This window comes from Gorilla gorilla, chromosome 3 (genome assembly GCF_029281585.2).
Source record: "Gorilla gorilla gorilla isolate KB3781 chromosome 3, NHGRI_mGorGor1-v2.1_pri, whole genome shotgun sequence".
Lineage (NCBI taxonomy): Eukaryota > Metazoa > Chordata > Mammalia > Primates > Hominidae > Gorilla > Gorilla gorilla.
In genome coordinates, this window is record NC_073227.2 from 108,067,247 (window position 1) to 108,139,335 (window position 72,089).

The 72,089-nt window shown below is 37.7% G+C and overlaps 1 protein-coding gene and 2 pseudogenes across 1 annotated transcript; 1 reads left to right on the plus strand and 2 right to left on the minus strand.

Annotated features, from left to right (window-relative positions):
* Positions 1-13,198: 13,198 nt before the first annotated feature.
* LOC115934505 (uncharacterized) lies at positions 13,199-13,295 on the minus strand (annotated as a pseudogene).
* A 17,517-nt stretch (positions 13,296-30,812) lies between these two features.
* On the minus strand, positions 30,813-32,257 carry LOC101139286 (coiled-coil-helix-coiled-coil-helix domain-containing protein 2-like; annotated as a pseudogene).
* A 12,426-nt stretch (positions 32,258-44,683) lies between these two features.
* Positions 44,684-57,563, plus strand: IBSP (integrin binding sialoprotein). Its single transcript, XM_019025109.4, has 7 exons — positions 44,684-44,763; positions 47,459-47,526; positions 47,619-47,669; positions 47,765-47,842; positions 51,242-51,304; positions 55,734-55,892; positions 56,490-57,563. The coding sequence occupies exons 2-7, from the start codon at positions 47,473-47,475 to the stop codon at positions 57,036-57,038; spliced, it is 954 nt and encodes a 317-aa protein (XP_018880654.2). The 5' UTR covers positions 44,684-44,763; positions 47,459-47,472; the 3' UTR covers positions 57,039-57,563.
* Positions 57,564-72,089: the final 14,526 nt, after the last annotated feature.

A 72,089-nucleotide genomic window follows, 5' to 3' on the forward strand; every position in this document is an offset into this window, starting at 1 on the left:
TATGGCTAGCCAGTTTTCCCAGCACCATTTATTAAATAGGGAATCCTTTCCTCATTTCTTGTTTTTGTCAGGTTTGTCAAAGATCAGATGGTTGTAGATGTGGGGTGTTATTTCTGAGGCCTCTGTTCGGTCCCATTGGTCTATATCTCTGTTTTGGTACCAGTACCATGCTGTTTTGGTCACTGTAGCCTTGTAGTATAGTTTGAAGTCAGGTAGTGTGATGCCTTCAGCTTTGTTCTTTTGGCTTAGGATTGACTTGGCAATGCGGGCTCTTTTTTGGTTCCATATGAACTTTGAAGTAGTTTTTTCCAATTCTGTGAAGAAAGTCACTGGTAGCTTGATGGGGATGGCATTGAATCTATAAATCACCCTGGGTGGTATGGCCATTTTCACGATATTGATTCTTTCTATCCATGAGCATGGAATGTTCTTCCATTTGTTTGTATCCTCTTTTATTTCATTGAGCAGTGGCTTGTAGTTCTCCTTGAAAAGGTCCTTCACATCCCTTGTAAGTTGGATTCCTAGATATTTTATTCCCTTTGAAGCAATTGCAAATGGGAGTTCACTCATGATTTGGCTCTCTGTTTGTCTGTTATTGGTGTATAAGAATGCTTGTGATTTTTGCACATTGATTTTGTATCTTGAGACTTTGCTGAAGTTGCTTATCTACTTAAGGAGATTTTGGGCTGAGATGATGGGGTTTTCTAAATATACAATCATGTCATCTGCAAACACGGACAATTTGACTTCCTCTTCTCCTAATTGAATACCCTTTATTTCTTTCTCCTGCCTGATTGCCCTGGCCAGAACTTCCAACAGTATGTTGAATATGAGTGGTGAGAGAGGGCATCCCTGTCTTGTGCCAGTTTTCAAAGGGAATTCTTCCAGTTTTGCCCATTCAGTATCACGTCTTACATGGCAGTAGGCAAGAGAGAAGAATGAGCGCCCAGCAAAGGGGAAAGCCCCTTGTAAAACCATCACATCTTGTGAGAACCTACTATCATGAGAACAGAATAGGGGAAACCACCCCCATGATTTAATTATCTCCACCTTGTTCCTCCCTTCCCATGACACATGGGGATTATGGGAACTACAATTTAAGATGAGATTTGAGTGTGGACACAGCCAAACGATTTCATACTTTTTGAAAAAAATACAACCGGATACTTATTTTTCCAATATAAAATTTAAAAATTAACATGAATTAAATAATTAAATGGGAAAATGAATAATACAAATCTTGTAAGAAGGCCTAGGAGACCTAACAACATTCTATAGATGATGAAGTGCTTATATACTTGGAGCTAAAACAGAACAAAAACCAACATATTTTTAATAAAAATGAAGTAACAATGGATTTAAAGAAGATAATTACAACATATATTAAGACAAAGTGGTAGCTATACTAAAAATGGAGAAGTAAAAGACATAAAATAGAAAAGTCAGCAAGAAATATGTATGGGAAACCTAGGTATCTCACAAATATGAAAAGACGGTCGAATTTACTGGTAGTGAAATACAGATTAAAGTAACAATGAATATTTTTGCACACTTACCAAGCTGGCAAAGGTGTAATAAATAAGGCTCTCTCCAAAGTGGAAATGTGTGTTGCCACTGCTTTTCTAAAAGCAGCTTAGAAATACCTGTTGAAATTTTAAAATTAATGCATATGCTTTGATTTAATACCCCTTCAGGGAATCTATCCTATGTAAATCAAGCTTGTGGTATACAATGACATGTTATAAGAAAGTCTATTGTACTCTTATTAATAGTGGGAAAAGAATAAATAAATAGATGAAAGCATAACAAATGACCATCAATTGGAGAATTATGGTATAAATTATGCCACAGTCATGCTATATGATATTTATTAAGAAGAAGAAATCAGAGCTAAATAGTTGAAGTGATATTCATGACATCTATATTGTTGTGTAAAATATATAAGATGGGTGGTTATACAGGTATTCATATATAATAATTTTTATAGAAGAAAAATAAGAAAAAATATATGCATCTTATAGTCAATAAATGTCTGTATGTGATTCTATGAACATATAGAAATGAAAAGGTGGAAGGATATATACTAAGTTGTTATGAATGAGAGAATATATGTGGGGTGGAGGAGTCAGGTTATGAGTGTGAGGAGAAGGAAAAGGGAGAACCAAAAATGCAAAGAAAGGTTGTACTTGAAATAATAGTCTGCTTATGATTATGGCCTCTAGCTGCATCCACATTGTTGCAAAGGACAGTTCTTTTTTATGGCTGGGTAGTATTCTATGGTGTGTATGTACCATATCTTCTTTATCCAATCACCATTCCTGGGAAGGCAGGTTGATTCTATGTATTTGCTATTGTGAATAGCACAGCAATGAACGTATGAGTGCATGTGTCTTTTTGGTATAAGGATCCATTTCCTTTGGGTATATACCCAGTAATGGGCTACTGGGTCAAATGGTAGTTCTGGTTTAAGTTCTCTGAGAAATCTCCAAACTTCTTTCCATAGTGGCTGAACTAATTTACATTCCCACCAAGAGTGTATAAGCATTGCCTTTCTCTTCAGCCTTGCCAGCATCTGTTTTAATATCTCATGTCATCATTTATAAATGGGAACTAACCATTGAGCACAATGGATGTAAACATGGGAACAATAAACACTGCAGACTACCAGAAGGGGAGAGGGAGAGAAAGGGGAATGGGTTGCAAAAGTGCCTATTGGGTACTATGCTTACTACGTGGTTGCAATATACCCATATAACAAACCTGCACATGTACCCCCTGTGCCTAAAATAAAAGTTGAAATTAAAAAAATTGAATCTGCATTATGCATTAATGTAAAAGTATTTATATATATATACAAATAAAAGTTAAAGTTTAAAAAATAGAAAACAAGAACGTACTGCTTAATGCAGATCTCCCAAGAGAACTTCCGATTGAAGGCAGAACATGGCGTAAGTCCACCTGGGATCCCAGCTACTGGGCCCACCCTCAGGCTTGTTCCTGTCTCATTCCCTTTTTCTAACTATTTTAGTTTCAACATAACCTGGTTTGAATTTCCACAGATGCGTAGGAGACAGAAGAACCTCCAGGAAGTTGGAAATGGTATGAATACAAAAAGACATAAAGTGCTTCATGATTTTGGAGTTTCCTTTTGGGATGATGAAATGTTTTAGAACTACATAGAAGTGATGATTGCACAACATTGTGAATGTACTAAATGCCAATGAATTGCACACTTTTCAAAAGTTAATTTATGTTCAGTAAATTTTATCTTAATTTTTAAAAGGCATGAAGAATGTTACAGATATATATATATTCTGGGGTGCCATTTTCTGAACATAGTTCAAGAGTCACAGCCACTTGGAGGCTTATGCCAAGCATATGGACACAGATGTGAGGTCGTCTGTTTTAATTGTATCCTTATTTACCTTTGAAATACAGTTCTTCCATCTCCCAAAGAAGATGCTATCCAAAGATTGCTCACATTCATTGACATGAACTGTGGGCCAGTGACTAAAATGGACCCATTTGTGATTCTGGGCTAATATTTCCCACAATTTCATCCATATCATTCAAAACTATGCCATCTGGGAAAATAAGACTATATATTCTCAACTATAAATCTTGGGAGACCCTATGTGCCAGGAACTAGGAATCATGCAACAGGGATGTATCAACCTTCAGAAGCAACATACCCTCTCTGGGTCTCAGTCTCAAATAGTACTTGGTCACCTGAATAAATGTTTAGCCTATTAGAGTAAAAAATGTACAGACTACTAGATTAACTAATTAACCTTGTCTGATGCAATTTGCAGTCAGATATCTGTGCTGGCCCTCCCTCCTGGCCATTTTCTTCTTAGCAAAAACAGCACAGGGTCCATGCATTAAGGTCCTGGCTTGGGTCTCTATTTTATCTCATCACCAAATTCAGGGGCACCGACATCATCAACTGACTCCTCCACCCGAGACCCAGTCTCTTCCTCTCTCTGCCTGTGTGCACAGGACTGGCACCATGGGAAGCTCTCTGGAACTTAAGTCTTCTAGTTCAAGATTTGTGCGCCGGCACTCCTGGTGCTCAGATATCCCATGGAGTATCCTTTGGGAATAAGTACAAAGTTCAGAGGTGTGTGTGTGTGTCCAGTGTGTGACAAAGAGTTCATACTCATGACCACTGATGCTTTACCAAAATGACTAGGATTCTAATACACTAAAGAATAAACTCCCCATAGCACCTGTAGAAATTTATGCTCAGAATTATCATCTTCCATCTATATAGACTCCTTAGCTATCTTATTTCAGACTAGAACCCACATTTTTATTTACAAACTCTTTTCTACCCACTGAAATTCAATGTCATTAGCTTACCATTCTTAAGCCAATAACCAGAGATAAATGATTGCCTCCCAGAATAGTGTCTTCAGCACTACTCACCTACTAGCCAACTGGATAGTCTTCCTTCCCACCACTGAATTAACATAAAATTAATCCATCTACTCCTACACAAGCACTACAGTTGCCATCAAGATACTTCCTGGTTCCCAATTTCTACCCGTTATCTCCAACACAGATGATTTTCCTGGGAAATTCCTTGTTACATATCAATTTACTACAGTAACACTTTCAGCAAGACAAAGTACCTTGTGCAAGTTAATTACAAGGGGAAATCTAGTGCAAATGGAAAATTAAATACATTTTATTGATCTCTTCATTCCAGTCCCTGGATTTTCCTCTTTTCCCCACTGTTTTTGTCCCTTTGAACTCCCTAATACAATTTTGATTATATTAGTTTAAACGCTTTCTTGCCATACTTTGTATGCCTTTGCTTCTGTTTGCTTTCACCACATTCAGTCTACATCCTGCCAATTCTACAACCATTTATACCATCTGGCTTCTTCATCCCTACATCTGGGTTTCTGGGTGCTTCTGGAAAAACTAACACAAAAGCACAGATTTATGTCATTACTACTCATAAGAGTTTATCTCTGGCTCATTTCCAGTGTTGGAATTGAAGGTGAGATCTTGGCCAAAAAGGTGCATCTAAACTGAGGTTAAGGAAGAGCAGAAATCAAGACCCCTATGAAGGAAGGTAGTTCGTAGAGAAGAGACTAGGACAGGAAAGAGCAGAGAGATCACATGGAAAGAGAGACAGAGAGGCTGCCTCTGACATTCCAGTTTCATTATATTGCTCTAGCTGAGTTCCCATTTCTTGAGATATCTTGAGAGGATTTTTGTTCCCTGAAAACAAATGATTCCTCACTAAATACGGCCTACCCTTCCAGATAGCTTGGTTTCCACACTTGCCAGTCTGGCCATGCCCAAATTCACCCTGCTGGAAAATACAGTCTCCATTGGCTACCATTTTCTCAACTAACTCATGCGTTTGCATTGTGATATAACTTTTAAATTTTGTATTTAAATGTGTAAATGTTTTAAATGTGTGAGTATTTCCTCCTTGGATTGCAAGTTTTAGATTGTATTCTTCATTTCTTTTTATAACCTTGGATCCCATAACTTTATGATCATGTGTAGATGATCTCTAGATACTTGTTGAATGAACAAACAAGTAAGTAAATATCTCATTCTTCAGTAGTCTCTGGAAAGATGATAATAGCAAGAAGCTCTGGAGTCTTTGAGCACTCAGAAAGAGCCAGCAATAAGAGATGGGGAAGCCCTAATAGCAGAAATACTGAATACTGGTGGTGTGTCCTCTTCAAGGAGGACTAGGAGAATGGGCCAACAGAGTGAGCCACTCCCGAGGCCCAAACACAAGGCAGACAGGACTGGTGTTCCCGCACTCCAGGTGTCCCCCTTCTGACCTCTCGTTGACATTCAGAGGGTACCGAAATAGAATTTAGCAGAAATGTTTAATTATATTTACATTTTAAAGACGGGGGAAGTATATTAGCAGAGTCAAACATTGTTTTACCAGTAACCTTAATAACTGCCATCTAAAAGGCATCACATTCATTTATTCTGTTTTTGTTTGCTTTGTTTATTTCTGGAACTGTGGTTTCTCTTTAGAATAGATTCAGGTGGAAACATGTGAATACTTCTGAGTTATTAAAACAACCACCACAGTCTTCACATTCAAATGTGGCAAATATAGAAGGTGACTTCTATTTCTCCAAGCTGTGAAAATAGTATTTGGGGGAGAAAATAAGAGGAAAGAAGCCTCTACGCACTTGCGAGAATGCCTAAAAGTGGTCCAACCCTTTGCTCTTAAAAGTATTGGCATCTAAAGAGAAACTTTCATGGAGCCACACCTTCATCTGGCTAAATATACGGTTTTAAGACACTAAGCTGCTCATTTACAGGTTTCTGCTTAAAATTTCAACCACATGTTAAGCACAAAACAACAGTGGTTCCTGAGTTAACAAGTTGCCACCAAAGAAAATATTGCTCCATGGGGTGTTCCTCTTGAGATGCTTAGAAACATCAGGTTGTAGTGATTCCCCCCACCCACAAAGTGACCCTTTGGATTTGAAAGGCATTGGTTTGCTAATGATCGGTTTCAGGCTGCAGTGTTCCACACACTGTTTTGTTCTTTTTCTATGGTCTGTGAATGATACTCCTCAAGGAATGGTAGCTGATACGTTTTTCATTTTCCTCCCTAATTTTCTCACTATAATATTTAATTAGCCAAAAGGCAGCATATTTATAGAAATAATAAAACAGAGGAGAAAGTGTTTTAATTATATGAATAATGTGGTATATTTAGAAATATATACATATATATATTTAAATAATACTTTGTACAGTTATTTTTCCCTAGGATATGATTAAAGTAAGCTTAAGCATATGTGTAAGATGAACAAAGTCTAGAGATCTAATATAAAACACGAGGACTAAGAGTAATAAAATTGTACTGTATTTGCAATTCATGCTTTAAAAAAGAAAGTGAACTGACATATAAACAACCAATTCTTTGAGATGTCCCAAGATAAAAGAAATACACGTATGCAAAAATTTGAAAGTAACGTTTAATGTTATATTTAAGTAATTTAATATCCAAGAAGCAAAATATATTGAGGATCTACAATAGCAAATACTCTATATGCACTAACTTATTTCTCCTAAAGACCTTAAAATAGGTATCATCATCCCCATTTTACGAATGCAGAAAGTAAGGCTCAGAGAAGCAAAAATGAGTATTAACTCTAATGAAAAATGTGCAAATAGGTCAACGGGTTTCTAATTTTGCCATTTCCTCTTTCAGCATGACTTAAAGGTGACAATGCAGTGAAAATTAGTGACGCAACATTTTGAATGACAAGACTAATGCTGTCTAGTCCATTTTGGTTTCCAAATTCCTTAATAAAATTCCAAACCAGAAGCCAATGAAGGCTTCGCTCCAGGAGAACAAAGGAAATGGTAATATACTCCAAAAGGCTATAGAACTATAAAAATTAACTATGACAAATAATGTGTGAGAAAAATGTTTTATAGAGCCATTCTGTAAATTGTGTTGTAGATAACAAAATTAAATACAAAAGTTAATTTAATTTAAATTGAGCATAGTATTGTGTTTTACTGTGATTAATAAAAGTTTCCAATTAACAGGTGCTATCAGTAAGAATTAGCCACCTAAATAAATAAAATGTAAATTCTTCGGGCCCAAGTTATTTCTCTTGGTTCCACCTAGTATGTTTTATACGCTTCCCATGCTGTCAAAAGTTAAAACAAGAAGTGAGATCTTCATTCTCACACAAATTTGCAGCAGATATATTTTGCAAGCTCAAGCTACAGTTCTGGCAATGTTTTTCAGACCTCAATGCAAGTATAAAGGAAATTTGTATATTTCAAAATTCATTTAACACACAAGGAATTTCGTTTAACTAAAGCAATTAAGGAGCTTCCATCTAACTTTCAATTGGAAGTGTTTAATCTGCAATGCAATGAAATAATAAAAAAGACAAATATCAAGAAAAGAATCTAATGGAATTCCACAAATGCTTTCCAAATGATTAATGTGCTCAATTAAAATTACCTGCTCATGGACTAATATCAATATTTGGCAGAACCTATCAGTGTAAAAAGACATTTTCAAAGATGAAATACATAAAATCTAATTTCGTTTACAGATGTACATTTGCAATCAATTTTGGTGATAGAGAACACTAACTTTGAACATATTACAACCTCTAAAGGAAAGAAGTATATTCTTCATTTCAGAAAGTAAACAACAAAGGCATTGACATTGATTTGGAGATTAAGAGATAATTTCTTGTTCTCAATAACATTGATCATGAGATAAATGCAAATCAAAACTACAATGAGATATCATCTCACCTCAGTTAAAATGGCTTTTATCCAAAAGACATGCAATAACAAATGCTGACCAGAAAAGTGAACACTTGTATTCTGTTGGGGAGAATGTAAATTAGTACAGCCACTATGGAGAACGCTATGGAGCTTCCTCAAAAAAATAAAAATAGAACTACCATATGATCTAGCAACCCTACTTCTAGATATATACTCCAAAGAAAGAAAATCAGAATATTGAAGAGATATATGTACTCCCATGTTTATTGCAGCATTATTCACAATAGTCAAGATTTGGAAGCAACCTCAGTGTCCATTGAAAGACAAATGGAAAGAAAATGTGGTACATATACACAATGGTGTACTATTCAGCCATAAAAAAAGAATGAGATACTGTCATTTGCAACAACATGGATGGAACTTAATATAGTTGAGGACATCATATTAAGTAAATAAAATAACCCAGGCACAGAAAGACAGACTTCACATGTTTTCACTCATTTGTGGAAGCTAAAAATTAAAATCATCCACTCATGGAGATAAAGAGTAAAATGATGATTACAAGAGGCTGGGAAGGGTAGTGGGGACTTACGGGTAAAGTGGGGATGGTTAATGAGTACAAAAATATAGGTAGATAGAATGAATAAGATTTAGTATTTGATAGCACAACAGGGTGATTACAGTCAATAATAATTTATTGTACATTTTAAAATAATTCAGGACATAGGCATGGGCAAAGACTTCATGTCTAAAACACCAAAAGCAATGGTAACAAAAGCCAAAATTGACAAATGGGATCTAATTAAACTAAAGAGCTTCTGCACAGCAAAAGAAACTATCAGCAGAGTGAACAGGCAACCTACAGAATGGGAGAAAATGTTTGCAATCTATCCATCTGACAAAGGGCTAATATCCAGAATCTACAAATAACTTAAACACATTTACAAGAAAAAAACAAAAAAACTGATCAAAAAGTGGGCAAAAGATATGAACAGACATTTCTCAAAAGAAGACAGTTATGCAGCCAACAGACATATGAAAAAATGCTCATCATCACTGGTCATTAGAGAAATGCAAATCAAAACCACAATGAGATACCATCTCACACCAGTTAGAATGGCAATCATTAAAAAGTCAGGAAACAAGAGATGCTGGAGAGGGTGTGGAGAAATAGGAATGCTTTTACACTGTTGGTGGGCGTGTAAATTAGTTCAACCATTGTGGAAGTCGGTGTGGCGATTCCTCAAGGACCTAGAACTAGAAATACCATTTGACCCAGCAATCCCATTACTGGGCATATACCCAAAGGATTATAAATCATTCTACTATAAAGATACATGCACACATATGTTTATTGTGGCACTATTCACAATAGCAAGGACATGGAACCAACCCAAATGCCCATCAGTGATAGACTGGATAAAGAAAATGTGGCACATACACACCATGGAATACTATGCAGTCATAAAAAAGAATGAGTTCATGTCCTTTGCAGGGACATGGATGAAGCTGGAAACCATCCTTCTCAGCAAACTATCACAAGAACAGAAAACCAAACACTGCATGTTCTCACTTATAAGTGGGAGTTGAACAATGAGAACACATGGACACAGGAAGGGGAACATCACACACTGGGGCCTATCAGGTGGTGAGGGACTAGGGGAGGGGTAGCATTAGGAGAAATACCTAATGTAGGTGACGGGTTGATGGGTGCAGCAAACCACCATGGCCTGCATATACCTATATAACAAACCTGCATGTTCTGCACATGTACCCCAGAACTTAAAGTATAATTTTAAAAAAAGAGTACAATAGAAATGTTTGTAACACAAAGAAACGATAAATGCTTGAGGTGATGGATAGCCCATTTACCCTCATGTGATTATCACACATTGTATGCCTGTATCAAAATATCTCATGTACTCTGTAGATATATACACCTACTATGTACCCACAAAAATTAAGATAGAAAAAAAGTTTTTTAAGGTAATTTCTTATCCAGTCTGAAATCTTTGTTCTTGTTTGTTCTTTAATTGAAGTGATTAGTCTATTAATAAATAATATAACTACTAATACATCGGGTTTATAACTACCATTTTCCTGTTTTCTATTTGCCCCTCTTGTTCTGTTTTCCTAATTTTTTTCTTGCCCTCGCTTAAATCCATCATGTATTTTTTATAATTCTATTTTTATCATTCCATGTGCTAATTACACATATCTAATATCTTCTAAGTGGTCACACAATGTGACTCCTTGACTTATTAAAATGTGGAATTTTTGCTCCTTACCATACAATATTAAGACCTTAGAATACTTTAATTCATTTATTTCTTGTTTATCTTTTGTAATGTGTACTTTATTCTATACATATTTTGGACTCTACAAGACATTATGAATATTATTGTTATTACAATGTATAGTCAATATTAGACTTATTATATTTTATACTTTCTATTGCTCTTCATTGCTTCCTATATTTTCATGTTTCCATCTCGGCTATTTATCCTTTTTCTTTTTTTAACTTTTATTGTAAGTTTAGTAGTATAAGTGCAGGTTGGTTACATAGATAAAGTTGGGTCATGGGGGTTTGTTGTGCAGATTATTTAATCACCCACTACCCATTAGTTACTTTTCCTGAACCTCCCCATCCTCTCATCCTCCACCCTCCAATAGGCCCCAGTGCATGTTGTCCCTTTTCTGTGTCCATGCGTTCTCATCATTTAGCTCCCACTTATAAGTGAGAACATGCAGTATTTGGTTTTCCATTCCTGTGTTAGTTTGCCAAAAACCTTATCCCTCTTCTTAAAGAACTTCCATTTTTTTAGTGCAGGCCCGATGGTGACAAATTCTCTCACTTTTTGTGTGTCTGGAATGTCTTTATTTCATCTTCACTTTTGAAGAATACTCCCTCTCAACAGAATTTGAAGTTAGCAGTTATTTTCTTTTAGTACTTTAAAGATAGATGCCATTTATTATTTCTGTAGTTGGTTCTATCATCACTGTTGAGAAATCATTGTCAGCCTTATTGCTGCTCCTAATGTATCTTTTATCCTCTGATTTTAGGATTACATCTTTGTCTTTGGCTTTCATGGTTTTACTATGATACATCTTGGTGAGGTTTTCTTTATATTTAATATAGCTTGGAATTTGCACATTATTTGAATATGTGGCTTTATGTCTTTTGTCAGTTTGGGAATTTTATCGGCCATTTTTTCTTCAACTATTGCTTCTGCTTTATTCTCCCTCTTCCTTTCCTTTCAGGACTTCAACTACACACATGTAAGAAATTTCTATCAGTCTCCTATATACTTTTGTTCTTTCCTGCAGCCTATCGCTTTTTTTCATGGTATTTGAATCTAGTTACTTACTACAAATCTACATTCCTTTTCATGAATACTCTCTTCAACTGCAACCATTCTATTGTTAAACCCATCTACTGAGATCTTAATTTTAGCTATTGTGTTTTTGGTTCTTGAGTTTTCATTTTATTCTTTTCTATATCTATTTGTCCTCTGATATAAAATTTTTTATATTTTCTTGAATATGTTAATAATAGTTGGTTTAAATCCATTTATTATGACTGCAATATCTGGGCCACTTATAAGTCTAGACCCATTCTCTAATCTTTCCCTTGGTCTTCCTTCTTGGGATGACTGGTACATTTGTTTAATTATTAGACATTGTTTGGGAAAAAATGTGGATGCTATAAATGCTATAGAGTGGAGGCAAATGAGGTAGTCAAATTGCCTAAGGAAAGAAGATTTATTCTGGATGTAGAAATTATAATGCACTTCATTCCTAGGCTAAACTGCCATTTTTGAGAGGTCTTTAGTGTTTGACTTCAAAATCCGAAATAATATAAAATTCTGCTCTGCTCTTCTTTTCTCTCAGTGCACACATCAGCGCGTCTCCAGACAGATTCACATTCTCTTTAGAGAAGAACGTTCAGGTGGGTAATGGGCTCTGCAAGGCGAACACCCAGATCCTTCCTTCGGGACTGAGGCACTCATTTGCTCAGCTGTCGGGAGTGTTGCTTTCTGAGAGCTCATAGCTGAGTTCCTCCGCAGGAATTGCTGAAGGAAATGGCCTCACCCAAAATTACACTCACTACCAGGAGCAGCCCACATCCCAAGAGTGGTCAACCATTAGTACAAAGACTTCAACCCCTTGCCTTAATTCAGGGCAAGTCTCAAGGGACATTACTGCTTCGGAGCTCCCTGTGGAATCGGCTGAGGCCTGTGTTGCAACTGATTGACAGCTCAACTTCTCCATCTGCCCTCCTACTTCCCTCCTTCACTTCCTCCTGCTTCCCTCCTCTTCTTACAGGTATTATATTACTCCTGAAAGCATTCTCCCATCTACATCCTATGTGGACATGTCCATCTGGGGAGGGGTGGGAGCATCCAGGTGGGGACATCAGCACTTTTTTTTTTCTTTTTTTGAGATGGAGTCTTACTCTGTCACCTAGGCTGGAGTGCAGTGGCTCGATCTCGACTCAGTGCAATATCCGCTTCCCCAGTTCAAGCGATTCTCCTGCCCCAGCCTCCCGAGTAACTGAGACTACAGGTGTGCGCCACCACACCCAGCTAATTTTTGTATTTTTAGTAGAGATGGGTTTCACCATGTTGGCCAAGATGGTCTTGATTTCCTGACCTTGTGATCCACCTGCCTCGGCCTCCCAAAGTGTTGGGATTACAGGTGTGAGCCACTGCACCTGGCCTCAGCATTTTTTAAGTTTATTTCCACTAATCGTCCCATGGCCCACACCTGCTCTTCACGTCTTGATTTTGAACTCAGAGCTTCTTCAGGATTTCCCAAAAGGAATGCTGCTAATACTTGTTTACTTTTTTTTGTTTTCTATTCAAATAAATCCTATCTGATTTCAGTCCTCTAGGAATTCTTTAGAATTTTTGATCCACCGATGTCCCCTTTCCCCTCACATCAGACAGGTAATGTGCCAACATGGTAATAAGGTTTGAGGAAGGCACATCTTGAGTGTAAAACACAGTCATCATTCTTACAAACCACAAAAGGATCTGATGACACCTTTTTACAGTATCCTTTTTTAAAAAACTGCTTACATTTTAGTGAAATGTTACAAAGAAATAAAGAAGACAAATGTGCTCAGTCCATCAGCAGAGATCAATGTAATCAGGCTACTATCTTGAGTTACAATCTCCTTATCCTGTGAATTTTTTCCTCCAAACTTTGAGGTTTTGTAGCAATACCAAGAGGATCTACAGAGTTTCGGACAAACGGCTTATTATATACTTGAAGGTATTGGTTTTTTACATTTCATTTGACTGATGTTTTGAATTATGTTATCTTGAAAATAAAAAATGAAAAAAAATTATGGTGTTCATATACTTATTTGTACTGTTCAATACTTTTTCAATGTCAAAATAAATATAATTCAATTATTTTCACAAAAAATGGCTATTAAGTTTCATGAGAAACTACATATTTATATACACTCTCTAAATATTTATGTCTTTTTTTTTTTTTTTTTTTACACAGAAGTTAGGGCCTGCGCAAAGAATGGTTACTTGTTATATAACAATTGAAGATGGCCAAATAGGAAGAGCTCCAGTCTACAGCTCCCAGCATGAGCGATGCAGAAGACAGGTGATTTCTGCATTTCCAACTGAGGTACCGGGTTCATCTCACTGGGGAGTGCTGGACAGTGGGTGCAGGACAGTGGGTGCAGTGCACAGTGTGTGAGCCGAAGCAGGGCAAGGCATTGCCTCACCTGGGAAGCACAAGGGGTCAGGGAATTCCCTTTCCTGGTCAAAGAAAGGGGTGACAGATGGCACCACCTGGAAAATTGGGTCACTCCCACCCTAATACTGTGCCTTTCTGATGAGCTTAAAAAACAGCACACCAGGAGACTATATCCCGCACCTGGCTCGGAGGGTCCTATGCCCACGGAGCCTCGCTCATTGCTAGCACAGCAGTCTGAGATCAAACTGCAAGGTGGCAGCAAGGCTAGGGGAGGGGCGCCAGCCATTGCTCAGGCTTGAGTAGGTAAACAAAGCAGCTGGGAAACTTGAACTGGGCGGAGCCCACCACAGCTCAAGGAGGCCTGCCTGCCTCTGTAGGCTCCACCTCTAGTGACAGGGCACAGACAAACAAAAGGCAGCAATAACCTCTGCAGACTTAAATGTCCCTGTCTGACAGCTTTAAAGAGAGTAGTGGTTCTCCCAGCACACAGCTTGAGATCTGAGAACAGGCAGACTGCCTCCTCAAGTGGGTCCCTGACCCCCGAGTAGCTTAACTGGGAGGCATCCCCCAGTACGGGCGGACTGACACCTCACACGGCTGGGTACTCCTCTGAGACAAAACTTCCAGAGGAATGATCAGGCAGCAGCATTTGCAGTTCACCAATATCTGCTGTTCTGCAGCCACTGCTGCTGATACCCAGGCAAACACAGTCTGGAGTGGACCCCCAGTAAACTCCAACAGACCTGCAGCTGAGGGTCCTGACTGTTAGAAGGAAAACTAACAAACAGAAAGGACATCCACACCAAAAACCCATCTGTACGTCACCATCATCAAAGACCAAAGGTAGATAAAACCACAAAGATGGGGAAAAAACAGAGCAGAAAAACCAGAAACTTTAAAAATCAGAGCACCTCTCCTCCTCCAAAGGAACGCAGCTCCTCATCAGCAATGGAACAAAGCTGGACAGAGAATGACATTGACGAGTTGAGAGAGGAAGGCTTCAGAAGACCAAACTACTCCAAGCTAAAGGAGGAAGTTCGAACCAATGGCAAAGAAGTTAAAAACTTTGAAAAAAAATTAGACGAACGGATAACTAGAATAACCAATGCAGAGAAGTCCTTAAAGGACCTGATGGAGCTGAAAACCATGGCATGAGAACTACGTGATGAATGCACAAGCCTCAGTAACCAATGTCATCAACTGGAAGAAAGGGTATCAGCGATGGAAGAAGAAATGAATGAAATGAAGCGTGAAGAGAAGTTTAGAGAAAAAAGAATAAAAAGAAATGAACAAAGCCTCCAAGAAATATGGGACTATGTGAAAAGACCAAATCTACGTGTAATTGGTGTACCTGAAAGTGATGGGGAGAATGGAATCAAGTTGGAAAACACTCTGCAGGATATTATACAGGAGAACTTCCCCAATCTAGCAAGGCAGGCCAACATTCAGATTCAGGAAATAAAGAGAATGCCACAAAGATACTCCTCGAGAAGAGCAACTCCAAGACACATAATTGTCAGATTCACCAAAGTTGAAATGAAGGAAAAAATGTTAAGGGCAGCCAGAGAGAAAGGTCGGGTTACCCACAAAGGGAAGCCCATCAGACTAACAGCTGATCTCTCAGCAGAAACTCTACAAGCCAGAAGAGAGTGAGGGCCAATATTCAACATTCTTAAAGAAAAGAATTTTCAACCCAGGATTTCATATCCAGCCAAACTAAGCTTCATAAGTGAAGGAGAAATAAAATACCTTACAGACAAGCAAATTCTGAGAGATTTTGTCACCACCAGGCCTGCCCTAAAAGAGCTCCTGAAGGAAGCAGTAAACATGGAAAGGAACAACCAGTACCAGCCACTGCAAAAACATGCCAAATTGTAAAGACCATCGAGACTAGGAAGAAACTGCATCAACTAACAAGCAAAATAACCAGCTAACATCATAATGACAGGATCAAATTCACACATGACAATACTAACCTTAAATGTAAATGGGCTAAATGCTCCAATTAAAAGGCACAGACTGGCAAATTGGATAAAGAGTCAAGACCCATCAGTGTGCTGTATTCAGGAAACCCATCTCACGTGCAGAGACACACATAGGCTCAAAATAAAGGGATGGAGGAAGATCTACCAAGCAAATGGAAAACAATAAAAAGGCAGGGTTTGCAATCCTAGTCTCGGATAAAACAGACTTTAAACCAACAAAGATCAAAAGAGACAAAGAAGGCCATTACATAATGGTAAAGGGATCAATTCAACAAGAACTAACTATCCTAAATATATATGCACCCAATACAGGAGCACCCAGATTCATAAAGCAAGTCCTTAGTGACCTACAAAGAGACTTAGACTCCCACGCAATAATAATGGGAGACTTTAACATTCCACTGTCAACATTAGACAGATCAACGAGACAGAAAGTTAACAAGGATAACCAGGAATTGAACTCAGCTCTGCACCAAGCAGACCAATAGACATCTGCAGAACTCTCCACCCCAAATTAACAGAATATACATTCTTTTCAGCACCACACCACACCTATTCCAAAATTGACCACATACTTGGAAGTAAAGCACTCCTCAGCAAATGTAAAAGAACAGAAATTATAACAAGCTGTCTCTCAGACCACAGTGCAATCAAACTAGAACTCAGGATTAAGAAACTCACTCAAAACCACTCAACTACATGGAAACTGAACAACCTGCTCCTGAATGACTACTGAGTACATAACGAAATGAAGGCAGAAATACAGATATTCTTTGAAACCAACAAGAACAAAGACACAACATACCAGAATATCTGTGACACATTCAAAGCAGTGTGTAGAGGGAAATTTATAGCACTAAATGCCCACAAGAGAAAGCAGGAAAGACCTGAAATTGACACCCTAACATCACAATTAAAAGAACTAGAGAAGCAAGAGCAAACACATTCAAAAGCTAGCAGAAGGCAAGAAATAACTAAGATCAGAGCAGAACTGAAGGAATTAGAGACACAAAAAACCCTTCAAAAAATCAATGAATCCAGCAGCTGGTTTTTTGAAAAGATCAATGAAATTGATAGACCGCTAGCAAGACTAATAAAGAAGAAAAGAGAGAAGAATCAAATAGATGCAATAAAAAATGACAAAGGGGATATCACCACTGATCCCACAGAAATACAAACTACCATCAGAGAATACTATAAACACCTCTACGCAAATAAACTAGAAAATCTAGAAGAAATGGATAAATTCCTTGACACATACACCCTCCCAAGACTAAACCAGGAAGAAGCTGAATATCTGAATAGACCAATAACAGGTTCTGAAATTGAGGCAACAATTAATAGCTTACCAATCAAAAAAAGTCCAAGATCAGATGGATTCACAGCCGAATTCTACCAGAGGTACAAGGAGGAGCTGGTACCATTCCTTCTGAAACTATTCCAATCAATAGAAAAAGAGGGAATCCTCCCTAACTCATTTTATGAGGGCAGCATCATCCTGATACCAATGCCTGGCAGAGATACAACAAAAAAAGAGAATTTTAGACCAATATCCTTGATGAAAATTGATGCAAAAATCCTCAATAAAATACTGGCAAACCGAATCCAGCAACACATCAAAAAGCTTATCCACCATGATCAAGTGGGCTTCATCCTTGGGATGCAAGGCTGGTTCAACATACGAAAATCAATAAACGTAATCCAGCATATAAACAGAACCAAAGACCAAAACCACATGATTATCTCAATAGACGCAGAAAAAGCCTTTGACAAAATTCAACAACCCTTCATGCTAAAAACTCTCAATAAATTAGGTATTGATGGGACATATCTCAAAATAATAAGAACTATCTATGACAAACCCACAGCCAATATCATACTGAATGGACAAAAACTGGAAGCATTCCCTTTGAAAACTGGCACAAGACAGGGATGCCCTCTCTCCCCATTCCTATTCAACATAGTGTTGGAAGTTCTGGCCAGGACAATCAGACAGGAGAAGGAAATAAAGGGCATTCAATTAGGAAAAGAGGAAGTCAAATTGTCCCTGTTTGCAGATGACATGACTGTATATTTAGAAAACCCCATCATCTCAGCCCAAAATCTCCTTAAGCTGATAAGCAAATTCAGCAAAGTCCCAGGATACAAAATCAATGTGCAAAAATCACAAGCATTCTTATACACCAATAACAGACAAACAGAGAGCCAAATCATGAGTGAACTCCCATTCGCAGTTGCTTCAAAGAGAATAAAATACCTAGGAATCCAACTTACAAGGGATGTGAAGGACCTCTTCAAGGAGAACTACAAACCACTGCTCAATGAAATAAAAGAGGATACAAACAAATGGAAGAACATTCCATGCTCATGGATAGGAAGAATCAATATCGTGAAAATGGCCATACTGCCCAAGGTAATTGATAGATTCAATGCCATCCCCATCAAGCTACCAATGACTTTCTTCACAGAATAGGAAAAAACTATTTTAAAGTTCATATAGAACAGAAAAAGAGCCCGCATTGCCAAGTCAATCCTAAACCAAAAGAACAAAGCTGGAGGCATCATGCTACCTGACTTCAAACTATACTACAAGGCTACAGTAACCAAAACAGCATGGTACTGGTACCAAAACAGAGATATAGACCAATGGGACAGAACAGAGGCCTCAGAAATAACACCCCACATCTACAACCATCTGATCTTTGACAAACCTGAGAAAAACAAGCAATGGGGAAAGGATTCCCTATTTAATAAATGGTGCTGGGAAAACTGGCTAGCCATATGTAGAAAGCTGAAACTGGATCCCTTCCTTACACCTTACACAAAAATTAATTCAAGATGGATTAAAGACTTACATGTTAGACCTAAAACCATAAAAACCCTAGAAGAAAACCTAGGCAATACCACTCAGGACATAGGCATGGGCAAGGACTTCATGTCTAAAACACCAAAAACAATGGCAACAAAAGCCAAAATTGACAAATGGGATCTAATGAAACTAAAGAGCTTCTGCACAGCAAAAGAAACCACCATCAGAGTGAACAGGCAACCTACAGAATGGGAGAAAATTTTTGCAACCTACTCATCTGACAAAGGGCTAATATCCAGAATCTACAATGAACTTAAACAAATTTACAAGAAAAAAACAAACAACTCCATCAAAAAGTGGGTGAAGGATATGAACAGACACTTCTCAAAAGAAGACATTTATGCAGCCAAAAAACACATGAAAAAATGCTCATCATCACTGGCCATCAGAGAAATGCAAATCAAAACCACAATGAGATACCATCTCACACCAGTTAGAATGGTGATCATTAAAAAGTCAGGAAACAACAGGTGCTGGAGAGGATGTGGAGAAATAGGAACACTTTTACACTGTTGGTGAGACTGTAAACTAGTTCAACCATTTTGGAAGTCGGTGTGGTGATTCTTCAGGGACCTAGAACTAGAAATACCATTTGACCCAGCCATCCCATTACTGGGTATATACCCAAAGGATTATAAATCATACTGCCATAAAGACACATGCACACGTATGTTTACTGTGGCACTATTCACAATAGCAAAGACTTGGAACCAACCCAAATGTCCAACAATGATAGACTGGATTAAGAAAATGTTGCACATATACACCATGGAATACTATGCAGCCATAAAAAATGATGAGTTCATGTCCTTTGTAGGGACATGGATGAAATTGGAAACCATCATTCTCAGTAAACTATCGCAAGAACAAAAAACCAAACACCGCATATTCTCACTCATAGGTGGGCATTGAACAATGAGATCACATGGACACAGGAAGGGGAATATCACACTCTGGGGACTGTTGTGGGGTGGGGGGAGGGGGGAGGGATAGCATTGGGAGATATACCTAATGCTAGATGACGAGTTAGTGGGTGCAGCGCACCAGCATGGCACATGTATACATATGTAACTAACCTGCACAATGTGCACATGTACCCTAAAACTTAAAGTATAATAATTAAAAAAAAAGAAAATATGGCACATATACACCATGGAATACTATGCAGCCATAAAAAATGAAGAGTTCATGTCCTTTGTAGGGACGTGGATGATGCTGGAGACCATCATTCTCAGTAAACCATCACAAGGACAGAAAGCCAGACACTGCATGTTCTCACTCATAGGTGAGAATTGAACAATGAAAACACATGGACACAGGAAGGGGAACATCACACACCAGAGACTGTTGTGGGGTGGAGGTGGGGGGGATAGCATTAGGAGATATACCTAATGCTAAATGACGAGTTAATGGGTGCGGCACACCAGCATGGCACATGTATACATATGTAACAAACCTGCACGTTGTGCACATATACCCTAAAACTGAAAGTATAATAAAAACAAACAAACAAAAAAACAATTCAAAAGAAATGGAGGACCTTAAACTGAGAGGCCCTTTATCAGGAAACAAACTCTGATACTACTTAATGTTACTGTGGGTTCAGTGACAAGCACGGCCATGTGCTATTTTATAAAGATTTGCATCTGTTCAAATTTTCTGAAAAGTAATTTGATAATCAATTTTAGAACTTAAAAATATGTGTGATTTCAGATGTAGTAATTCCATTTCTAGGAATCTTTACTAAGGAAATCATCAGAAATTCAGTCAAAGATACACTTTTTTTAATGTAAACATACAACAATAGGAATAAAGCAATTATGATACATAGATGTGGAAGAATATTATGCAGCAATAAAAGATTAGGTTTTTAAATATTTTTAATAATCTAGAGAAGCCCTAGAGGTACTGCCAAATGTTACATGATTAGGGGAGGGTAAGGGGTGGGGGGAAAACAGGAATCAGAAAGGTACAGAGGGTATTTTAACTACATCTATAACTAAAAGACTGCAGGGGCACGCACCCAATCTTAACATCAGTTAGCTAAGTGGTAAGTTTAAGAATAATTTTAACTTTCTTTCTTGCCCTTCACTATATTTTCTCTTTTTCCCTCTAAAATTAGTAGCATCAATTGTCAGAAAATAATATATTTTAAATTTTAAGGAGGGCATAATAGCAAGTTTCAGTTGTATAAAAAGTCTGTGGAGGCAATGGATTTCTGGTTATATGACTAGAAATATGGATAAATCTGGAGCTGCCTACAAGTGAGTGAATAATTATCATTTCGATTTTTAAAAAATTTAAATTTAAATTTTTATTTTTTTGTGACAGGGTCTTGCTTTGTCTCCCAGGCTGGAGTGGAGTAGCATGATATCACGATTCACTACAGGCTCAACCACATGGGCTCAAGCAATCCTCCCACCTCAGCCTTCTAAATAGCTGGGACAACAGGCACGTGCCACCATGCCTGGCTAATTTTTACAAATTTTAATAGAGACGGAGGTCTCACCATGTTGACCAGGCTGATCTCGAACTCCTGAGCTCAAGCCATCCTCCTGCCTCAGCCTCCTAAAATGCTGGGATTACAAGTGTGAGCCACTAAGCCTGGTTTCAAATGTGTTCCTTTGATATTAATGGTCTCAGTTGGGCATTTGAGTAGATCTGTAATCTACACAGCAGACAAGATATGCCTGGCCTCACTGGTTCCACCTAAAAACAGATGATATATGTTTTTTATTTGAAGAAAAACCAGATGCTTTAGATACCAGGGCCAACGATGCAGAAGACAGTGCTTTGCTATGAAATACCAAGGGTCTGACTTCTCTGGCCGGGAAATTCTGCCTCCTCATAGTGTTGATTACGGGGCCCCTCGATTACAGTCAAGGCTTTTATGATAAGGAAACTTAGATTTGTTTGGATGATCAGAATTTTTTTTTTAAATTCACAGAATGTGAGAGATGACCATGGTCTTCAAATGTCTAAGAGTCAACCAAATGCCAACCTTTAACATAAAAGAATCTCCTTGGAGAATGCTTAATTTCCAGGAGAACTGGGTCATAAAGTGTCCATTAAATGCAAAAATAAAACTCCAATGACCATTTTAATCTTTGAGTTTAATACTATCTATCTTGATGTTAGGCACATTAAACAAATCTAACTATGTAGATTTTGGCATCATGAATATGTAAAAGTTTCTCCTGACAATAATTGACTCAGAGGTTTAACTACTTCTATGCGACTTCTGGATTGAGATAGCTAGGAATATGTCATCAGGAGAGAAGAGAATTTTCTGAAGTATTTTTCATCCGGTCATTACATATCCACATTAAGAAGTATTCAACATCTCTTCGTTTTGGGGTTAAATACCAACAAGTATGTAAATTATTATTACTTTTACTGTACCTTATATAAATCTACAGGACAAATTCCTCTAAGAGTTTAGACTGAAGTTTCTCTACCCTTCCAAAATGTTTGGCTTTTATCATTGCTAACACTGTTGTTGGTTCCCCCAGGAGCTATAATCAATGCTGGATTTACCCAACAGCTATGCTAAGCATATACTTAACAATGCCAACAGAGTGAAGACACCAAAATCATTTTTTCTAATTTAATTTAATTTAATTTTAATTTTAAGTTCTGGGATACATGTGCAGGATGTGCAGGTTTGTTTTATAGGTAAAAGTGTACGATGGTGGTTTCCTGTACCTATCAAATCATCACCTAGGTATTAAGCCCCACATGCATTAGCTATTTATCCTGATGCCCTCCAGGCCCCACTGTGTGTAGTTCCCCTCCCTGTGTCCATGTGTTCTCATTTTTCAGCTCCCACTTATAAGTGAGAACATGTAGTGTCTGGTTTTCTGTTCCTGTGTTAGTTTGCTGAGGATAATGGCTTCCAGCTCCATCCATGTCCCTGCAAAGAGCATGATCTTATTCCTTTTTATGGCTGCATAGTATCCCATTGTGTATCTGTACCACATTTTCTTTATCCAGTATATTATTGATGGGCATTTGGGTTGATTCCATGCCTTTGCTAACCAAAATCATTTTTAAGGGGTTTGCTATTTCAAATTTTGTTTAAAATGCATCAAATTAGACATCATGGAAAAATGTTTGTTGAAGTATCTTATAGTTTAAAAAAATTTAAATATCACATGGGAGGGTATCTTAATCTTTTCAGGGGTTCTACTACAAACTCTTTGCTCATATTTCCTTACTTTGGTTGTCATGAAGCACAGAATTAGCTTCAAAAGCTTCCTTTAATCTTAGTGAGAGATATCAATTTATGTTTGTATTTTCCTGTACCATGTCTCAAATATGACTGATTCCTTTTCAACATGTGTCCTGGGGTTTTCGTGTGTGATTAGGGAGCAATTCAGATGCTAGACTAATGGGCTCTACTTGGAATAAGAAGATAGTTCTTGAGAAAAAAGGCCATGGGAGTCCTCCCATGAGTAGTTATTGAGGAAAGGAGAAGGAAACTAACATTCGTGGAATGCTTGCTATATGTCAGGTGCTGCTAAGTGACCACCAACTGTTCCCTCTTCTTCCTATACTTACAGTGGCACCATATTTCCCAGCGTCCCTTGCAGTCAGTCAGCTGTTGCCAAGTGACTGAATTGCAGCTGGTGGAAAAGAAATGGAAATGATGTGTACTGTTTTGGTCCTCCCCAAAATAAAATCTCCCAAAACATGATCCTATCTCTTTTCCTCCATCTGCTATTTGCATGTTTATGGCCAGTGTGACTTGGAAGCCCACAGGTTGAAGATGTCAGAACTCCATCTGCCTGACAATAGGACAGCCTGCCTGGCTGGCCTATAGCACGGTATGGAGAACAGCTACTAATCCTACCACCAGCTGGAAAAACGCAGATTGGACGTTTATTTTTTAAGCCACTGACATTAGGGAGGTTATCCACTGGAGCATGTTTAATTTAGTGCATCAGCTTTCTTTATGTGGGCTCAACCACAGAATCACCTACATAAAACAGACAAAAAAGTTTTTAAAATTTAAATCATCCCACTATCTATACAGTATGAACTAGTGCTCAAATTGCAGTCTGAATGTATTTTGTCTAATATACACACACACTCACACACACATATATATACATGTGTATATTTTTGTGTATATATGTTTGTGTATATATATGTTTACATATATAAATTACCATATCTCTGATGACATTCTGTAGAACTTAAATTTGGCATGACATTAACTAGCACATCCCATTTAATTTTTATACCTATCAAGGTGGAAATGATTTCATAGATGAGAAGACTGAGGGTTGGGGCTCAGCTCAACTATTTTGTCTTAGGGAACTGTGTCAGGACTTTACCCAGGTATGTCTGGCTCCAAGTATGCCTTTCCACAGTACGTCTCTACCTGATGTCTATTTAATTCCATGACAGCTCGCAAAGCAGTCTGGTGGAAGTGCTGGGAGCTGATGTGAGAGCGCTACCGTGTAGAGCTGTTGGTGAGTCCTGATGTTGCCCCTGCTGAGGGAGCCTGCTGAGTGCATTGCGTTCATCCTTGTCCATCTTGTTTATACTCTGAATCTACTCAAGGCACCCACTTGACTAAAGTTTGTCAATGCTCTGTCTTCATTATAACTTAAATTTAAAATTAAACATGTTGGACATAAAAAGATGGGTACATGTATGTTCATTGCAGCTTTTTTTATGAGAGAAAAAATGGAAAGAAACCAAATGTCCATCAATAGGAGTATGAATAACCATGCTGTGGTATCTTTATGTAATGGAATACTATTTGTCAATAAAAACAATGAGCTACTGATACATGCTTGCAAATGAATAGATACAAAAAGTATTATGCTCAGAAAAAGAAGTTAGACTCAAAATGAAACTTATTATACCATTCTATTTCTATAAAGTTCAAGAAAAGGCAAACTAATCTATGGAATAAAAATCAGAATAGTGGTTGTCTCTCGCAAACAGAAACCAGAAAAAGATGTGAGGCAACTTTCCAGTGTAATGGAAATGCTTTATGTGTTTATCAGGATATAAACATTTATTAAAACTGGTTGAACTATATAATTAACATCCATGCATTTTATTATATGTATTTATACCTTGGTTTAAAAACTAACGTTGTTAAAGGCTTAAGGGTTAATCTATATTCTAGTGCCTCCTTAAGCCCTATCAGCTTTGAAACTCTGCTAAGTGCATCTGTCAGCATGGAATATGTTTGGATTACTCCATCAACCCTGCCTTACATGGACACAAACAGATCCACGGGCCAAAACATGACATAATTTTGAGGGAAAACAAAAAGAAAACGTACTCTTTAGAGTTAGATAATCTACAGAGTTAAATTTAAAATAGTCCATAGTTTTCCCCTCAGCATTGTCTTGGTTGGAAGCTGCTGGGCCACCGCCCTCCATGTATATAGGAGCACCTAGAAGTTTCATGTGGGACCACAAGGCTTTCCCTTGCTGTGAATGTGGAAAAATGTAATTCCATTTATAGTGCCTAGAACTTTGGTATGGTTCCAAAAATAATGTGAATGTGAACACTATTGTAAGGTAATAGAAGAAACCTTGTAGTAAAGGGCAGGAAAATTGATTTCCAGTACTCTGGAAATGAAATAAATTCATGTAGGAGTTGGTGAAAGCAGTCTTCATATGTCTAAAACAATAAAAAGAAATATCTCATTTCAACTAAATTCACACTAAACACCCACACTGGAATCGTTTTAAAGTTTCCTAGAATGTGTTTCTTTGATTTAGTTTTGATAAGCTTGCTGTCTGTTGAGAAAGAAAAAATGTCAAGTGAAGAAATATTATAAAAAGCATTGCAGTTCATTTGTTTAGCCATCTCAGAATATGGATATTAAAGTGTTACTGGTGAGCCTCCTCACAAAAAAATATGAACAAAGCTCTTGCTTTAATTATCTTTGTATCTTCAGCATTCATTTTTCACTGTGCCTGGTCCATAGTAAGTGGTGAAATGATGGATGGATGGATGGATGGATGGATGGATGGATGGATGGATAAAAGAAAGAAACTTTGAAGCATCTGTTGCCTGTAATATCAAAGACTAACAAAGAGAAAAACTGGCTTCTATTACTACTGGCTTGTGGAAATATAAATTTGGAGCTTATGAAAAAGCTGAAATTAAGAGGCTACAAATCTCCTACTTCACAGCCATTAGGTACAGAAGTAAGTCTCTAGCTTACTGGTGTTATGTGAATTGAAGAGAAAAATAGTCCTCTGGTGAAGGGATAAAAGTTTTGAATAATGTCCAATGTGGGTAGCAGCTATTTCTGGGTGAAAATCATGACCATGTAATTCTCCAAGAAAGCTAATCCCTCTCGTTTCTCTTCTCATTTCAATCTTTCTTATTCAGTTTTAACTGCAGAAGCTGTGGTCTATCGATTTTTAAAATGTTCAAAAATAATCAATAAAATCACCACACCATTTAAAATTTATTTTCCTATATTTGACTTCATTCCCAGGTTTCCTGTGAATTGATTACTGCAATGGTCAAAGAAGTAAACCTTCTTGTTACCGCTCCAAGGTTAAAATGCTATTGTCTAAGACTGATTTGTCAACTTGGTAATTTCATATAAGTTGAAGAATTTAGGTATTTTTACTGCAAACCTCTACTCATTCCTTCTTAACATTAATAAGAAGTCACATTTATTAACTTCTATTCAGAAGAAGCACTGAAAAGCATAAATACCATTTAGCATAACTCTGCAAACATTTTAGGTTTAAGAGTAACAATTTCTATCCCATAACTTTTTCCACTCAGAGTTTTTATATCAGTCACAATAATTAGACCTATCTTCAAAATTAATGGAAAAGAAAAGACAATGTAAAGAGTATAATGTTAATCAGAAAATGTAATTCATTGTTCTGCCATAATCAAAGAAGGCCACAACACACTGTGCTCCAGGAAATGGCATCTCTCATTTTTCCCAAGCATGTTGTGAATAACTGCATTGCTCTGAAACTTACACGTATGATTTACATCAATTTCAGTTTTGTTCGTTATTCTGCTTAGAGTGAGTAATAGTCTTGTGAGTGAGTAATGAACTATCTTATTAACTTGGGGTTGACTCCTTCACTGTCTGGGTGTATCTATAGAACAAAGTTTGAACAATGCAATGGAAAGTCTTTACATTATGATCAAGGTATTTATTAAAACCTACTATTTATGATATGGTTTTTATAAAGAGTAAATGACAGTAACTGACATATAATGATTACCTCTCAAGTGTTTAAAATGTCTTTTGTATTTATTATAAAGTGAATGACAATTGACAAATCAGCCAACATTAAATCTAGCTATAAATTACATAGTAATATCAAGTGTAACTTAAATGGAAAGTGGAGTAATGAAGAGGCAGCAATGGAATATTATAGCTTAGCAAGAATGTGTTTCAGAAAATTGCAATCGTTCTTTCTTTAAATTTTGAAACAAATGGCTATATTGTGCTAACCAAACGCCCTCTTTCTTCAAATATAAATTTTATTTTAGGAAATGAATGAAGCTATTTTTTCCTCCCACTAGTGCCATGGAAGAGCTTTGTCAAGTTCTGAATTTTCTTGTGCCTTTCTTATGATTAGGCAGAGTAAGGTGTTTAGTTTCTTTCTTATGATTAGGCACAGTAAGGCATTTACTTTCTCCATTAGGTCCATCTTTTTCTGCCACCTTCTTTGCTCGCACCTGTTACCCTAGCTATCACCGATACTGTGCTTATAACTTCTCCATGGTCCCCTGAACTGGATAGTGGCCCCAATGCAAGCCAATGCCTCATTTGATTCACTCTGCTGCCTTCATTGAAGTCTTTTAGATTTGGTTGTTGTCGAATAACCTATTCTTTTGTGACTTTCCCCTCTAGCCTTGAACAGTATCTACTACCAATTTTAAAACACCCAAATTCATGGAAAACTTCTGTTTCTCATGGTGGCCAACACTTGTTTCACCACAAAGACCAATTCTGGCTTCTCTTGGGTGGCAGCTTCTCACTGTTTGATACAGTAGCACCAACATATGCAAAGACTCTTCCAATTGACCTTAATAAAGTATGAATCTCAATGAGAAGCAGAGCTTTTGAGCTATTACAGGAAAACATAATTACAAGGAGAACTTGGCTCTGGTTTTGAATCAGCCTGAAATTGTAGGCAAATCCTTTGACCCCCACCCTTGATGTAAAACCACATGACAAAGAGAGGACAACATCTCCTGATGCCAGCTCATCACATTTAAAGAAAAATGAGTTCCATGTGTTTTCCACAAAACTTGAAATTTTAATGAACTCTCCAGTCCATCATCCCATAATTGTACTTAAGATTTTCCTTATACCATGGAAGACTAAATCTGGCCTATTTTGACTATTACATTTGAGCCAATATTTCTATCAAGGAATGACTACTTCTAGATTTTTAGGTATTTCTATATAAAATTGAAACATATTTTTTTAAATATAGAGGTTATTTTTCTTCCAGAAGGAAGACTGCCAGGTATCAGGTGAAAATAGGCATTTTAACATTTTTGATGGTGGCGGTGATGACAGTGAGAAAAGTTCATGTTTTCCAGAGTTGTTACATTTCTTGCTTAATCTAATTTATTTTATTCCAATGTTGGCCTATCCTTTAACTCATCATTACTTTATTCTATTTGATTTTATTATAAATTGTTTAAAAAGTTTTAGTTTTAAAAACCAAAGAGAGACGTTTGTCACATCCTTTGCCTCTGAACATGGCCATGCCTGGAGAGTACAAAGGCATAGATAACCATCTTGACTTTCAAAATCCCTCGAACAGATGCATTTCATAGGTATTTAAAATTTTGAATCTAAATAACTGATATTTTAATATTTAGAATGGTGGATAGGAATTAGGAGGAGGACAGAAATTATATCCCTAGTCAAGTTATGGTATAGTAGGAAGACCTCATCCTCTGCAAAAAGGGACACACACACAAAAGCAGTCATTTCATCAGTCTCTTACTTAGTAAGTTCTTTTTATATGTGTAATACCATGACAACAATGCAGAGAGTTATTTGGGAATAGAAGAAAAGCAATTAAGTAACTAGAGAATGTCAACATAAAAAAAGAAAAAAAAAACCTAGAACTAGACATTTTTAGGACAGAGAAACCCTAGTCAAGAAAAAAAAAAATCAGCTACAAGAAAATGAGACATACTTAAGGAGATTATTCTTTCAAGGGGGAGAAACTTGCTTGGAATGCACTAGGCCAGAGGTATCCTTAAGAATCCACATTGGACACATTCAAGCAGAAAATATCACTTTAATTCTCAATAAATGTCCACTAAGTGACCAGCTGGTCTCAGAGGTCCAGTGAGTGTTGTAACCTTTATGGTTGATGCAACAGAATGAGCCATATCGTACAAAATTACAAGACCACAACCGAAGACTGGCAGTGATTTGTTTTTTGTGGAATCACAAACTATTATTATTGTCATCATTGCAGAAGGTCCAAGGCAGTGGAAAACCTAGGGGACACCAAAAATATAACCTACCTAGTAACTAAAAGACTATATTTGTCAATTGTGGAATCTCTGAAATGATGATTTCTGAGAACAGATTTCTCAGTTCTTTACCAAAGAATGTGCTGATTTGATTTCAAAAAATTGGCATTTTAACACCATAAAATGAACACTCATGAAACATTCAGGTTATTCTAAAAGTTACTGAATAATCTAATAATACCATGAAACCTCTCTAGTAAGTAAAAATTTGTTTCTGGGTGAAAATACAGAGAGTCGAAGAATATTGCTACATAAAGAGCAAGTTCAAAATTATTCCCTCGTCTGTCCATTTGTAGAAAAAGGTTTTTGTTTGTTTGTTTGTTCCTTAACTGTGGCTGGTATAGAATGGGGAAGAAATCCACCATGTTTACTGGAAGGCTGGTATGTCTAAGCATGCCAATACAGTTACTTTTGTCACTTGCTCTATGTCCTTGAATAAATAGCAATGTCCATTTTCTCAGTAAGAAGATTACTCCAAAAGTTTATTGGCCAAGTTGTGTCTAGAAATTTTCAAGAATACATATATTTAATTTTTTTGTTCAATGCTTAAGATTAATAATATTTAAAAATAACTAAAATATTCCACTGGAAAGAGAATAATTCTCTATTAGGAGGGAGGGAATTCAAACAGAAGCTTAAGAAATCAAATGAGTTTACCGCAGTTTAGATTCATTTGAAGGCAAATGTAGATGATTTTGAACACCCTCCTCCATTATTTTTTTGACCTTTTTTTAACTTTTCACTTATTACTCTATCACACTCTAAGCATTATATAATTGCTTATTTATTGTATATATCATCTGTCTCCCTACTAAAATATATGGAGGGATTTTGTCACTATTATATTCCCAGAGCCCAGAACAAAGTATGTAATGACACCTGGTAGACTCGATAAATATGTATTCAGTGAATAAATAAATGAGAATGAAGCCTGGAAATCATCTAACTGTGAAGCACTGCTTCTTTAACTTCATAGTTAGTGAGGCCGGGCGCGGTGGCCTGTAATCATGCCTGTAATCCGAGCACTTTGGAAGGCCAAGGTGGGTGAATCACTTGAGGTCAGGAGTTTGAGACCAGCCTTGCCAACATGGTGAAACCCCGTCTCTACTAAAAAAATACAAAAAATTAGCCAGACATGGTGGCAAGCGCCTGTAGTCCCAGCTACTCAGGAGGCTAAGGTGGGAGAATTGCTTGAACCCAGGAGGCGGAGGTTGCAGTGAACCGATGTCATGCCATTGCATTTCAGCCTGGGGGACAGAGTGAAACTTCACCTCAAACAACAACAACAACAACAATAGTGTGAAGGAGTTTGATGAAAATATTAAAAGCTTTGAGAATGCACACGTTTGGATTATTATGACAAGATGTTTCCAGGAACAAAAATTTTGGAAGAAAATCACTTTATTCTAATTAACTCACAAAGAATAAAATCATAATAGCTGGTAGAAGGAGGCCACACAAACATTTGCCCAGTCCCAAAGTATACCCCATCTTAATGAAATTCTACAAAGTAAGAACACTCTCTTCCATTTCAATTCTGCAGCAAGAAAGCTATGAATGACACAGAAGGGGTTTAACTGATGGTTTTACACTTTATATCTTCACTACCAATTATATTTTTATGTTAAACTAACTTGGTCATAACAGCCAATTTTCCATTTCTTTGGCCAATTCATTTGCAAGTCTGCACTGTTTCAGCACCTCATCGAAACTCTTACAGAGATTTATGTCTCTCAGGTTCTGAGTATATTCCAAAAACGGCTTTATCTCATATAAGTAAGCCTGCCCCTGTGCCGGCTGGGTTCCCTGGGGCTCCTGATAAGTGATGTGGGGCCTTGCAAGGCTCAGCATTGCTTCCTCCATGGAAGCCTCCAGTGGTGGCATGACCTAATGTGTGCCCCACAGCAAAGCCCACAGCCACTCCAACTGTTATGGTTGCCATCTGGGCATCAGACCTGGCTGCCAGGGCACAGCAGCAGGAGAGCCAACTGCAGAGAGGGTGCTGCTGCTGGCGGTGGAGCTGCTGCTGCGGGCCTGTGTGCAGTTCTCACCTGAGATGCCCGGCTGGCCAGAGGGGCCATGTGGGAGGTGCGGCTTCGGCTTCTACATAGCATCCTAGGTGCGGGGTGGCTCAGCGTCTGGATGTGCGAAAATCTGTGAAGAACCCAGGGGTTTCTGAGAAGAAGGAGAGCTGAAGATGAAAAGCCGAAAAAAAAAATTTTAATGCCACATTTATCATTGGTAAAATCACAGACATATTTGATTCGCCTTTTGTTTTGGCAATTTTAGGTACAGCATTTACTGGAGTGTTAAAAACCAGAGATACTACCCTTATGCTTGTATAGTGGTTGAAAGAGATAAAGCAATAGATCAGAATCTAGAGTTTGGCCTAAACTAATTGTTCAATATAAAGGAAGTCAACAAGTGTCCCATAATATGTGAGACAATTTGCAAGGCAAATCCCTCCTCCTGAAGGCTAATTTTAGGTAGAAACCTTGTAGCTTGTTTAGATGAATATTGTGTATGATTAAAATAACATTTCTCTTTTCAGTTAATTTAGAGTCATTCATCCTATTTTGTTAAGCGGTTCAGTTTGAGTCAAATGAGAGTGAGTCCCTTGCTCTGGACTGAATGCTGTGTCTCCACCAAAACCCATATGTTGAAACCCTAATCTCTAATGTAATGGTATTTGGAGGTGGAGTCTTTGGGAGTTAATTAGAATTAGGTTAGGTCATGGGATGGGGCCTCATGATGGGATTAATGCCCTCATAAAAGTAGGAAGAGAGAAGAGATCCATTTCTCACCATGTGAGGATACAGGAAGAAGGCAGCCACTTGCAAAGCAGGAGGAGGGCCGTCACCAGACACAGATCTGCCATCTCCTTACTCTTAGATTTCCCAGCTTCCAGAACTCTGAGAAATAAATGTGTGTTGTCTAAACCACCCAGTCTATGGAATTCTACTATCACAGCTAAACTGACTAAGATACCTTGAGTATAAATCTGGCAGGAAAGAGAGGTTTAAAAAATTTTACACATTTTAAAATAGGTCTTTAATTTCATTGGTCACAAACCTATTCAGAAAACACATTCTATAATGGCTATCAATATTGTTCCTACAGATGAGCTGCGAGCTTCTTATTCGATCTCTCAGAGGAAAAAGCAATACTGATAGACTTGCATTCTCAAAGAAAATAATATTGTCCCATTGGGGAATGGTTCTTAGGAGTACAAAAAAAACCTTAGATATTACAATTGTTTATAGCCCTCCAAAGCTCAACCCTATCCAACAAAATCTTATTCCTTTTTTTGAGACTGTAAGCCAATTTCATTGTTTATCATCATGTCATACAAAAATCTAGAAACAATAATGAATTTGTACAGAAAAACCAAATGAATAGCAAATCAGAGCACAACAAAAATAACTTAAATTTGCTATTTTTTTCTCATGATATTAGGAAGATAATCATTTCAAAGCACATGTGTCTACCTTCAGAGTAGTTTTTGTTTACTGGCCAAAGCCTGCCATAAAGTTAAGGCTTTCAGTGCCTCTGTCCGCTCTACTAGCTTTTGGCAAGACTTTTGAGGTCTTCAAGAAAAGTAATGTATCCTGGTGCTCTGGGCTCTGCTGAGCTCTACCAATTCATCTGCAAAGGAGTTGTCCACCCCTTGGTATTTAATTTCTCTCCATAAGGCGACTTTAAATTAAATTAAATTTTGCTCTTTAGCAGAACAATAATGAAAGAAATGGTTCAGAAACACTGGAATAGATGGTCTTCTATTCGTTATTTATTAGGCATTATTTCAAGAATATTTATTGAATACATGCTCTAATTCAGGCACTGTGTGGAGATACTTCAGGCACTTTGGCTGGAGATACAGTGACAGATAAAAGATTGTTCCTATTCTCAGCAACTCATAATCTAGAGGGTATGAGAGAGAGGCGACCAGCCACAGTAGAGAAGGTTCAGCACCACCACAGGGGTGCTACGGAAATGTATGGAGAGGTAGATCCAGCCATGGTTGAGATGGGAATAGGGGCAGGCTTCCTGCAGGATGTGACTTCAGAACTGAGTCCTGAAGGACAGGCCAGAGTTAGACAGACAAAGGTAGGATGTGCAGAGACCCTGAGAAAAAGATGCGAGGTGCGAAGAAGGAAGTGAAATATTTTTAAATGACTGAGCTTACTGTGAGGGACAGAAGTAAAAGGGGTGGGCCTGGAATCGTATGTAAGAGTCAAATCATGAAGGGCTTTCTAGGAAACTCTGAGAAGCTGATATTGTATCCTGAGTGTATCCCAGTCATGGAAGACTTTAAGCAGAAATTTAAAATATATTAGTGGTATTTTAGAAAGTTTGCTTTGGCCACAGTGCGAAAAATGGATTGAAGGGAAGACAATAAAGAGGCTCTTGTATTAACTCAGATGAGGCAACAGTGGCCTCAAATAAAATAATAGCAGTAGTGATATAGAGAGTAGTAAGATTCGAGGGGTGTAGAGTTGACAGGAATGGACAGGCCTACATTGAGCAGGTAGGGTTAAGGAACAGGTAGGTGATTAGGATGACAACCATACTTCCAGCTTGACCAAATGGACAAAGAATACAGGAAAAATGATAGTTGGGAATTTGAGATAATTTTGGAACTTGCAAGTGGAGATTTCCATTATAAGTTTGATATGTGACCCTGAAGCAAAAGAGGAAAATCTGTATTAAAGTAACAGATGTGTAACTGAAGCCATGAGAATGAGAGGAGTCATCCAAAGAGACTGCAGAATGAGAAGAGGAAATGGACAAGGACAGAGCCCTCAGAATGTGAACATCAGAACACAAAGAAAGAACAGCACATAGAAGCACCTGAGAAGTAGCACGAAGGGAGGGAGGAGGAAAATCAGACCGTGCAGTACCATAGGTATGGTGGAAAGGTAGAGCTTTTGAAAGAGGATGAAACAGTTGGTGGTGTGAACTGCCATAGAAACCATGTAGGAAAGTGACTGAAAAGTGTCCATTCCAGTTAACAAGCAAGAACTCATAGATTAACAAGAAAGAAGTCATTGGTACCTGTTTCCAGAGTTGTAGAGGCAAAGGTGATATTGCAGTAGGTTGAGGAGTGAGTAGATGGTGAAGAAATTAAATCATCAAATGTTGGCAAGTTTCTAGAAGCTTGGCTGTGAAAAGAAAGCAAGCGATCTATGAGAAACTAGGTGTAAATGTGTATGAGCAAGAGAGCGTTTTTGTTTCTTTGTTTTATGGAAGAGACTTGAAAATTAAATGCCAATGAAAAAGAGCCAATAGGGAGAAATCAATAATACAGTTGGGAGAGAAAGTTGCCTGGGAAGGCTACAGATAGATCCAGCAAGATTTAACCTTCATTCGCTTATTCAAGATTCCTAAATCTTGAATAATGAAGATTGGGAAGGAGAAAAATGAATTCAAGAGCTTTCCTTTGGCTACAGGAATCACATCAAGAGAAGAGTCTACAAGTACTCTGCCCTCAGATCTATCATCTGCAAACAGTGTTGTGTGTTAAACTTCGACCTCTCTTTTAGAAAGGGCAAGGACTCAATTGAGACATCTTACTAATTCACCTGATGTCAAATTCTATGAGAACTTCTAGTCTCATGTAAATAACCATAGATGTGGTTTCCCTGACTCCATATAAAGCAATTTAAACAGATGCAATCCTTGCCCTTCAGTAAATCACAATAAAAAACAGATGACATGGACACACACATCCACCACCACCACCACCGCATAAGGACACAATATTATAGTAAGAGAACATGATGGTCTTAAATAAGCATCTATAGTAGGTACAAGTTTGGTATTTGTTATTTCTGGCTTACGGAATACATGAAGGTTTTGCTGGGAAATTGGGTGGGGTTAGGAAGAGCACTACTTGACCTTCACATAAACAGGGGAGACCTGGGACAAAAGAGAAGAGGTAGAGCTGTGATTCCTTTAAGTTCCCAGGATGAAACCTGTCTCTTTTATCCCTCACCACTCAGACTTACAAGCCCTCAAAAAATAACAGTAGTTGACTGATTGTATAAAGTCACAGACCTAGATACTTAGTGATGGAAAAACTAGGCAAAGTTTGAGCAGATAAGGCTGGATGGAAGGCAGAATGCATACTGGAAATTAGGAGGTTAAAGGGGCATGAAATGTTCTTATATTGCCTATCAAAGGGTCTAGTGATGGAGGATTAAAGAGTAATTATAGTGATGTCCAGACAGCTCAGCAGAATACTATAAAGGTGAGGGTTGGTGCCCAAACTAGACACTACGTTTTGGTTTCAGAGAGCAAGCTGGATGTAGAGGATATGAAAGAAATAGCAGAGAGTTTAGAGATAAATATAATGTTAGCATAGCCAATATTTTAACATTTTTCTGATAGAAAAATTTCATCATATAAAATTTTGACATAAAAATTATGTCATTCTAAGCTAGAATCCAAAAAAATTCTAGCTTCTTCAGCTTTCAAATAAGAGCTGCAAAGAGACTTTATATGAAAATATGTTTGAAAAGTATTTATCTCCTTTTTCAGTCTTGGCTATTCATGAGTCTTATATAAGGCATCTTGAAATGTATTCTAGCAAGCAAGGAAGACTAAATGAGTTTGGAAAGGGAGCTAGGGTCTAGATATTTTTAGATTGAGGGAGCTTTGCCCAAAGTCAAAAGCTAGCAAGAAACAGCCTATGAAATGGGAGAAACTATTTGCAAACCGTGTATCTAATAAATGGTTAATTTCCAAAATATATGTTTAAACTCCTACAAATGAATTTTAAAAACCTAATGATTCAATTAAAATTGGCTGAAGACTTAAATAGACATTTCTGCAAATAAGACATACATTTGGTCCACATGTATAAAAAGATACTCAATGTCTCTTATCATGAGGAAATTGCAAATAAAAACCACAGTGAGATAGCACCTCATACCAGTTAGGATGGCTATTATAAAAACAAAAAGTACAAGTGTTGGCAAGGATGTGGAGAAACTGGAATCCTTGTACAATTGTTGGTGGGAATGCAAAATGTTGCAGCTGCTGCAGAAAATAGAATAAAGTTTCCTCAAAAAATCAAAAATAGAACTACAGATGTTCCTCAACTTATGATGGGGTTACATCCTGATAAACCCATTGTAAGTTGAAAATATCATTAAGTCAAAAATGCATTTAATATTGAACATCATAGCTTGGCCTAGCCTACCTTAAATATGATCAGGACACTTACATTAACCTATAGTTAGGCAAAATCATCTAACATACAGACTATTTTATAATAAAGTGTTGAATATCTCATGTAATTTATTGAATACTGTACTGAAAGTGAAAAAAAGAAGGGCTGTATGGGGGATCAAAGTATGATTTCTATTGAATGTGTATCACTTTCACTCTACTGTAATGTCAAAAAAGTCATAAACCATTGTAAGTTGGGGATTGTCTGTATATGATACAGCAACCCTGCTTCTGGGTACTTACCGAAAGGAATCTGAATCCAATCTCAAAGAGATACTAGCACCCCATGTTTGTTGCAGCACTATTCACAATAGCTAGATATGGAAACAACCTAAATGTCCATCAATGAATAAATGGATAAAGAAAATGTGGTATATGCATACAATGGAATATTATTCAACCTTAAAAAAGAGGGAAAGTCTGAAATATGAGGCAACATGGATGAACTTTGGGGACATTACGCTAAGTGAAATAAGCCAATCACGGAAGAACAAACGTGGCATAATTCCATTTGTATGAGATATTTTACATAGTCAAACTCATGGAATCAAAGAGTGAAATGGTGGTTGTCCAGAGCTAGTGGAAAAGGAAAATGAAAAGTTGCTAATCAATAGGCATAAACTCTCACTTATGCGAAATGCTGAAGTTCTTGAGATCTGCTGTATAACATTGTGCCTATACCGAACAGTATTGTATTGTACACTTAAAAATTTAAGACAGTAGATCTCATGTTAAGTGTTCTTTCCAAGATAAAATAAAATTTGAAAAAGTTTGAAAATTTAAAAAATAAAAGCTAGCAAAAGACAGCACTAAGATTTTAATATTTGATTCCAAATCCTATAGCCATAGAATTGATTGTAAGGGGAAATAGGCAAGTGCCTGGGATTAGAATATTACTACTGTAGCCTGGAAAGTAGTAATGAGAACTTGAACAAAGACAGAACTGACAGGAAAGAAGGGAGAAGGTTGGATTCTAAAGGAAACATGAAAGTGGTATTAATAGGATTTGACAACTGAGTATATGTGGCAGGTACATTACAGTGAGTGTGGGGTTTTGCCAGAATGGATTCATCTTACAGAGCAGTTGGTCATGGCGGGCCAATGAAATGAATCTATGTTCACATACCATCTAAGAGAATCGATTTATCACCTGTTTAAATGAAGAAGGATGATATGATCATGAGAACTGCAGTAAAAAGTATTGTTGGGACAGTCCTGATTATAGAAATAGCAAAGTTAGTAAGGATCTGTGATTCTTACTGTTATAGTACTATTCCTTAGAAAAAAATGCTTTAATGAGCATATATGAATAAATCTAATCAATTTAGTAGCTAGACAACTGTTGGAAAAGGTTTGCTAGGGGTAATGATATATTGAAAATAAGGTATCACAGTATATTATAAATTGAAACAGTCTTAGAGGTCACCTATAATTGTTCTATCATTTCCTTAAAAAACTATTTATAGATCATTTCAAACATATACAAAAGTGGAGATAAATATCATGACTTACCATTAATTCATCAACAATTTGACGATTATCATTTTATGGCCAATCTTGTTTAATCATTTCTCCACCCTCAGATAACTATTTTACTCTGAAAAACAAGAATTCTTTTCAAAACCAAATAACAATAATAATAATAATACCATCACGTCAGTTTTAGGTGTGATGATACTATTCCTTAATACTAATATATACTTAATTATATACTTATTTAATTACTTAATACCAATATAATTCCTTAATAATAACAATCATTCCTTAATACTATAAAATGCTGATCAGCATTCAACGTTTCTCCAATTCTTTCATAATTTCTTTAGAAATGTCTCTAAAGTCTTTACAATTTGAGTTTCCCTTTCCTTCTTTTTTATTTTTCCTTCTATTTTATTGAAGAAATGAAGTAATGCATCTAATAAAGTTTTCCATGTTCTGGATTTTCCTGAATGCGTCTCAATGGTCTTATTTTACATGTTCTTCTATCCTTGTATTTCCTCTAACCTGGTAGATATAGAGGCCTGATCAGATTCAAGTTCATTTATTTGGTCAGAATGCTCCATGAGTGTGAAGGTACACATAATAGTTGGTTTCTTCTTTTTGGTGAAAACTCCCTTATTTTTTAAAGATGGTTTAAATTGAAGTCTCAGAATGGTTAAGAGGTAGAGTCAAGTCTCAGAATGGTTAAGAGGTAGAGTCAAGTGGGAGAGTCAAGACTGAAACCTCAGACTTTTGAGTCTCAATCTCTACCTCTTTCATTATATCATGTTACTATCAAAAAAAGCTTGCTAAGTGACTAGAACATAGCAGGCGGTCTATTCGGCATTGCGTAAGACATGGTTGCACCATTCACAAAATTATCCAAGCCAGAAATCCAGAAGTCATCCTAGGCTTCTCCACCTCTCTTACTTCTACTAAGTCCTACTGACTGTATCTATATAACATCACTCTCATTTGTTCCCTCCTCACCACTCCCACTGTCACTACATTATTTCAGACTTTATCGTTGATTTATTGGACCACTACGATTAGCCTTTGTAAGCTGCCCGTCTCCATAACAATCTTGCCTTCTTCAGTCACTGCTGCCTTGTTAACAAAAGATTTTTCCAGTTGAAAATCTGAATATGTTATTTTTCTCAGTTTTCATGATGGAGTTCATACTCCTTAGTGTGACAGACAGGTCCCTCCATCATCTGGCTTTGCCTATCTGACCAACCTCATGTGTCACTACTTTCACTCACAATATTCCAGTCTATTGAATTATTGAAGTTTTCTGGGTCTGCCAGCAAGAATATGTAGTGATTAAAATGTGGGCTCTAAAATTAGACATACTTGACTTTGATCCTTGAATTTCCCCATTTACTAGTTGTGCAATACAAGGCATACTTACCAGCACTGTGTCTCATATACCTCACCTCTGTAATGGGAATAATCTCAAAGAATTGTTTTCTATGTGTACGAAGAATGAAAGAAATAGTGCAGGTGAAGAATTCACATGTGAGCTCTTGCTCAGTAAATACAGGATGGTGTTGTTATGTGGTTTCATATGCCTTTATAACCTTTGAACACATTCCTAATAATGTTTCTCTCCTCCTTCTTGACAACCTCTCCTTCTTGACAAGCTAGCAAATTCCTACTCTTGTGTAAGGGCCCAGCTCCACTGCTCTTTTGCCAATTAGTAGTAAACCTCTCTCATTCCATAGCGCCTCAGAACCTTGTAGATATTTAAGTTACTGTTTCCCATGGCTATATGTCTATCTGCCTTGCACAAGTGTTAAATTTTTACATAGAAACCATTTTTTTGTTTTTATTTTCATATTCTATATCATGGTATGGCTCAGTGAAAAGCTCTATAATTTAAGGTTACTGTATCCCATGGCTATATGTCTATCTGTCTTGCACAACTGTGAAATTTTTAGACAGAAATCATTTTTTTTTTGTTTTTCTTCTCATATTGTATACCATAGTATGGCTCAGTGAAAAGCTCTATAATTCAAGGTTTGGTAAATTAAACTAAATTGATGGGGTTGAATTAAATTGAAAGAGTGTATCCAACTTCTCTTTTTATGAGTCTGTATTTTCTAAGTAACTTTTATGAAAGAAAAGATGACTTATCCAAAGAATCTAAATCAACAGAATATACATTTTTTTCAGCACCACACCACACCTATTCCAAAATTGACCACATACTTGGAAGTAAAGCTCTCCTCAGCAAATGTAAAAGAACAGAAATTATAACAAACTATCTCTCAGACCACAGTGCAATCAAACTAGAACTCAGGATTAAGAATCTCACTCAAAACCGCTCAACTACATGGAAACTGAACAACCTGCTCCTGAATGACTACTGGGTACATAACGAAATGAAGGCAGAAATAAAGATGTTCCTTGAAACCAACGAGAACAAAGACACAACATACCAGAATCTCTAGGACGCATTCAAAGCAGTGTGTAGAGGGAAATTTATAGCACTAAATGCCCACAAGAGAAAGCAGGAAAGATCCAAAATTGACACCCTAACATCAAAATTAAAAGAACTAGAAAAGCAAGAGCAAACACATTCAAAAGCTAGCAGAAGGCAAGAAATAACTAAAATCAGAGCAGAACTGAAGGAATTAGAGACACAAAAAACCCTTCAAAAAATTAATGAATCCAGGAGCTGGTTTTTTGAAAGGATCAACAAAATTGATAGACCACTAGCAAGACTAATAAAGAAAAAAAGAGAGAAGAATCAAATAGACGCAATAAAAAATGATAAAGGGGATATCACCACCGATCCCACAGAAATACAAACTACCATCAGAGAATACTACAAACACCTCTATGCAAATAAACTAGAAAATCTAGAAGAAATGGATAAATTCCTTGACACATACACTCTCCCAAGACTAAACCAGGAAGAAGCTGAATATCTGAATAGACCAATAACAGGATCTGAAATTGTGGCAATAATCAATAGCTTACCAACAAAAAAGAGTCCAGGACCAGATGGATTCACAGCCGAATTCTACCAGAGGTACAAGGAGGAACTGGTACCATTCCTTCTGGAACTATTCCAATCAATAGAAAAAGAGGGAATCCTCCCTAACTCATTTTATGAGGCCAGCATCATTCTGATACCAAAGCCTGGCAGAGACACAAACAAAAAAGAGAATTTTAGACCAATATCTTTGATGAACATTGATGCAAAAATCCTCAATAAAATACTGGCAAACTGAATCCAGCAGCACATCAAAAAGCTTATCCACCATGATCAAGTGGGCTTCATCCCTGGGATGCAAGGCTGGTTCAATATACGCAAATCAATAAATGTAATCCAGCATATAAACAGAGCCAAAGACAAAAACCACATGATTATCTCAATAGATGCAGAAAAGGCCTTTGACAAAATTCAACAACCTTTCATGCTAAAAACTCTCAATAAATTAGGTATTGATGGGACATATCTCAAAATAATAAGAGCTATCTATGACAAACCCACAGCCAATATCATACTGGATGGGCAAAAACTGGAAGCATTCCCTTTGAAAACTGGCACAAGACAGGGATGCCCTCTCTCACCACTCATATTCAACATACTGTTGGAAGTTCTGGCCAGGACAATCAGGCAGGAGAAGGAAATAAAGGGTATTCAATTAGGAAAAGAGGAAGTCAAATTGTCCCTGTTTGCAGATGACATGATTGTATATCTAGAAAACCCCATTGTCTCAGCCCAAAATCTCCTTAAGCTGATAAGCAACTTCAGCAAAGTCTCAAGATACAAAATCAGTGTGCAAAAATCACAAGCATTCCTATACACCAACAACAGACAAACAGAGAGCCAAATCATGAGTGAACTCCCATTCACAATTGCTTCAAAGAGAATAAAATACCTAGGAATCCAACTTACAAGGGATGTGAAGGACCTCTTCAAGGAGAACTACAAACCGCTGCTCAAGGAAATAAAAGAGGATACAAACAAATGGAAGAACATTCCATGCTCATGGGTAGGAAGAATCAATATCGTGAAAATGGCCATATTGCCCAAGGTAATTTACAGATTCAATGCCATCCCCATCAAGCTACCAATGCCTTTCTTCATAGAATTGGAAAAAACTACTTTAAAGTTCATATGGAACCAAAAAAGAGCCCGCATCACCAAGTCAATCCTAAGCCAAAAGAACAAAGCTGGAGGCCTCACACTACCCGACTTCAAACTATGCTACAAGGCTGCAGTAACCAAAACAGCATGGTACTGGTACCAAAACAGAGATATAGATCAATGGAACAGAACAGAGCCCTCAGAAATAACGCTGCATATCTACAACTGTCTGATCTTTGACAAACCTGAGAAAAACAAGCAATGGGGAAAGGATTCCCTATTTAATAAATGGTGCTGGGAAAACTGGCTAGCCATATGTAGAAAGCTGAAACTGGATCCCTTCCTTACACCTTATACAAAAATCAATTCAAGATGGATTAAAGACTTAAACGTTAGACCTAAAACCATAAAAACCCTGGAAGAAAACTTAGGCATTACCATTCAGGACATAGGCATGGGCAAGGACTTCATGTCTAAAACACCAAAAGCAAGGCAACAAAAGACAAAATTGACAAATGGGATCTAATGAAACTAAAGAGCTTCTGCACAGCAAAAGAAACCACCATCAGAGTGAACAGGCAACCTACAAAATGGGAGAAAAATTTCGCAACCTACTCATCTGACAAAGGGCTAATATCCAGAATCTACAATGAACTCCAACAAATTTACAAGAAAAAAACAAACAACCCCATCAAAAAGTGGGCAAAGGACAGGAACAGACACTTCTCAAAAGAAGACATTTATGCAGCCAAAAAACACATGAAAAAATGCTCACCATCACTGGCCATCAGAGAAATGCAAATCAAAACCACAATGAGATACCATCTCACACCAGTTAGAATGGCAGTCATTAAAAAGTCAGGAAACAGGTGCTGGAGAGGATGTGGAGAAATAGGAACACTTTTACACTGTTGGTGGGACTGTAAACTAGTTCAACCATTGTGGAAGTCAGTGTGGCGATTCCTCAGGGATCTAGAACTAGAAATACCATTTGACCCAGCCATCCCATTACTGGGTATATACCCAAAGGACTATAAATCATGCTGCTATAAAGACACATGCACACATATGTTTATTGCGGCACTATTCACAATAGCAAAGACTTGGAACCAACCCAAATGTCCAACAATGATAGACTGGATTAAGAAAATGTGGCACATATACACCATGGAATACTATGCAGCCATAAAAAATGATGAGTTCATGTCCTTTGTGGGGACATGGATGAAATTGGAAACCATCATTCTCAGTAAACTATCGCAAGAACAAAAAACCAAACACCACATATTCTCACTCATAGGTGGGAATTGAACAATGAGATCACATGGACACAGGAAGGGGAACATCACACTCTGGGGACTGTTGTGGGGTGGGGGGATGGGGGAGGGATAGCATTGGGAGATATACCTAATGCTAGATGACGAGTTAGTGGGTGCAGCACACCAGCATGGCACATGTATACATATGTAACTAACCTGCACAATGTGCACATGTACCCTAAAACTTGAAGTATAATAATAAAAAAAAATTTAAGAGAAAAAAAGAAAAAAAATGATATTCATTAATTTTTGATTTCTCAAGCAGACTTCGCAACTGGAGGAAGAATAAAATGACTAGACTAGGAGAATATGCAAACTATTAAGCTAGATTTCCCTTTGTAAATTAAAAAATTAGTACTTTAGTTTATCAATCCATTCTTTGTGGTGTTGGTTTCATGAATCATTTCAAAAACAATGGATCACTCCTGCTAGCTCTAGTCATTTTGTTATTCTCATAGGAAAAAAGTTAAATATGAAAATGAATAGAAAAGATATATATAGAAGCCCAAGAAAAAAATGAGCTGACCTCACATGCACGACAGGAAGGGCCACATAAATGGACAATATACAGAGATTTAATTTACAAAACAAAATATAAAATCTGCCTCTCAGTGGTACGATTCTCAAAAGTTCTAACTTTTATACTCAGCATCATGTTTTAGCAACTATAACTTACAAAGTCTGACCAACTTAATCATATCAACTTTAATTTATGGGTCAATGAAGTATATTTCAGGAGGAAACATCAAATGATATTAAAATATTGATTGTTCATCTGCTCCTTTCCCTTATTTAGTTTTCCTTTCTTTTTTTAGCTAAACTGATGTAAAATTATATCTAATGATAGCAAGCTTTCCTTTCTTTCGACATAGTGAAAACTTGTATAATTATGAAATTTTTAAAAGGTTAAATCCTTTGCTATTTATTTTCATTCAAATCCAGTATATTATTATACATATTTGGAGCCCAAACTATTCATCTTCATCTAAACCTTCAATTAAATTCCACAATGCAAACCTCTTGGCTCTAGAATCACGTTTCTTGTTTATTCAACTGAGCCTGTGTCTTGAAAAAGTGTTGAAGTTTGGGGCTTTTCTGGTAAGAATCCACGTTCTGACATCACCTTGGTCATGACAGTGATTGGCTGTTGGAAGGCAAAGAAGAGTTTATAGCCAGCAAGAGCAAGTGAATGAGTGAGTGAGAGGGCAGAGGAAATACTCAATCTGTGCCACTCACTGCCTTGAGCCTGCTTCCTCACTCCAGGACTGCCAGAGGGTAAGATTTAATAGAACAACTTCATTATCATAAAATTAGACACTCCATAGTTTACATCTCTGAACTTGGCTTTGAATTTTTCATTTAAATGATGTTATTGCATTGTACATGGTTTCATAATTATTTATCATTAAACTGGCACTTCAGATTTTAAATTCTTTCCAAAAGGCTAAACTTATTAACCTAAGCATGTAAATAAGTTCTTAATACTATGCACATAAACTACATTATGCTTCTTACTTTCATTCTCTGCAAATCATAGCTTAACTGTTTGTTTTCTCATTCTGATGCATTCAAGATAACCTGATTGAAATACTATTTTGCATTTGCAAATCTGCCTAGATATATGCATATTTCTCTACAAATTATACCTAGTCTCTACTTCAAGTATATATGTTGTCTTTACAACATATTAAACATTAGGTTTTGATGTTTCCTATAGCTCTAAAGTCAGAACAGAAAATATATTGTACTAACTAGAGAAATAAATACTGTTGGTAGTTTATCATACCCTTCCCAATAAAACTTGAAATTAAATCCTCAAAACTCTCCTTTAAGAATGTTTGAATTGTTGTCTGGGTTAGTAGTGGTCACTATAGAGGTCTTTGCTTTTTGTTGACTCACAAAGTAAATAAAATTAGATTTATATAGGCAGCCAATTCTGCCTACAAGAACTACTTGGTTCTTTGTATTATTATTATTATTATTATTTATGCCATCTTTTCATCTGGTTATTTTTATTGTTATGAGAAATTTATGTAATCAAAACTATTTCTATAATTCTATGTATCTAAGTTTTCAGCTCTTTAAAATATTATAAATATTCCGACCCTTCTCACAAAGTGGCAAAGCAATAATCTTTCTGTTTTGCTGATGGGCTTGGTCACGGCTGGCAAAGTTCAAAGCGTTATTTAGACCACCCCGATAGCAATCAGTGCTGCTTAAAAAGATGGGCTCCTTCAGGAGCACAGCCTGTTTATTCCCAAGTGGCCATCAAGAACTTTTACTAAGATAGGACTGTGAGAAACTGTCTGGGCACCAAAACCCAAAGACTCACTCTGACACACAAAAAGAGTGTGACTTAGGACCCAAGACAGTGTCTCCAGGACTTAGTGTCAGATACTCAATAAGGATGCAATAAATCTTGGCTGATGATGACACAATACACAATTTACCAGCAGGTTTCAATATATGACATTGGTTTGCACATTTTAAGTATTATTTTCAAAATGTATTCATGGGAAATTGCCATCACCACTACATTTTGCTTCCAAAATATTGCCAAAGCTGTGACTGTGTATGAGAAGGTGCTAACAGTTACATGTGTATGTAAATGTAAATGGCTGAGTGTTAGTAGGCTTTCAGCTAAGCTTGCCCAACTTCTATTATGATATAATTTTAAATACAATTTTATTAAATAGAATAAAATTAAGATAGGATAGCATTTCACTATCTCCTTTTACTCATGAGGAATTTATGTGGAACTGAGGCTCTTTTTATAGCTGCAATCCCCAAGATTATTCAGGCCCTATTCCCACTTTGAGAGCTGCATCTTCAATTGTTCCATAGAATTGAAATTTTCATCCATGTCTGTCACCCTAACCCTGGAGAGCCCCTAATCCATCCCAGTACAGTCTCACACACTAGCAGATGGAAAGCTTAAATGGAGCTGGAGAGCAAATTAATTTGAGGAAATCTGCCCCCGATATCTCATGGGGGCATCTGAAGAACTCTTCTCATGGAAGCATCCTTAGCGGAGTTGCTGTTGCGTGCTACATGCTATCAGTGTGGTATTTCATATATTATGGATCCTCTCTGTCTCTCTGTCTCTGTCTCTCATCCACCCACCCATACACACACACACACACATACACACACACACACCAATTATTCCAAGATGTTCAGAGGAAAATTGCTCCTACTTTCCATTTTACAAATAAATTTTTAGCCCAAAACCTATATAGAAGCTGGAAACCGCCTATAGGGTATCGGTGATTTTTGCTTTTTTGTTTTATTTTTGAGACAGGATCTCACTCTGTTGCCCAGGGTGGAGTACAGTGGTATGAACACGGCTCACTGCAACCTTGGGCCTCCCAGGCGCAGCCTCTCGAGTAGCTAGGCCTACTGGTGTGCACCACCATGCCAAGCTAATTTCTGCACTGTTTGTAGAGAACAAGTTTCACCATGTTGCCCAGGCTCATCTCAAACTCCTGGACTCAAGCGATCTGCCCACCTTGGCCTCCCAAAGTACTGGTTTTAGAGGCATGAGCCACCATACCTGGTCGAGTTTTTAATTGTAAACAAACAAACAGGGCACACAACTACACTAACAATTCAATTCACTTAGCTGACACTCCATGTCAATATTAAGAGGGCCATTACGCCAGTGTGAAGTACCCTAAGTAATCAAAATCTCTTGCAGTAATGAAAAGGTCTTCCATTGAGAAATCACAAAAAATAGGTTAAAACCAAGTATGGAACTCAAGATTATTTAAACGGATGGGTTAAGTCAGTCTTATATTACTTAAATGGAAGGAATAATTTGAAAATAAAAGGAATAATTTAGTTTTAATTAGTCAAAGTGATAATTACACAGAAATGAAAACAAATTAAATACTTCATCTTTGAATATGAGTAAAAAAGTTATGCTCTTAGTTTTAATATTTTATTAACCTTACCACTTCATTAATTCCAGAAGCAATCACCAAAATGAAGACTGCTTTAATTTTGCTCAGCATTTTGGGAATGGCCTGTGCTTTCTCAGTAAGTTCTTTATCAAAACCCACAGTTATTTTCAGTTTTGTCTTTTTATGTAAAAGAAAAATTATGTAATAATTAAATGTTCTTTAAAACAGATGAAAAATTTGCATCAAAGAGTCAAAATAGAGGATTCTGAAGAAAATGGGGTAATTAATTTTAGCATACTTCCTTGGCCTGATTATACTTGCTGTATATTTATTGCATATTAAACATGAATATATCATTTATTTTGTTTTTGCAGGTCTTTAAGTACAGGCCACGATATTATCTTTACAAGCATGCCTACTTTTATCCTCATTTAAAACGATTTCCAGTTCAGGTAAATATAGAAATTCATTTTTCTTCAGTTTAATTTCTATTATAATTTAAAGGAGATCAAATTTTAACTATAAAACACCTAAATTCAACTCTCACTGAAATTCAGTCAAAAAGACTGCTTACTATAAGAAGTTTGTTTTTAGGGAAATAAGGTTTATTTCTAAGTTCTCTTTTAAGGCAGACATATACACAGAGTAAAATCATTTGGATCATTTGGGTACAGTCTAGAATGATATAATAAAAACAAACACTGTAGCACATTGAGCTCTGGTATTTTTGCTAACTCACAGACAAAAGTGGACAGTTTTATCAGTTGTTGACCAATTCCATCAGTGATAAGGTCACTGGCTGTCCTATTACAGCTGATTCAATACTGTCAGATAGCTGTTTACATGTGGCACTGCAGAGTCCTTTAATTGGTAGGGGAAAATTTGACTTCATAAACATCAGAGGCCATTGTTTTTAAAAAACCTTGATAATCAATGGTAATTTCTGAAGATTTTCTGCACCTTAACCTGTATGGGTCACTAGAGCAATACGTCATACACTGGAGCATAATTATAATGGTAAAACTGCAGAGGAAAAAGAGAAATTCATGACGTGCACCAAAAAAGCCTGTGAGAAAAACAAACCATCCCTTAAATTTGTAAACAAAAAGGAAAATAACTAAAACTAAAAATAAGAGTTTCCAATTTTGCTGGGTTACCTGTGAGGAGTGCCTTTGAAAACCAGAGGGTGTGGTGTTGATTTTAAATATACAACAAACCAGGATTGCACTATTTTTAGTACTATACAGTTTGGGTTCAGGACACCAATTATGCACCACTTGACCCAGGACTTTTGAGGCACTAAAAGCAGTCAGGATGCTGAAAACGATGGCTCAGCACAGTGGCTTGGCATTGCATCTTACCATATGTTGGGCTAATCCATCTCTAACCCCTACAATGATAGGAAATGATCATTTTAAAGTATTTCTAGCACCAGCATAATTATGGGGAATTTGTGTGGCCACAAAAATATGAGCATGAATGAAACAAGAGTTGTGGGTTTTCAGAATTGTATTCCCTTCTTTGGTTCACCTCAGACCCATAAATAAACTGTGCTCATTTGAAAGTTTGCTTTGTTCTCTTTTTTAAACTAAATGGAAATGATAATAAATTCAAGTCTCTGACTAGCTCCTAAACTTTTCTGAAATATTAGGTACATAGAGATATTCATTCCCATCTGGATATTTTTGTAGATATGTATGTATGGGCCCATTCAAATGTCCATAGTGAAGCAATATTAGGAGGCATTACATTTCTCAATATTGATAGACCTGAGGTTTGTAGATCAAGGAGATCTTTAATATACAAGTTTTTTCACAAATTATATGCAGATAGGCCCATCTCAACTAATGTAGAATTTGTAAGATAATTGTTTTTAAATAAAATTATATACAATATATCTCCCAATCCAACTGTCTGACCTAGTATTCATGACCCATTCTTCTACTTTACAAAATTTGATTTTCTTTAAGTGTATTGTTAGGTGTTTAGTGCCCAAGTTGTCACCCCAAAACACTTTAAGCTGTATTGGCTTTGAAATTCATGTTTTCATCAAACAAATCTGCATTTATATACAATCATTTCTAAATTACCAAGTTACAATGACATATGTTATTTAGATTGCAAAGTGATCAGCAAGCTATCTATTGTGGTTTATATATCTGCTAGACTATAGAAATGAAAGTTTAAGTAAACTTAACATCCTAAGCTGCTTAGTTGAGAAAGTTGTCGTTTTGTGATTCAAATGATATTTTATTAGTGTGTGAATTCATACAAGGTAAGAATTTAATCTTTTATTTCTTTTATCGGACTCATCTCAGCTATGATACAAGAGTTGTGGGTTTTCAGAATTGTCTTCAGTTTCAGAACTCTTTCATCTATCTGTGTAGACAAATGAAAGACTTCTTGGAGAATCAATTGGACTTAGCAACAAATTGGTAATAATGCACAAATGAAAGATAGGAAAATGGCAAAGCTTCAAGGCATTTCATACAGCTTTTAAAGTGTTCTCACTGCGGACACTAATCGAAGAGTGATGTGGTTGAGCTAGGGAGAAAGCCAGAGGTGAAGGAGCATGTGAAGTGATTGAAATACCCCCACTGAGAGAAACAGTTCTGATTGCAGAAATATACTGTCCTCTATAATTAAGTTAACTAACAAATAGAAATCGTTCAAATATAATACTCTATTCACCCTCTGGGCTAGGGAAGGCACAACCGTTAAGGTCATGGCAGTGGAAGAACAGGTTTAATTATTCTCTTTTCCCTCTGAGGTTATTCCTGGCTCGAGGTGACAAGCATTCCCTTTCCTTGGGTGGATGATGTGGCCATCTGAAGAATGAGCCAGCAGGGACAGTCCCACAGGACCTGGACATGAATGTTGTCTCACATCTGATTTCTAACCCAGAAGTTAGAGATCCTGCAGCTATATTTTCTAAATGCAAGACATTAACTGGGTCATCAGAATCAAAGCTAAATATTGCAGGGAAGGAAATGACAGAATCTTAGATTGGAATTTACATTTCCTTTCAAAAAGTAGCAAAACTCTAGCTTATAATTATATTTTTACATACAAAATCTTAATTTATTCTCATTCAACACTGAACTTGTTAGAGGGATATTACTCTACACAACCTCCCAAATAATTAAATGAATAATTTTTTCTGTCATAAGACTTTTACTTCACATGTATAAATTAACCTCATTTTAGGAACTGGCTTTAATCAAATTTAAAGATACTAAAAATTATATGCAAATTAAATGCTATTAAATTAAGTGCTAATTTAAATTCAACAGGAGAGCTCACTATGTAAGAGAATCATCTATAACAACTTTTATAGTAAGCTGAATGATTTCTTTTATGTTTTCTAAATAAAATTTTAAAATGTGAACTATATCTTAGCCCAAGGTCTGCCTTGAACCTGCTGGAGAAGTCACAACTTTTTTAGGCTGCTGATTCATTCTCCATAAAATTTAAAAATTGGACCAGTTAATTCACTTGTTCTCTCAAAGTTAAACAATTCTGTGATTCATTGCCCTAGTTTTTACATACAAAATGTTTCAATATATTGTCAATGCTTTGGAAGTTGACAAATGGGACATCCAATTCATATCTTGATCATAGTAAAATGCCTATTTTTCTCTAACTTCATTTTGCATGTCTAATCTCCTTTCTTTCTCACATCAGTATGCAATCTGTTCTTAGTAAACAAGTCAGTCAAGATGGTAATACTAATTAGATTGAGTAAATATTTGTGTGTATTTTATTGTGATTCAATTAGCAGGAAATTTAAATTGCTGTTGAATATATTTGTACACAGATAAGAGTATACATACATGTGTATATATTTTTAGGGCAGTAGTGACTCATCCGAAGAAAATGGAGATGATAGTTCAGAAGAGGAGGAGGAAGAAGAGGTAAGGAATTTTGCAATCTTTTCATAATGAAGCAGACAGCACAAAAAACAAATAGGAAACTAGTCTATTGCAGTCTGGACTCAGCAAATAGTCATTGTCACTTTACTAACTGCCCATAATATCCTATTTTGGATAAGTAGAATTTTATTTAAATTAGGATCCACTAACATGACCTGTTTAAAACACTATTGCAGTTTGGGGTTGAAATTACTTACAAATGGTGCTCAAAACCAAAAATATCTCCCTTTTAAGTAGAAGTAGTATAAAATCTGATAAAAAGCAACAGAAGTAGTATAAAATCTGATAAAAAGCAACAGATAGCATTACTTCTATTTAGGTGGATAGAACATGATGTTAGAAGACAAGTGAATAGTAATCCTAAACTTAGTGCAAGACTTGTTTTAAGGATCGAACTTTAAAATTTAATTTACCAAGAGGGTAATATGTAAAAACCCGTATATCTCCTCTACAATATTATTGTGATTCATCAGCCTTTCATAACCAACAAAGTAGGGTTATTCTTTTTAAAAAAATTTCAGGCTTGGTGTGGTGGCTCATGCCTGTAATCCCAACACTCTGAGAGGCCAAGGCGGGCAGATCACTTGAGGTCAGGAGTTTGAGACCAGCCTGGCCAACATGGTGAAACCCTGTCTCTACTATATATACAAAAATTAGCCAGGTGTGGTGGCATACACCTGTAATTCCTGTCACTCGGGAAGCTGAGACACGAGAATCACCTGCACCCGGAAGGTGGAGGTTGCAGTGAGCCAAGATCCTGTCACTGCACTCCAGTCTGCCCAACAGAGCAAGACTCTGTCACAGAAAAAAAAAACAAAAAACAAAAAAAATCGTACGTCTTTTTGGGTAGTAATAAAATTCATAGGTATATAAATATCTTCCCATATAGTTTTACAGATTAGTGTAGTCCTGGGCTAAGAATCATCTACATGTCTTGGAAATTGTGCTACCATGTTTATAACTGATACTCTTGCCTAAGGAAACATACCAATTAGGATGCATCTTTCCCGCATAGTCAATTATAGCTACCACTGGTTTAGGAACCTTTTAAATTCAGCTTTTCTCAGGTGCTATTTATGAATGGACAATGATATTCAAAAATGGATCATGTATTAACAGCTGTCTTGAAAACAAAATGGTATGGGAACTTGAAAGGTGACGAATCATTAGTTTGGTATATTTTTAACTGTAAAAGTAACATTTCCCGTATCGTAATTTATACTAACATCTTGAAGGAAGGCCTTACAAGAATGTTAAGCCAGTACCAGGAAAAATGCCACCCACTAAATCCCACAACATTTCTGCTGGAGTTCCACATAGCAATCTTAGACAAGAACTAGGCTAAGGTTATCCATTTAGTTATAGCTATTTGCTGTACGGTGATTGTAAAATTGCCTTGTCAACTACGTTTCCCAACTAGATTGCATAACTTTTGGGAGTGGCTCTTCGTTTGTTGTTGTGGTGGTTGAGGACTGAGGAAGACTAGGACTTCTTTGGGGACTCTGATGAAATCAAGTACACACAAAATTTTGTCAAGGATCTCTGAACATTTAAGGTCTTCCCAGAACGTGTCTGCAGACACCTCATGACCATAGGTTAAAATCCCTGCTTTGGGGAAGAGCCATGCTACTCAGTTTTATATCTCTTCATGCTGCCTAGCAAAATTTCTTATACATATATGGTGCCCAGTACATATCTGGTGGTTTGGTTTTGAAACTTCAGAGGAATAAATGCAACAAACTTCATTCATTAAAAGTAGTAATGGAAAAGCGGGTAAACAAAACCAGAAGTCTTTCATCCTGAAGAGATTCTGAAACATCTTTTTTCCTCATTCTCTAAAATGTTATTAGCAATTTAGGTCAAATATAGAGTCCCCAGGGATTGTATTTGTATGAGGAGAATACTTAGGCATATTTTCTATTTGGTGATCACACATTTCCTTTTTCCACCCCTAAACTATTTAGTCTCATAAAATAAACTTTTTTTTTTTTTTGAGACGGAGTCTCGCTCTGTTTCCCAGGCTGAAGTTCAGTGGCTTAATCTCAGCTCACTACAAGCTGCACCTCCCAGGTTCACGCCATTCTCCTGCCTCAGCCTCCCGAGTAGCTGGGACTACAGGCACCCGCCACCATGCCTGGCTAATTTTTTGTATTTTTAGTAGAGATGGGGTTTCACCGTGTTAGCCAGGATGGTCTTGATCTCCTGACCTCGTGATCCGCCCGCCTCAGCCTCCCAAAGTGCTGGGATTACAGGAGTGAGCCACCGCACCCAGACATAAAAGAAACTTTTATGGAAATATACATAATAAAATTATCCTAATTATACATCTCATTGAAATTTCAGAAATTGAACACGTAAGTGAAACTAGCACTCATATCAAAAAGCAGTGCGTGCCTTGTGTTCCATTCCACTCGTTAACAAACCCCTACCAAAGGCAAGCAGTATTTTGACTCTTAATAGATTGACTTTGGCCTGTTTTAGTATATTATAAATGTAGGATCATACACCATTTACTCTTTGTAATGAGTAACTTCTTCACTCTCAAATTTAGAGATTCACCCATGTTGTTCTGTAGTTGTAGATCATTTATTCTCATTGTCAGTATTTCATTACGTGAATGTACCAAAATGTGTTATTCTTCTGTTGATGGGCACTTAAGTAGTTTCCAAGTTTGGGTGATTACAAAGTGCTGTTATGAACTTTCTAGAACTTATTCTGGTGAACATATACATATTCATTTCTTGAGGCCATTTCACCTAAAAGTGAAATTTCGTAGTCAAAATCTACTGAGGCATATATATTCAACCTTAGTAGAAGGCAACCAGCTTTCCAAAACAGACATACTCAGGTAAACTCTCACCATCCGTGTATGAGGGTTCTGGTTGCTCCACATTCTCACCAACACTTGCTTCTTTCAGTCTTGTTAGCCAATCTAGTGAGTTGATAATATCTTTGTAAGCCCAAATTAGTGCTATTTTTCTATCCAATAAAATTTGTGAAGCCTCATACCCGTCAACAGTGACCTATTTTCCTATGTAACTCATGTGCAGCGGAACATCCTTAAATAAAGTATCTGGGAAAAGAAAAGGTGTAAGAGAAAATATAAAAGTTGGGATATTGGGCCTTTAGTTGTGACCCTACCACCAATAAACTGCTATCTATTTGACCTCATATGAGTCATATAACCCAATCAGATTTTTCAACTGCAAATAGTATATTCTTCTACTCTGGGGATCTTTCTAAGGATGGTAGAATAAATTTCTCCTTCTACCTCTGAAACATCTGTTGGAATAAAGCATAAACATAAAACAATAAACAAACAGCATGGTGTTTTGGGGATATTTGACACAATTAGCTTGGAGACTGTTTGGGGTATACTCTGGTAGTACTGCAACCCTTCACTGAAATAGTGAAATTTACAAATTTGATGAAACAAACATGTGGTGCTTTAGTCACTTTGTTTTAATAATAGGCTAAATATTTGTTTGTTTGTTTTAAACTTTAAAAGTTATCACAATCTCTTAAAATGTATTGAAATGAATTCAATTTTCCAGTATTTGTTTAAAGTAAATAAATTGTATATATAGGAAACCTTGACTTTTTATATTAGCTACAAATTACACTGAGATCAACTCAATTAAAAAACAATTGCCTCACAATATGATATAAAGGCTAAAAGATTAAATATTAAAGATTATAATAGACATTCATTTGAAGAGTATTAATTTTTTAAAACACCTTCATGCAGACTGGGCGCGGTGGCTCATGCCTGTAATCCCAGCACTTTGGGAGGTTGAGGCTGGCAGATCACAACGTCAAGAGATCGAGATCATCCTGGCCAACACGGTGAACCTCCGTTTCTACTAAAAATACAAAAATTAGCTGGGTGTGGTGGCATGTGCCTGTAGTCTCAGTTGCTGGGGAGGCTGAGACAGGAGAATCGCTTGAACCCAGGAGGCAGAGGTTGCAGTGAGCCAAGATCACACCACTGCACTCCAGCCTGGCAACAGAGCATGACTCTGTGCAAAAACAAAACAAAACAAAAACAAAAAACCTTCATGCAATAATATATCACTAAGAATTTCTTAGAGTGTTTAGTTTCTTCTTTGTGCAGAAAAAAAATGATGTGTCAAATGCCTGAAACACAAGTATTTTTTAATTGATAAAATACAAAGCAGAAATATCTAAAACATATAGTGTGGAGTAAGGAGGATTCAATAACTTGGAGTTGAGCTCTTGGAAGTGAGAAGTGCAAATGGCATAGGGGAAGGCAGGCTTTGAGTGATCAGCCAGCTGAGGGATGCAAAGTTTTTCCAAATAATAAACCTTCAACAAATGATTCACAGCTCCAGTAAATCTTGAACTATCTTCCAGGTAAAATAATTTTTCTTACTATGAATATTTTTAACAGGAGACTTCAAATGAAGGAGAAAACAATGAAGAATCGAATGAAGATGAAGACTCTGAGGCTGAGAATACCACACTTTCTGCTACAACACTGGGCTATGGAGAGGACGCCACGCCTGGCACAGGGTATGCAGGGTTAGCTGCAATCCAGCTTCCCAAGAAGGTAACAATGGAATTATTCCTCCAAAATGAAATTATTACCATTAATAATAATGGTAATGTTCAATCTTTTTTAAACTTTTTAACTGGAGTCTAAGGGTATCCTAACACTACACACATAGTATTTTATACTATCTTCATTAACTCGCTGAAGTGAGAGCAGATACAATTTTCCTATTTACAAATAAGAAAATATCTTCTCCCAGGCAAGTTCTCCTACCATGTTATTACACTGACTTTTACATTATAACAGAAGACTAAGAACACACCACTAGGCATGGATAAAAGGTCCTGAGAGATACCATGACATTCCAGGGAAGAGAATTCCAAGACAGAGAAAGTGAGTAGCAAAACGATAGGAAGACTCTCCCCCAGGAAAGGCATTATCTTTAAATAATGGCACACTTTCCCCATCAAAACCCATGACAAAGGGGTTTATCCTGAAGTTTTAAAGCCCCCAATCATTTTGTAAATTAAAGTGGCCTTAATTCAAATAAGACGCCTAGAATAAGGCTGTCAGTATTGTGTTGCATGAAGTGATGGCCTTAAATTTTACATTTTTCACAGCTAGATTTGGGTTCTTTCAAACGTTTCCTTACAGGCTGGGGATATAACAAACAAAGCTACAAAAGAGAAGGAAAGTGATGAAGAAGAAGAGGAGGAAGAGGAAGAAAATGAAAACGAAGAAAGCGAGGCAGAAGTGGATGAAAACGAACAAGGCATAAACGGCACCAGTACCAACAGCACAGAGGCAGAAAACGGCAACGGCAGCAGCGGAGGAGACAATGGAGAAGAAGGGGAAGAAGAAAGTGTCACTGGAGCCAATGCAGAAGGCACCACAGAGACCGGAGGGCAGGGCAAGGGCACCTCGAAGACAACAACCTCTCCAAATGGTGGGTTTGAACCTACAACCCCACCACAAGTCTATAGAACCACTTCCCCACCTTTTGGGAAAATCACCACCGTTGAATACGAGGGGGAGTACGAATACACGGGCGCCAATGAATACGACAATGGATATGAAATCTATGAAAGTGAGAACGGGGAACCTCGTGGGGACAATTACCGAGCCTATGAAGATGAGTACAGCTACTTTAAAGGACAAGGCTACGATGGCTATGATGGTCAGAATTACTACCACCACCAGTGAAGCTGCAGCCTGGGATGAATTCATCCATTCTGGCTTTGCATCCGGCTACCATTTTCGAAGTTCAACTCAGGAAGGTGCAACATAACAAATGGGCATATTATAATGAGGAATGGTACTACCGTTCCAAATTTTCTGTAATTGCTTCTGCAAAGTAATAGGCTTCTTGTCCCTTTTTTTTCTGGCATGTTATGGAATGATCATTGTAAATCAGGGCCATTTATCAAGCAGTACACCAACTCATAAGATCAAATTTCATTGAATGGTTTGAGGTTGTAGCTCTATAAATAGTAGTTTTTAACATGCCTGTACTATTGCTAACTGCAAAAACATACTCTTTGTACAAGAAGTGCTTCTAAGAATTTCATTGACATTAATGACACTGTATACAATAAATGTGTAGTTTCTTAATCGCACTACCTATGCAATACTGTATATTAGGTTTATCATCCTCATGTATTTTTATGTGACCTGTATGTATATTCTAATCTACGAGTTTTATCACAAATAAAAATGCAATCCTTCAAATGTGTTATAATTAAGAAGAGAAGTGAGAGATTCATAATGGAAAAGGTGAAACAAATGGAAGACAATTTCACTAAAGGAGAAAAGCTTATTTCCACTATAGTTTAAAACTAAGAGGCACTGTAAACATTTTCTTTTGGCTAAATCAACATAACTAAGACTTTGCCATGCTTGTGGGCAGGGTTAGCCATACACGTCAGGGGAATGAATGGCTCTTACTAGAGTTACCAGATATAACAAATATATAGGATGCCTATTAAACTTGAATTTCAGATAAACAATGAATAATTTTTAGTATAAGTATACCCCATGCAATATTTGGCCTTTGTGAAATATTTTGGACATACTTATACTAAATAAATGATTCACTACCTATCTAATACTCAACTTTATTATATATTTATGTTTTGAGACAGAGTCTCACTCTATCACCCAGGCTGGAGTGCAGTGGCGCCATCTCGGCTCACTACAACCTCTGCCTCCTGGGTTCAAGCCATTCTCCTACCTAAGCCTCCCGAGTACCTAGGATTACAGGCACACACCACCACACCTGGCTAAATTTTTGTATTTTGAGTAGAGACAGGGTTTCACCATGTTGGCCAGGCGGCTGGTCTTGAACTCCTGACCTCAAGTAATCCATCCACCTCGGCCTCCCAAAGTGCTAGGATTACAGGTGTGAGGCACCACTCCCGGCCCTGATACTCAACTTTAACTGAGTGCTTCGTTTATCTGGCAATCCTACTTCTACTTGGCTTAATTTTAGCTGGACAAGAGGTGGAATGAGGTAGAAAAAAACTCTTACACAACACATACGCACAAAGGAGGGCTGATATACAAAGACTTAACAGCAAGTCACACCTTGATATAAACCTGAAAGCAATTAAAAATGGGAGTAAAGAAGGAAAGTAGATAGAAAGAGCAAAAAGAACAAAAATGCATTCATCTTTTAATTTATTAATTGATAAGATGTACTGAACATCTACAGAGCCAGACAATGTTCACACATTGAGCATATGAAAATGAAGAATACTGTCTTTGGGGTAATTTTAGTCTGTTAGCTACCAGTTATGAGACTTTCCATGCATCATAACATTCATTTTTTCTAACTTTTTGTCTTATTATATCTTTATTCCAAAATTTGTTTCTCAAATATTCAAACCACAAATTTAAAAAATTTGGTTTTAAATAAATATATTTTTTTCCCATAAGTTATTAGGGTACAGGTGGTATTCGGTTACATGAGTAAGTTCTTTAGTGGTGATTTGTGAGATTTTGGTGTACCCATCACCCGAGCACTATACACTGCACCTCGTTTGTAGTCTTTCCCTCGCCCCCTCTCACTCTTCCCCCCAAGTCCCCAAAGTCCACTGTATCATTCTTATGCCTTTGCATCCTCATAGCTTAGCTCCCACATATCAGTGAGAACATACGATATTTGGTTTTCCAATCCTGAGTTATTCCACTTAGAATAATAGTCTCCAATCTCATCCAGGTCACTGCAAATGCTGTTAATTCATTCCTTTTTATGGCTGCATAGTATTCCATCATATATATATATACCACAGTTTCTTTATCCACTCATTGATTGATGGACACTTGGGTTGGTTCCATGATTTTGCAATTGTGAATTGTGCTGCTATAAATATACATGTGTTCAAATATGCAATAAGTATACGTGTGTTCAAATAATGACTTCTTTTCCTCTGGGTAGATATCCAGTGGTGGGATTGCTGGATCAAATGGTAGCTCTACTTTCAGTTCTTTAAGGAATCTCTACACTGTTTTCCATAGTGGCTGTAGTAGTTTACATTCCCACCAGCAGTGTAGAAGCATTCCATGTTCACCACATACATGCCAACATCTACTGTTTTTTTGATTTTTTTGATTTGGGCATTCTTGCAGGAGTAAGGTAGTATGGCACTGCAGTTTTGATTTGCATTTCCCTGATCATTAATGATGTTAAGCATTTTTTCATGGTTTTTAGCCATTTGTACATCTTCTTTTGAGAATTGTCTATTCGTATCCTTAGCTCACTTTTTGATGGGATTGTTTTTTTCTTACTGATTTTTTTGAATTCGTTGTAGATTCTGGATATTAGTCCTTTGTCAGATGTATAGATTGTGAAGATTTTCTCCCACTTCATGGCTTATCTGTTTACTCTGCTGACTGTTCCTTTTGTCATGCAAAACTCTTTAGTTTAATTAGGTCCCAGCTATTTATCTTTGTTTTTATTGCATTTGCTTTTGGGTTCTTGATCATGAAATCCTTGCCTAAGCCAATGTCTAAAAGAGTTTTTCCAATGTTATCTTCTAGAATTTTTATAGTTTCAGGTCTTAGGTTTAAGTCCTTAATCCATCTTGAGTTGATTTTTGTATAAGGTGAGAGATGAGGATCTAGTATCATTCTTCTGCATATGGCTTGCCAATTATCCCAGGACCATTTGTTGAAAAGGGTGCCCTATCCCGACTTTATGTTTTTGTTTTCTTTGTCAAAGATCAATTGGATGTAAGTATTTGGTTTATTTCTGGGTTCTCTATTCTGTTCTATTGGTCTATGTGCCTATTTTTATATTAGTACCATGCTGTTTTGGTAATTATGGCCTTATAGCATAGTTTGAAATCAGGTAGTGTGATGCTTCCAGATTTGATCTTTTTGCTTAGTCTTGCTTTGACTATGTGAGCTCTTTTTTGGTTCCATATGAATATTAGAATTGTTTTTTCTAATTCTGTGAAGAATGATGGTGGTTTTTTGATGGGGATTGCATTGAATTTGTAGATTGCTTTTGGCAATATGTTCATTTTCACAATATTGATTCTACCCATCCATGAGCATGGGATGTGTCCTATTTATTTGTGTCATCTATGATTTCTTTCAGCAGTGTTCTGTAGTTTTCCTTATAGAGGTCTTTCCACTCCTTTGTTAAGTATATTGCTAAGTTGTTTTTTTGTTTTTTTGTTTTTTTTTTTTTAGCTATTGTGAAAGGGGTTGAGTTCTTGATTTGATTCTCTGCTTGATCACTGTTGGTATATAGAAGAGCTACTGATTTGTGTACATTAATCTTGTAGGCAGAAACTTTGCTGAATTCTTTTATGAGTTCTAGGAGCTTTCTGGAGGGATCCTTAGGGTTTTCAGAGTAAACAATCATACCTCAGCAAACAGTGACAGTTTGACTTTCGCTTTACCAATTTGGATGCCCTTTATTTCTTTCTCCTAGCTCTGGCTAGGACTTCCAGTACTATGTTGAAGAGGAGTGGTGAGAGAGCTCATCCTTGTCTTGTTCCAGTTCTCAGAGGGAATGCTTTCAACTTTTCCCCATTCAGTACTGTGTTGGCTGTGGGTTTGTTGTAGATGGCTTTTATAACATTAAGGTATGTCCCTTGTATGCCAATTTTGCTGAGAGTTTTAATCATAAAGGGATACTGGATTTTTTCGAATGTTTTTTCGGCATCTATTGAAATAATCATGTGATTTTTGTTTTTAATTCTGTTTATGTGGTGTATCACATTTATTGACTTGTGTATGTTAAACCACCCCTGCATCCCTGGTATAAAACCCACTTGATCATGATAGATTATCTTTTGGATATGTTGTTGGATTCAATTAGCTAGTATTTTGTTAAGGATTTTAGCATCTATGTTCATTAAGGATATCAGTCTGTAGTTTTCTTTTTTGGTTGTGTCCTTTCCTGGTTTTGGTACTAGCGTGGTGCTGGCTTCATAGAATAAATTAAGAAGGGCTCCTTTTTTCTCTATCTTGTGGAATAGTGTCAAAAGATTGGCACCAATTCTTTGAATGTCTGGTAGAATTCTGCTGTGAATCCGTCTGGTCCTGGACTTTATTTTTGTTGGTAATTTCTTAATTACAATGTCAATCTCGCTGCTTGTTATTGGTTTGTTCAGGGTATCTAATTCTTCCTGATTTAAGCTAGAAGGGTTGTATTTTTCCAAGAATTTATCCGTCTCTTCTAGGTTTCCTAGTTTATGTGTGTAAAGGTGTTGCTAGTAGTCTTGAATGATCTTTTGTATTTCAGTGGTGTCAGTTGTAATTTCTGTTTTGTTTCTTGGTGAGGTTATTTGGATTTTCTCTCTTCTTTTCTTGGTTAATCTTACTAGTGGTCTATCAATTTTATTTATCTTTTCAAAGAACCAGCTTTTTGTTTCATTTATCTTTTGTATTTTTTGTTTGTTTGTTTCAATTTCATTTAGTTCTGCTCTGATCTTTGTTATTCCCTTTCTTCTGCTGGGCTTGGGTTTGGTTTGTTCTTGTTTTTCTATGTCCTTGAGGTGTGACCTTGGATTGTCTATTTGTGCTCTTTCAAACTTTTTGATGTAGACATATAGGGCTATGAACTTTCCCCTTAGCAGTGCCTTTGCTGTGTCCCAAAGGTTTTGATAGGTTGTGTCATTATTGTCCTGTTAATAGGTTGTGTCATCCTTGTCTTGTTCCAGTTCTCAGAGGGAATGCTTTCAAATAATTTTTTAATTTCCATCTTGATTTCATTTTTGACCCAATGCTCATTCAGGATCAGATTATTTAATTTCCATGTATTTGCATGGTTTTGAAGGTTCCTTTTGGAGTTGCTTTCCAGTTTTATTCCACTGTGGCCTGAGAGAGTGTTTGATGTAATTTCAATTTTCTTAAATTTATGAGGCTCATTTTATGGCCTATCATATGGTCTATCTTGGAGAAATTTCCATGCACTGTTGAATAGAATGTGTATTCTGTGGCTGTTGGATGAAATGTTTTGTATGTATCTGTTAAGTCCATTTGTTCCATGGTATAGTTTAAATCCATTGTTTCTTTGTTGACTTTCTGTCTTCATGACCTGTCTAGTGCTGTCAGTGGAGTATTGAAGTCCCCCACTATTATTGTTTTGCTGTCTATCTCATTTCTTTGGTCTATTAGTAATTATTTTATAAATTTGGGAGCTCCAGTGTTAGGTTCATATATGTTTAGGATTGTGATATTTTTCTGTTAGACAAAGCCTTTTACCATTATATTATGTCCCTCTTTGTCTCTTTTAACCACTGTTACATTAAAGTTTGTTTTGTCTAATATAAGAATAGCTACCCCTGCTCGCTTTTGGTGTCCATTTGCATGAAATGTCTTTTTCCACCCCTTTACTTTAAGTTTATGTGAGTCCTTATGTGTTAAGTGAGTCTCCTGAAGGTAGCAGATAGTTGGTTGGTGAGTTCTTATCCATTCCGCAGTTCTGTGTCTTTTAAGTGGAGGATTTAGGCCATTTACATTCAATGTTAATATTGAAATGTGAGGTACCATTTCATTCATCATGTTCTTTGTTGCCTGTGTACTTTCGTTTTTGTTTTGTTTTGCTTTTTGCATTTGCTTTTTAACTTGTATTTTTGTTTTATAGATTCTGTGTGATTTATGCTTTAAAGAGGTTCTGTTTTGATGTGTTTCCAGGATTTGTTTCAAGATTTAGAGCTCCTTTTAGCAGTTCTTATAGTGGTGGCTTGGTAATGGTGAATTCTCCCAGTATTTGTTTGTCTGAAAACAACTGTATCTTTCCTTCATACATGATGCTTAGTTTTGTTGTATACAAAATTCTTGGCTCATAATTGTTTTGTTTGAGGAGGCTGAAGATAGGGCTCCAATCCCTTCTAGCTTGTAGGGTTTCTGCTGATAATTCTGCTGTTAATCTGATAGGTTTTCCTTTATAGGTTACCTGGTGCTTCTGACTCACAGCTCTTAACATTCTTTCCTTCATCTTAACTTTGGATAACCTGATGACAATGTGCTTAGGTGAAGATCTTTTTGCAATGAATTTCCCAGGTGTTCTTTGTGCATCTTGTATTTGCAGCCTAGGTATCTAGCAAGAGTGGGGAAGTTTTCCTGGATTATTCTCCCAGTTATGTCTTCCAAGCTTTTAGAATTCTCTTCTTCCTCAGGAACACCGATTATTCTTAGATTTGGTCGTTAACATAATCCCAGACTTCTTGGAGTCTTTTTTTATATTTTCTTATGCTTTTTTCTTTGTCTTTGTTGAATTGGGTTGATTCGAAGACCTTGTCTTTGAGCTCTGAATTTCTTTCTTCTGTTTGTTCAATAATTCTATTGCTGAGACTTTCCAGTGCATTTCACATTTCTAAAAGTGTGTCCAAAGTTTCCTGAATTTTTTAATTGTTTTTTCTTTAAGCTATCTATTTCCTTGAATATTTCTCCCTTCACTTCTTGTATCATTTTTTGGATTTCCTTGCATTGGGCTTCACCATTCTCTGGTCCTCCCCTCCCCTCCAACCTCCCCGCCACACACACACACACACACACACACACACACACACATACACACACACACAATTAGCTTAACTAACCTCCTGAATTCGTTTTCAGGTAAATCAGGTATTTCTTCTAGGTTTGGATCCATTGCTGGTGAACTAGTATGATTTTTGGGGGGGTGTTGAAGAGCTTTGTTTTGTCATATTACCAGGGTTGGTTTTCTGGTTCCTTCTCATTTGGGTAGGCTCTGTCACAGGGACAGTCTAGGGCTGAAGACTGTTGTTCAGATTCTTTTGTCTCACAAAGTGTTCCCTCTGTGTAGTAGTCTCCCCCTTTTCCTATGGATGTGGCTTCCTGTGAGCCGAACTGCAGTGATTGTTGTCTCTCTTCTGGGTCTAGCTGTCTACCCAGTTCCAAGCTCGTACTGTGGGGTGTCTGCACTGAGCCCTGTGATGTGAACCATCTATGGGTCTCTCAGCCATGGATACCAGTGCCTGTTCCAGTGGAAGTGGCAGAGAGTGCAATGGACTCCATGGGGGTCCTTAGCTTTGGTGGTTTAATGCTCTATTTTTGTGCTGGTTGGCCTCCGGCCAGGAGGTGGGACTTTCCAGAAAGCATCAGCTGTAGCGTGGAGAGGGACTGGTGGTGGGCAGGGCCCTAGAACTCCCAAGATTATATGCCCTTTGTCTTCCACTACCAGGGTGGATAGGGAAGGACTATCAGGTGGGGGTTGGTCTAGGCATGTCTGAGCTCAGATTCTCCTTGGGCTAGTCATGCTGCAGCTGTAGTGGGGGACGGTGGATTATGGCTGCCTTTGCTGAGTCATGCAGGTTGTCAGGGAAGTGGGGGAAAGCCTGCAGTCACAGGCCTCACCCAGCTCCCATGCAAACTGAAGGGCCAGCCTCATGCCCACCATGTCCCCACCAACATCCCCAAGTCTGTTTCCAGGGAGAGAGTTAGATAGGCTTGAAAACCTGCCCAAGACTATCCGACTCCCAGATGTGAAAGAAAAGGGCTTTAGTTCTTCCCCAGACTGTGAAGTTTGCACTCCAGATTCATGCCCTCCCCGGAGTTCTGGCCAGAAGGCTTTCTGCTCCGTTCAAATTGTTATGAAGTTCAGCTAGAGAATTCCTTCTCCCTTGGAGTTTTACCCCCTGCTCCTCTGGCCACTCTTCTGATGGATCTCTGTGATGCCAGGCAACAATGGGCTGCTTGGGGACTCAGTGAACTCCTAGGGCTTTTTTGCTGCTTCCTCTACCCCTGTATTTCACTGGCTCTCTAACTTGACTCAGCTCCTGGTAAAATCAGAAACCTCTCCCACAAACAGAACTTCAGCTTCTCCCGTGGAGGTGTGTGTTTGGGAGAGGAGGGTTTCCCTTTCCCACTTCCACAGTTGGGGCACTCACAGTATTTGAGGTGTCTCCCAGGTCCTGCAGGAGCAGTCCACGTCCTTCAGAGGGTCTGTGGCTGCTGTTGGGATTGTTGGTTTGTTCTTGCAGTCAATCTAGAGCTAAAATTCACAATGCAAGCCTCCACATGCTTCTCTGTCCAGAGCTGCAATCTAGTCCTTCCTCCCAACCCATCCGCCATGATCCTCCGTTTTTGTTTTGTTTTGTTTTGTTTTGTTTGAGACGGAATCTCGCTGTATCACCTAGGCTGGAGTGCAGTGGTGCGATCTTGGCTCACTGCAACCACCACCTCCCAAGTTCAGGCGATTCTCCTGTCTCAGCCTCCTGAGTAGCTGGAATTATAGGCGCCCACCACTACGCCTGGCTAATTTTTGTATTTTTAGTAGAGGCGAGTTTTGCCATGTTGGCCAGGCTGTTCTCAAACTCCTGACTTCAGGTGATCCACCAGCCTCAGCCTCCCAAAGTGCTAGGATTATAGGTGTCAGCTACTATGCCTGGCTCAATTTTTCCTAACTTTTTATTTTGAAAAATGTCAGGCCTTCAGAAAGGGAAGACTAGAGTGCCTATTAGACCTTTCATGTAGATTCACTCATTGTTAATATTTTGCCATATTTATGTTTTCTGGGGGTTTTTTTGAGACGGAGTCTCACTCTGTTGCCAGACTGGAGTGCAGTGGTGCAGTCTTGGCTCACTGCAAGCTCCGCCTCCTGGGTTCAAGCAATTCTCCTACCTCAGCCTCCCAAGTAGCTAGGATTACAGGCATGTGCCACCACGCCCAGCTAATTTTTGTATTTTTAGTAGAGATGGGGTTTCACCATGTTGGCCAGGCTGGTCTTGAAGTCCTGACCTCGTGATCTGCCTGCCTCGGCCTCACAAAGTGCTGGGATTACAGGCATGAGCCACTGTGCCCAGTGCCATATTTATGTTCTTATTTCTGTGTGCCTCTTTATATATATATACATACCTATTAGACTGAGCCCCCATTGCCCACATGGCCATCTGCTTATTGTTAGCTTTCCTCCTCTCCTGCCTCCCTGCCCCACTCTCTAGCGCAGGCTTGCTGAGGTCACTTACCAAGTTAACTAGAGGCACTCAGACCCATGTCTCAGTGTCTGCTTTTGAGAAAGCCTAACCTTAGGTGCTATTTCATAATTATCCAGTTTTAAAGCTGAAATCCAAGAATTTTTTCTTTTTTTTCCCAAGAGAAGATGCCATTTTCATCACAACACGTTTACATACTCAAGGTAGGAACTTCAACACTTTGCTCCTTCTGACCATACCCATTTGCATAAACATATGCAGTGCTCCCCTGGCCTGCCTGCAGCTATCCACACCAGAAAGAGGAAAAGGTAGGCTGGTAAGACTCAGGCTTTCAAGTTATTTCAAAACCAATAGCAAAGTAAGACCTGAGGTACGTATAGTTTGAATTTAGTCTTTTGAATGCCTTTTAAGAGAGTTTTGAAATCAGATTAAGACAAGCAGGTGGGCAAAACATGTATGTGTGCTGTTTTTGGTCATTGTTGCTGCTTTGTGGAAATGAAATGAAAATCCTGAATGATACTTGTTATTTATCCTAATGTGGCCACCTAGCCTCGTGATGACAGTACCACCTGACTCCTAGTGAAAGGGACCCTGAGGCCCCATAAGCCTTCAAGGGTGCTCCATACAAATAGAAGCGGGGGCAACCAGATTTCATAGTCCTGTAAGGATGGCCCAAGAAGAGAAGTTAAAGACCCCTGAGCACCATAAAGCTGCAGGGAAGCCCTCATTCACACAGACAGCAGCTGGGCACCATAATCCCAGCGTGCACACCTCATATATGCAGCACAAGACCAGTTACGAAAGCAACCACAAATGGCCAACACAGCCCTTACCTGATGCCTAACCAAGTAGCCCACACAGTGCCTGCCAAACCAACACCCAGCACTGTCTTTCTCCAATGTAGGACAAAGACTGTGAGTCTTGGCTTTAAAAAAAATGTCTCACCCGACTTTCCCGCCAAGTCTTACCTCCCAAAGTCTATCCTCTCTTGGTTGAAATGGATTTCCTTCTTGGCAGTAGAACTTCCACTCAACACTCAGTGCTTAGTTTCAGAGTCTTTTGGTTGGCATATTATTTCATATTTTTAAGCTAGTGGGAAGCCCAATCACCTGACTCATCATGCTTTCCAGGATAACCCATCTAGTTTTGAGTAACTTGGATAATTGGGGCGGGTTTCGTAATCTCCACTTCTACCCATCAAGCAATTAAGTGGTCCCCGGGCAGCAGTGTGGTTGGTAACCGGGTTACGAAGCTCCTGAATGCAGCTGCTAGGTTCACACACCACACTTCCATAGATTCAGCCAGTAGGGGGACCATGAAGTCAAATACAGTCAGACATTTTATTACATACACAAAAAAACATAAGCATCACCTGTATGGTGTCAGCTCCCTGCATCTCTAATTCCATAGAATGACACTGAACAGAGAGGCCAGATGACAGATGGCACAGGTGGTAGGTTGTTCTGCTACTGAGGAGTCAGCTCTAACCCTTAGCCAAATAGGTATACTCACAAAGAAGTCTGCAGTTGAACCCTAAGGGAGCAAGGTCAAAAGTCCTGTGCTCAACTGAAACTAAAGAGACGAATGAGAAATGGCCTTGTGGTCATCTTCCACAAGGTAGGGAGGTGGGTGGGAACTGCCCATGGCATCTCTTCACCAGCTTGCTTATCCTTTCCTGCTCCAGGAGGAATTGCAGGGTACTTTGCCAAGACTCAGGTTGTACTGCAGTCAATTCTGGTCCCATATGTAATCCATAAAGACATGGTCAGTATGGAGTTGTGCAAGGTTGTCAGGAAGTTGCAGCAGAGCAGCTCCCCTGAATACCTCTTCCAGATCTCAAAGTTTGGGAAGCACTGAGTGTCCTGGACGTTTCAGAAGGAGGCTGGCCACATAGGAGTGTGAACTGGCTAAAAAAAGCTTTTAACGCATCAAAGAGGGCGACTCTTACAAGATAATTCCTGGTAGACATGCAGGACCTCGCCAGGCAGTGGTGTGCTCAATGGCTGCTCACCCACTGTGTGGGTGGATGGTCTGTAGGTATCAGTGTGGCCACAGTGTAACTGCTTCTCAAAGATGACTCTGCCCTTTTCCCAGGATCACCCTGTATCTTGTCCTCTCATTTCAAGTCCTTCTTACCTCCTTCAACACGATGACTCAATCAATATCCTCTGCAGCTGGTAGCAGACAGGATAGCAGAGGGGACCCATCTTTAATCTGTGAGGCTCACTAAATATCCCTCTCCTTTTCAGTTTATTATTGTGACATAAATTCTATGCCCTGCATCCTTTATAGTTGGCCATGTTGATTTTCTACCATGTTTTCTTTAACCAAAAAGGTAAAACAAACAATACTTTTGCAAAACTAAAGCTTTAGCTTTCAAAATGATTGTTTCTGATGCGGGCTTCAAGAGTCTATTTCAGCAGTAAGAAAACAAATGTTGACTTTCTTTTCATTTGGATCCTTTCTGTCAAAAACTCCAATCCTTCTCCAGGCAAAGTGGATCTCTTTGAATGATGAGGAGAACAAATAGTGGAAGTGTGAGAAAGGCAGAAAAGCATACACACTTTTTTCCTTTTCTTTTGAAAAGGAAAATCTAAAGTAAAGAAACACGAGTCTCGGGTTAAAAAAAAAGAATCAACATCAATTGAAAGTAAACCATGAAGCAATGACTTGGACATTTTGTTTATCCACGTACAGTGTAGCAAATATTTTCTGCCCTAGCTCTTTAAAATACTTAGTGGGTTAGAAACTCATTAACTTGATTTGTTGGTTGAAGAATAAAGGTTCTCATGCAAATTACATTCTTCTATATCCTGGTCTTTCTCAGGAGGCTTCTCCCTTGTATCTCATGGTTCCCAGGGTCCAGGAAGATAAGACCACCATTAATATGTACAGAATTCATCTTATCTCTTTTTAAAATATAAATTCTGCCCTCAGTATTTTAATAAGGGGTCAGCAAGCTTTCACTAAAAAGCAAAAGTCAGCAAACTTCTTTTTTAAAAGACCAGATAGAAAGTATTCTTGGCTTTGCAGAATTTGTGCTGTCGATTTTACAGAACTAACCTACAGCTAGAACCAAGATCAAGCTTCCCCTCAGCTGGCTAAGTGGTGAGACATACCTGATCATTCTTGTTACAGAATTTTGAAAGACAGTATAGTGAAAAAGTTACCTTTAAATATTATTTATCAAAGATAATACTTCTTGCTGTGCCTAGGTCCTGGAACTGTCAGAAACATCAAATAGCTGCAGAGGGTGGATTGCTTTGCAGGCTATATGGTTTCTGTCACAATTACTCAACTCTGACACTGTAGTGAAAGCAGCCATAGACAATTCGTAAACAAATGAACATGACTGTGTTCCAATAAAACTTTATCTGCCAAAACAGGTGATGTGTCAGATTTGGCCCACAGGCCATAGTTCACTGATCCCCTTTTAGATGATTGTATAAACTATGATCATTTTTAAAATGTTGTTGTCATTAATCACTTGAGAGATAAACTGTATCTTTTTCTCTTTTCTTTGTGTTTTGTTTGTTTGTTTGTTTTCAATTTGAAGCTTTGTCCTTTGCTTCAAACTCTGTTTAAAAACTCAGGAACATTTCTGATGTTTGATAGAGCAACCTGAGGATTTTCTCCTTTCTGCAGCTACATATTTATGTATTAGTTTTATTTTTTGAGACAGGGTCTTGCTCTGTCACCCAGGCTGGAGTGCAGTGATACAATCACAGCTCACTGCAGGCTCGACCTCCCAGGCTCAGGTGATCTTCCTGCCTCGGCGGCCCCAAGAGCTGGGACTACAGGTGTGCGCCACCACGCCAGGGTAATTTTTGTATTTTTTAGTAGACAAGGTTTTGCCATGCTGCTGAGGCTAGTCTCCATTTCTGGCTCAAGCAATCCACCCTCTGCAGCTATTTGATGAGATGTTTCTGACAGTTCCAGGACCTAGGCACAGCAAGAAGTATTATCTTTGATAAATAATATTTAAAGGTAACTTTTTCACTATACTGTCTTTCAAAATTCTGTAACAAGAATGATCAGGTATGTCTCACCACTTAGCCAGCTGAGGGGAAGCTTGATCTTGGTTCTAGCTGTAGGTTAGTTCTGTAAAATCAACAGCACAACCATTACTCCTGCTACATAAAATGGGCCATGATCAAATCCAGTACACCAAACATTCTGAGAATAACAGTCAGTGAATGCCCAATACCTGAATTACACCCGGGGTATGTCTTAGGCACACTGTATTCTCCAAAAATGACTGAAACATTATCTCCCATTCCTCAAGCTATTCTGCAATGTGAGGCTGCCACTTCTCCATCAAGGTGTGAGGCCTATTTCTGCACCCGCTTCAATCTGACAGTTTTGACTAACAAGTGGAGAGTAACTGTGCAACATTCCCAGGCTTAGGCCACAAAACTAGCCTGTCAATCTCTGCTTTCAATTTGCATGGAAACTTTTATTCTTAGACCAACAAATCCAGTTAATTAATTTTTAACCGACTATCTTTTTTTCTTCAACTTTTAAGGTCTGTACATGCGCAGGATGTGCGGGTTTGTTAACGTAGGTAAATGTGTGTCATGGTGATTTACTGCACAGTACATCCTATCGCCTAGGTATCAAGCCCAGCATGCATTAGCTATTATTCCTGATACCCCACCTCCAACAAGCCCCAGTGTGTGTTTTTCCCCTCCCTGTGTCCATGTGTTCTCATTATTCAACTCCCACTTATAAGTGAGAACGTGCAGTATTTGGTTTTCTGTTCCTGCATTGGTTTGCTGGGGATAATGGCTTATGGCTCCATCGATGTCCCTGCAGAGGACATGATCTCCATCGATGTCCCTGCAGAGGACATGATCTCGTTCTTTTTTATGGCTGCATAGTATTCCATGGTGTATACATGTCACATTTTCTTTATCCAGTATATCATTGATGGGCATTTATATCATTTTCTTTATCCAGTATATCATTGATGCACATTCATGTCTTTGCTATCGTGAATAGTGCTGCAATAAACATACATGTGCATGTTTCTTTATAATAGAATGCTTTATATTCTTTATATTCTTTTTTTTTTTTTGAGACAGAGTCTTATGCTGTCATCAGGCAGGGGTGCAGTGCCATGATCTCCACTCACTACAACCTCTGTCTCCCGGGTTCAAGGGATTCTCCTGCCTTAGCCTCCCAAGTAGCTAGGACTATAGGTGCACACCACCACACCAGTTTTTGTTTTTGTTTTTGTTTTGCTAGAGATGGGGTTTCAACATGTTGGCCAGGATGGTCTCGATCTCTTGACCTCGTGATCTGCTACATTCCTTTGGGTATATACCCAGTAATGGGATTGCCGGGTCAAGTGGTATTTCTGCCTCTAGGTCTTTGAGGAATTGCCACACTGTCTTCCACAATGGTTAACTAATTTATACTCCCACCAACAGTGTAAAAGCATTCCTTTTTATCTGCAGCCTCACCAACATCTGTTGTTTTTTTGACTTTTTAATAATAGTCATTGTGACGTGTGAGATGGTATCTCATTGTGGTTTTGATTTGCATTTCTGTAATGATCAGTGGGGATGTTGAGCTTTTTTTCACGTATTTGCTGGCCACATGTATGTCTTCTTTTCTAAAGTGTCTAATTATGTTCTTTCCCCACTTTTTAATGGGGCTGTTGGTTTTTGTTTTTTCTTGTAAATTTGTTTAAGTTTCTTATAGACTCTGGATATTAGACCTTTGTCAGATGGATAGATTGCAAACATTTTTTCCCATTCTGTGGGTTGTCTATTCACTCGGATGATAGATTCTTTTGCTGTGCAGAAGCTCTTTAGTTTAATTAGATCCCATTTCTGAC

Bases quoted from the DNA above. Each gene is read 5' to 3' on its own strand.
- IBSP (XM_019025109.4), top strand. From the start codon at position 47,473: ATGAAGACTGCTTTAATTTTGCTCAGCATTTTGGGAATGGCCTGTGCT. The intron at 47,527-47,618 runs GTAAGTTCTTTA...TCTTTAAAACAG, and splicing joins GAATGGCCTGTGCTTTCTCA to ATGAAAAATTTGCATCAAAG. The intron at 55,893-56,489 runs GTAACAATGGAA...GTTTCCTTACAG, and splicing joins CAATCCAGCTTCCCAAGAAG to GCTGGGGATATAACAAACAA.